The following is a 72,089-nucleotide window of genomic DNA, read 5'->3' as shown; positions in this document are numbered from 1 at the left end:
AACAGAAATGTGGTTATAAAGACTAATGGCCTTGGAACATTTAGATATACATAGATGAAGTAGGTAACAACAAAGTGATGTTGTTTTTGAGTTATGAATATCCATCTGTTGCACATTTTGCAAGCAGTTTTTATAGTGATTATGTTATGAGAGCTAACCAAGATGAAAAGTGAACAGAGGCATGTTAAAAAAAATTACGCAGAGAGGCAGAGTAAAAATAATTTACGTGGAGAGGCAGAGGGGTGTGACTTTTCGCGAGGGGTGTGACTTTTGTGCAACTTGATTTTGCACACCGCACAGCTCGATTTCGCCACTGTGGAGGCAGAGGGGTGTGACTTTTCGCGAGGGGTGTGACTTTCGCGCAGCTTGATTTCGCACACTGCGCAACTCGATTTCGCCATTGTGGAGCTCGATTTCGCAGACCTGCATTTCGCACAGCTATTACACAGACTTAAAAATACATAATTCACTCATGGCAAAAACAGAGAGTAAAACAAAGTAAGGTTGGAGCAACACTATAAAAACTTAGGATTGAATTCTAAATCATGAAAAATACATTCACATGAGACTGCGGCTCATTCACCAAGTAAAACAAAGCTTTTACAAAGTAAGGTTGGAGCAACACTATAAAAACTTAGGATTGAATTCTAAATAATGAAAAATACATTCACATGAGATTGTGGCTCATTCACCAAGTAAAATAAAGGTTTTACACTTCACGCGGAATAACACATAGTAAAACACAAAAACTGTTGTTTTCATGCGCCCACCAAAATTTGCTCCACCATTTTCTCATCAAAGACTCTTTCTCTCTTTCTCTCTTACTCTCTTACTTTCTAACCACTACAAAATGAATTTCACATTCATATTTAACTCAACATACAATTTTACATTTAATACATGACAAAACAAAATAATTAACATGATGTTGTTGTTGAGTGTGATCAGAATCACACAGGTGTTTGTGAAGTGTGGGCAATAGTCGTTGAATGAATTCTTGCCCATATCTATTTACCAAAATACATTAAATGGTTTAAATTCCTTATTGCATTTCGGAATGGTTCGCACTTGGCTTCAGTCCTTCCATCTTCAAGTAGAGACGCAACTTGCAAAAATACTTTTAACAAGTATGGTTGTTGTCAGGGTGTTTATTGCAGTGGTTGGGATTATTATTTCCAATGCTTCCCCTTAATCACAATTGCTACCATTGGCAATTCCCAAACAGTTTTTGAGATAAACAAAATTTTCACGTGCCAATGGCTTTGTGAAGATATTAGCAAATTGTTCGTGTGACCTGTAGTGCTACAACACAATTTCGTCATTGCTAATCAACTCTCTAATAAAATGATATTTAGCATCAATATGCTTGATCCTTTTGTGGAAGACATAATTCTTTGACAATGCAATTGTTGACGTGTTGTCACAGAAAATAGTTTTCGCTCCCTTTTGATCATGACGAAGATCCCTCAACATCCTTCTCATCCAAACTGCCTGACACGTTGCTACTGTTGTTGCAACATATTCAACTTCTGTTATGGATAGTGACACTATTGGCTGCTTCTTGGAGCCCATGAAATGGCTCTGGAATCCAAATGAAAAACATATCTTGACATGCTCTTTTTGTCATCGACACTTCCTGCCCAATCATTGTCAGTGTAACCAACCAACCTAAAATCGCTTGTTGTTGTGTACAAAATTCCATATTGTTTTGTCCCATTTACATACCTTAGAATCCTTTTCGTTGCTTGCCAGTGTGTCTCCTTGCGTGTCTCCATGAACCTTGACACCAAACTTACTGCATACATTATATCCGGCCTAGTGGCGAACAAATACATCAAGCTGCCTATCATGCTTTTGTATAATGTCAGATTGACATTGCTGCTGCAATCTTCTTTGCTCAACTTCAACCCTATGACAGTTGGAATTGGTGCAGACTTGATCTTCTGCATTTTAAACCTCTCCAAAATGTCTACCACATACTTTGCTTGAGAGATAAAAATTCCATTTTCTGTTTGCTTTACTTCTATGCCCAAAAAATATCTTAACAATCCCAAGTCAGTCATTTCAAATTCACTCTTCATGACTTGTTTGAAATCAGCGATGAGGAAATCATCACTGCTTGTAAAAATCAAATCATCTACATATAAGACAACAATAAGAATCTTACTATCGCTCACTTTGATGTAGAGAGTGGGTTCACTGTCACTTTTTTCAACACCATTGTCCAACAAGTAGGCATCTATCCTATTGTACCATGCGTGCGGTGCTTGCTTCAACCCATAAAGAGCTTTCCTCAACCGGTACACTTTGTCCTCTTGGCCTTCTACCTCATAACCAGGCGGTTGCGTAACATACACTTCCTCTTTCAGCACTCCATTCAAGAACATTGATTTTACATCCATTTGATACACTTTCCATTTTTGTTGCGCGGTAAGCGCCACAACTACATACACTGTCTCCATCCGCACGATTGGCACAAACGTTTCCCTGTAGTCTCTTCCATGTTGTTGCTTGTATCCTTTGACAACTAGCCTTGCTTTGTTCCTTTCAATCTTTCTCTTAATGTTGCCTTTGGTCTTATAGACCCACTTCACTCCAATGACATGTTTTCCTTTTGGAAGGCTCACTAACTCCCATGTGTCATTCCTTTCTATTGCTTCTATTTCTTCCTCCATTGCCGCAACCCATTTTTCTTCTTTGACTGCATCCTCAAAATGGATTAGGTCATCTATATGACAAAATAAGGAAAATAAAGAATTCAGACCAGCGCTACTTTCAATTTCATCTTGCTCGTAAAGTTCATTTAAATTTCCGAATTTTGGTCTTCTTGTGCTTGCTGAAGATGGGCTTGACATGTCACTAGGTGTTGCGCTTTGCGGCGTGCTTGGAGAAGCACTTTCTTGGCTGCACAAAACTATGCTATTATTTGTTGATGGTGTTGCTTGTTGCTTGCTTTGTTGTGCTTAAATAGGAGTAGAGGGAGTCGTTGTTTAAAACTATTTCTTGAATTTTTAATAAAAACATAAAACAATTAAACTATATATTTTATCATTTAACTATTTTATATTTATATATTAAATATTGTATTATAACTATATTTTAAATAACTAAAAAGACCATTGAATAAAGCATTAAAATTATACATCTAAATGCAAATAAATAAATATATATATATATATATATATATATATATATATATATATATTTTAATCATTAAATTTTTATAGTTATATTTTGTATTTTAAAATCTAAATATAATAAAATTTATAAATTTTTATAGTTATATTTTGTATTTTAAAATCTAAATATAATAGTCCCCTTGGGGTAGCTCAAGTGGCGATGGTCGTGGAATGAAGTCTCACTGAACTGGAGACCTTAGGTTCGAGTCTTGTACTACCCTCGTCTCACCGAACTGGAGATCTTGGGTTCGAATCTTGTACTACCCTCCCCCGTTGCGGGGTGAATAATGGACATGGACATGTAAAATTGTAAATGAGAGTGTTGCCAAGCTTAACAAAAAAAGAAATCTAAATATTATAAAATTTAATATGTAATTTAATATATTTTTAAATATTATAGCAAATTGATTTTTTTTCATACTCATGAAATTAAATATTGAAACTATCTATAAGAACTTTTCAAGTGGTTAGCGGCAATTTTTTATGTTATTGGTTTATCAATTACATATCAAATTGTTAAATGATATTTGTTTTGGTAAATTTTCTATCAATGAGATATCTCTCTGATAATGCATCATTGTATATAGGTTCATATAGATTATATTTAAATATGGTAACAAATTAAATACAATTTGATTAAAATAATAAAATATAGGAAACATTATGTTATAAATTTAAAAAATAATAATAAAAATATTATAATTGAGTGATAATATTTTAAATCTATTTTGATGTAGTTTTATTGGATATTAAGAAGATTAAAATTTTATGAAGGCTAAGTGATACAGAGTAAAAATTGAGTTACTCAGGAGATTTTGGCTCTGCAACTCTCTGACCTAGGGCTTTGGATCGCAGTTTGTGCACTGTTACCCACTCTGGTAGGGGGCAGTGCCCTTTTCACTGACCTAAGGCAACAGGGGCTTGCCCTGGCCCAATGGATAAAGCAAGCGGGGGCCAATGGGGCCCCTTCCTACAAACAAATAATGATGGACAAAGGTAAAAGCCCTTTGGAAGGAGTGCAGATCACGGGTTCAGGCACTATAAGGAAAAATGAGCTCAACAAGAAGACAAAAAATGGATGGAAACATTAAGGAAACCCAGTTTCCAAACCAGACAAAAGGCATCAAAACTCTGGAAGGAAAAGACAAACCAGATCCCACTCAAGGAGCGAGAATGAATACCAAAGAAGTGGAGGCTACTGAAACCTCCCCCTTGAAAGACCTAGATCCAGAAGGATCGGCCACGGAAAACAAACAACAAAGAGACCAGGGGCGTTGCAAGCCAAAAACTACAGAAATCCTGAGGGTTATCATCACCAACCCCGAACTGCAAGCCTATAAGGATCATATGGCTATTCATACAGTCATCTACAAGTTCATGGGCTTTTGGCCCATAGAAAAAGCCTTATGCCAATGGATCAAGCAAACTTGGAAGCCGAAAGGAGATGTTAAACTCCACCTGGGGGCCAAAGGATTTTTTACGGTGGTCTTTGCAAACCTTGAAGACAGAGATCGCATCTTTGATGGAGGCCCTTACTTATATGCCTCGGCAGGTCTCTACATGAGACCCTGGAAACCAAATTTCGCACCAGAACAGGAAACATTCAAGCATGTTCCTGTTTGGATTCACCTGTTTTCCCTCCCAATCGACTACTGGAGATGGCGGGTTTGGAACAAATTGGCAATAAACTGGGCACCTTCATTCAAGCGTTTGAAGCAACCCTCCAAAAAAGGTACACATCTTGCGCTAGAATTTGTGTTGAAATGGACGTTTCAGGTGCTCTCCATGAAGGTGTATGGTTGGAATATAGAGATGAAGTATTTTTCCAAGCCATAGACTACGAACAAATACCCTTCAGATGCAGAAAATGTCATGAACATAGCCATCTAATACGGGAATGTCCCATGCACAAGCCCATCAAGAAGACTAAGGATCTCCCAAGCAAAAATCAGGATGGTTTCGTCCAACCCACAGGCAGACACAGGACCAACAGAAGGAACCAACCGAAGACAAGAAACACCAACAAAAGGTCTATGAACGCCTTTGAGGTGCTTGGAGAGGAAACTGGGGCAAATGAGGATACCCAGACACCGACATCTGAGCAAGAAATCCTAGAAATGAACAATCAAAACACCTAGATGCCCACTCCAATCTCGATTTATGATTTTCTCCGAGATCCGGGATTGAGGAAAGATGCAAAAGGGGACGAGGAAATGACATTAAGTGAAGTGGGCATAGAGGATCAGGACCTAAATGACACTCTAGAACAAGAAGGAATGGACCTTAATACCATAGTTGAGCAATGGAAACAAAAAGGAGTGGAGCACATTCCAGAGAAAGAGATTGATAGAGTCAACTTCCTCTTTCTATCAAGGCAGGATGCAGCCCTGACAGGGCAGAAAAGGGGTCTGAGTGCAACAAAGGGACTGGGCATCAAGGCACTAAACCTACATCAAACTCATTCTACTGCAAAACACAGAAAGAAATGGGGCAAAAGAACAAACAATGAAGTGCTCCATGAGCTCGGCCAAATGCTCATCAACTCGGGCAAGATGAAAGCCCTTGAGGCTTTCCCTCTCTCCTCATAATTATTGTTTAACTATGAAGATACTCTCATGGAATGCAAGAGGGCTCAACAACCAAACCAAACAAAGATTATTGAAAAAGAAAGTCACACAGGAAAATCTGGACATTGTTTTCCTGCAAGAAACCAAATGTTCTAGGCCAAAGCTGGAAGGGATAGGCAGAAGCCTGGGAAAGACAATGGAGCACTTGGAGGTAGAAGGTAATGGTCTGGAAGGGGGCTTAGCCATCTTCTGGAACCCCCACTCCTGATCTAGGTGGATCTTCAGGAACACACATAGGACAAGGAGGACTCAGAGATTCTCAAAAATCAAAGTCATCAGAATGACTTCGACCTGGGACCAGATCGTAGAGCTCGTCTTCCTGATCGTTGTGGCGTGAATGGTTTGTCAATCTGAGCTCGTATGCAAAAGATAGAGCTCTTCAAAAATTGGTATGGGAGAAGAAAAATGAGACCCACAGGGCACCACATGGCATCTCAGTGAGCATGTAAGACCCACATGGCACATCTTGACACTTGGCTTTTCCCAATAACCTCCTAATCCTGCACAAGAGCCAAATTAACCATTGGTTATAACTATAATTTTATATAGTTATTAATTTAACTATATAATAAAGATTAAAATATAACCAAAACAACATGTACATAACATATATGTTGTAACCATTAAAACCATTTTCCATACCATATATTCCAACCGATGTATATTGGCATATATTAACAAAAAAAAAAACCAAAATACATTAGACCATATAACAATATGGTTATAACCAAGCCGTATGCATATGACAAAAAGGGTTATATTAAACACCACATGAGACAAAACAAAGCCAACGTATAACAAAATACGTGGCAAGGGTTATTAAGGTTAATACATATAAGATAACCGTTTGAGTTGGGATACGGCCCGTTTATGGAGTGTTGACCAGCGGTGGGGTTTGGGTAAGGTGGCCACGTATGTGGTCCCGCCACCCAAAGCCACCATGAACATAAACCTAACTACCGGTACTGTAACAGCTTTAATGCCTACCTATATTAAAACTGGCCACAATAAGATCGGTACCGCGGCCAATTTAATGCAGGTCAGTATATATAATATATATATTTTGGGGATACGGTATGGTTAGAAGGTACAGGTTCTACCTCCTGACCTACCCCAATCAATTACTAAGCATTACCACTACACCAAACAGATTTGTTAATTAATCCACCCGTGAATTTATACAAATTCATATTTTTAGCAGCGCTAGGAGGAGGAGGACGGCACGAATTTCGAGACAGGCGCTGGCACGGAAATCGGGGCAGTTTAATAATTTTTTAAGACGTAGTCTTTAACGCGACTTTTTGAAAGCCTTTCCGGCGATTTTTTCCGGTGAAAATCCGGCAGTGATTTATTGGAATCCAAGTTTGATAGCTAATTTCTGCACAATGAAACCGTCCCAGGGGTTTTTCAGGGTGCTGAATCCGAATATGCAGTTAAAAAACCATTTTAACTGCAACAAATCATGATTTCATCTCAATTTCTTCCGCCGGATTCCGTCACCGGAATCTCAAAAAGTCGCATTATAGACAACTCCATTTTTTAACGCAAAAATCATGAATTTTGCAGGGGGCAAAATTTTCAACTTTTCAGAAATTGACAAATTTTATATGGATTTTATACCTCTCGTTGTCATGAACACGATGGCGCTATCCATTTTTCAATCGGAGTTCTGCATATTCCAGTGATTTCCAGAATGCACGTGGAACCATGATGCCAGCGAAAACAGGGAGCGAAACCATGAGCCATGAAATTTTCCCATGGAGATAAAATTTCACTTTGTCAGAATATGGTCAAGTTTATACTTGTTTTTCATGGTTTTCCGCAGGGATCTTAATGGTGAAATCAGATTTGACATCTGAGCAGCGGATTTTCGGCTCATCCCTAAAACAGAATTTTTGAGGAATCTCGAAGGAATCTAAAAGATTCTTTGAGCTCCGAATTTTCAAATTCTCAGAATTGGATTTTGGACAGTTGTTTCAACACTACTCGACGCCACAAATTTGATGGTGTATTCAGATTTGTCTTTCTCTCATTTCTTCTTTCAGTCACTTTTTTAAGTGTGAGTGCAGATGTCCATCTTCATGTGCGAACAGTCTTCTTCTTGCAATCGATGATGTGAGATCAATGCTTCAACAAGCTTCAGAACTTTGACAGCCTTTGCTTTAGATGGCCCTTGGTGATGAGGTATATGATGTGTTCATGTACTTCTTATTTCTGCATTATGTTGTACATATCCATTATTGATGATTGATGCAGGATCTTGTTTATTTCATGTTGTCATGATTCCTTGCTTTATGTTATGCAGAATCTTTCTATGTGATGTACTTTCTGTCATAACTCTTTATGTTATGCTTTGAGATCCCTTGTTGTATGTTGTTGGGATACTCTTGTTGTCATCATGCATGTGTTTTGCTTTGACATCCCTTTTGTGCCATGTTGGCAAGATGCGCACCATGCTTGTTTTGTGTCATACTGATAGGAGTCTTTTGATTGAGAGTTCTAGTGTGGAACATCTCTTAGAGCCACTCTTGCGTGAGGGCATTCTTCCTTGTATGATCGAGACATCATCTCTGTGTACATCATCTTTCTTGACAACACATAATGCAGCGGCCTACACCATCTTGACACCAGGGCCCGGAGACGTAGTCCCTCCTAGACGAACTCCGTTATCAACGGCTTTTGTCTTCATGTGTTGATGATTGTTATATTCCTCTTCATTATAGTCTGCAGCTGCATTTGTTAATGTTCTTTTAAAAGCAATTTTATCACATCACGAAAGTAAAAGGTCTTGGAAGGGTCCTTCTTCACACCCGGACCTGGATCAACTCCCTACTCCTCCTGAACACTAAGGCCTCCAAATCTTTCATTTCCCTTGAAATGCAGATCCTGGGAGAAGCTAGCATATACTTATTCACTAATGTTTACACCCCCCAAAGGTTGGAGGATAAGCTACAACTATTGGACAACCTATCCAAGATGCAACAAAGACACTCTAATGCTAAGGCCATCTATGGTGGCGATTTCAACATGATTACCTCTCTGGGGGAAAAGAAGGGTGGACTTTGAACCCTAAACAAAGATGCAGAGGCCTTCATTTCTTTCATAAGAACGGCTAACCTGGTGGACATCCAACCCAAAAATGGCATTTTCACTTGGAATAATAAGAGAGGAGGGGACAGGCTCATCACATCTAGGCTTGATCGGTTTCTGATCTCGGACACCATTCTCCTTGAGGGAGTCACAGTGGAATCTGATATTATTCCATCTAGAGGATTGGATCATTGGCCCATCTCTTTACAGGCAACCATTCTTGGAACTCCAAAAAATAGACCTTTTCGCTTTGAAAAATTCTAGCTTAGTCATCCGACTTTCACCACCAACATCCAACTATGGTGGAACGAGCATTTGGACGCTAGAGGTACCAAAATGTTTCGGCTCCAAGCTAGATTGAGGCACATAAAGGCAAAGCTACGAACTTGGAACCAAGAGGTCTTTGGCAATATCTTTGAGGACAAGCAAGCCCTGGAGAATCAGATGACTCTAATACATAACAACTGGATCAAGGGGGACATATCTCAAAACTCCATTAACACGGAGCGTAACCTCCTGCAAAAATGGAATGAGAGATGCAATTAGGAAGAGACTTTATGGAGACAAAAGTCCCGTATTCAATGGCTGAACGATGGGGAGAAAAACACCAAATTTTTCCATCGGTCAGCCATGGATTACAGATGCACTAATAAAATAACCAAGCTTAAGGATGAATAGGGGACCTCCTTTCAATCTCATCAAGAGATTTCCTCCATCCTCAGGAACCACTTCAGTCTTATTGCTACAGAACCGAACATCAACAGACAAGAGGTTATCAATGCAATCATCACCTCTATTCCCAAGCTAATCACAAAGGAACAGAACAGGTCCTTAGACCGCTCGATCACCCTTCTGGAGGTAGAAGCGGTAGCCAAAGACATGGCCAATGGCAAAGCCCCGAGACTAGATGGGTTCACCATTGACTTCTTGATGCAGGAGCATCTAACCCCCTCCTTAGTCAAAGAAGAATCCAAAGAAGGGCGAAGAGTACGTGGATAGCAAAGCTGAACCAAGGGGGAAAAATATGGAAAATTTGCTTTAAAACATATTTAAAGCGGAAAAGATGTGATCGTTGCATTGAGATAAGCATGAATCGAGATCCTTACGAGGTCTTAGGGATTCATTGGAGTCGTTGATTACGTGTAGGAGGAGATTTCGGATCTGTTGTAATCCATGCTATTTCAAATCTTATATATGTAATGAGGCAGAGATCGAAAGGGGAGAGATATATATCTATAGTAATAGATAGGCATTTGGGAGTGAGTGAAATGTAGTCGAGCAAGCTTGTCTCTAAGGCTGGAATGCCTGGAATGTAAACTGTTCTGTATTTATATGAAAACCTGTTTTATTGTTGTATACGCCTGCGTATGTGTGTTTTGTAGTTGAGTATTGTGAACTTATTGATCGACCATCGATCATTTACAGGATCGATGGCGATCTAATATCGTTTAACTGTTATATATGGCGATCGATTGTAACTATGTGTGTGTAATGCGATTTGGGACATGTTAGCTTCTCCATTACATGATATCGTAAGCGGGAAATCCCTGAACGCCTGAGCCAAGGAGGAACCGCAGAGTCCGATATTTATGGAGTCCAACTCAGTTAAGACGAGTTCCCTTTATCAGAGATTTCATACCATTGGATTATGAGTATATTAATGAGAATGTGAAGAAGGCCGCTTATACTGTCAGAGTGGAGCTCTATCTACGTGCCTCGGAGCTTCACAAGGAAGGAAAAAAAGATTATTTTTACCAATGTTGGTAACCCACAAGCTTTGGGTCAAAGGCCTTTGACATTCCCACGTCAGGTTATGGCATTGTGTCAAGCACCGATGCTAATGGAGGATCCTAACGTGAACATTTTGTTCCCATCTGATGTAATAGCAAGAGCCAAGCATTATCTTGCTAAGCACAACAGGTGGTCTTGGTGCCTACAGTGATTCACGGGGTCTTCCAAGTATCCGAAAGGAAGTGGCTGAATTTATTGAAAGGCGTGATGGGTATCCTAGTGAACCAGATCTTATTTTCCTCACAGATGGTGCTAGCAAAGGAGTCATGCAGATTCTTAACACTATTATTCGTGATGAAAAGGATGGGATTTTAGTTCCAGTTCCACAATATCCACTTTACTCTGCAGCTATCTTCCTATTTGGCGGCACTCTTGTACCATACTACCTGGAAGAGAGCGCAAATTGGGGAATTAAGAAAATCGGTTTTGGAAGCCCGTTAGAAAGGAATAACTGTTCGAGCCATGGTGATTATAAATCCAGGAAATCCAACTGGTCAATGTCTAAGCAGAGATAATATTGAGGTGGTTATTTTAAAAAGCATTCAGATGTTGTTGTTTCCATCGAGACTTGTGGGCCATAACCCACAGGCCCAGGTTTGAGATTTTATATATGAAAAGGGATTTTGGGCTTACCCCAAGATCTCTTTTCATCACTTCTTCAAAGCTTGTTGGGACATAGTGAAGTAGGACATATGGGTGGTAGTTGAGGACTCTAGAAGGTCCTCCTCCATACTCAAATCCAAAAACTCCACTTTTATTGCCCTCATCCCCAAGGAAGAGGCTGCCTGCACACCTTCTACATTTCGACCTATAGCTCTTTGCAATGTGCTATACAAGATCATCTCCAGAGTCATGGCCAACAGGTTAAATCCTATTCTCCCTTTGATCATCTCAAAAGAGCAGTCGGGTTATGTGGAAGGCAAGAAAATCATGGACAATGTCGTATTGGCATAGGAAATGATCCACACCCTTCAGTCTGAGAAGAAGGTTGGAATGATCATTCAATTGGACCTCTCAAAAGCATATGATAAGGTCAGTTGGAATTATCTTGAAGCTATTTTGAAAGCTTTTGAGTTTGCCCAGCGTTGGATCAGATGGATTTTGGCCATGGTCAAATCTCCCAACTTCTCTATTTTGGTCAATGGCGCCCCTTCAGACCCCTTCTTCCCTTCCAAAGGCATTCATTAGGGTGATCCTATCTCCCCTTTCCTTTTTGTTATCTTAATGGAAGGACTGAGTCGCATCATTAAATCGGCTAAGGATAGGAATATCATCAAAGGTCTTCAGCCCCTGAATCACTCTCCTGCAACTACTCATCAGAAATTCGTGGATGATACCATGCTGCATGGTACCCCTTCAGTTAAGGAAGCCCAAGGTTTCAAAGCCATTTTGAACCTGTTCAACCAAGCATCTGGTATGGATCTTAACTTGGATAAATCCTCTGTTTTTTCTTCCATACGCACTTGGCGGTCCAAAAGCACCTCACTAATATCCTTGGTTTCAAAAGACGCAGCCTCCCATCTAAATATTTTGGCATTCCTCTCACTAGCAAGCCTTGGAAGAAACTCCACTGGGACCAACAGAGTTTTGAATTTTGCAGGAAGGCTTGTAATGACTAAGGCGGTTCTGCAAGCCATTCCTCTCTATATGCTTTCTATCCTCCCAACTCCAAAAATGGTTATACATAAAATTAGGAATATTCAAAGAGCCTTTCTTTGGTCGGGCAAAGTAGATAAACATAAATGGGCACTTGTAGCCTGGACTAAATTATGAAAACCCAAAAAACTTGGGGGCTTATGGCTATAAGACCCAGACACTATCAACAAAGCTTATGGAGCCAAGCTTTGGTGGCGTTGGATCAAGGAACCCCATACACCTTGGGCAAAACTGTGGAAGGCCAAATATGTTGAAACTTGGAAAACTAAGGATCTGATTAGAATGACAGATGCCCCTGAAGGTTCCCCTATTTGGAATTTGGCCAGAGCTAACAACCATCTCATTCAGGACCACTTCTTTTGGGAAATTCGCAATGGAAACAATGCTTTATTCTGGGAGGATGCATGGCAACAGCTACCTAAACTAGAAAACCCCAATTATCTTGCCCTACAGAGATGGTTTCAGGAAACAGGCAAGATAAAAGTCCATCAATATTGGTCTGGCAGCAACGAGAACCAGCACTGGAGAAAATGGAACTTAGAGCCTCTCCCCCCGGAGGACGACATGATAGACCTCCTCAGCACCTTAAACTCTGCTCTGAATAAGAGAATGATCCGATCCACTCAAGTGGGGTAAACTCGACAAGGGAACTTTCAACCTCAAGGAGGCCAGAATGTATCTCGAGCACCAAGACCTCGAAGATGAAGTAGCTTGGTATCCAAATGTCTGGGACAATGCACTCTGGCCAAAGATAAAGTCTTTTCTTTGGCTTCTCATGCATCACAAAATCCTTACCTGGGAGAATTTAGTGAAAAGAGGTTTTATTGGGCCTTTCGGATGCCCCCTCTGTGAAAAGGATGAGGAAACGATGAACCATCTCCTTAATAACTGTGACTGGACCAATAATCTGTGGGAATGGATGAAGGGAATATTCAAACAAATAGACAGACACAGAGATTATATTCAAGACTCCATTGCAAATTGGCATACAAAGTATTGCAGTTGTAATACGGTTAACGCCCTTTGGAGGCTCTGCCCTGGTTTTATAGTCTGGAACATTTGGAAAGAGAGGAACAGATGAATTTTTCAAAAAGAAGCCAAGCAGCTTGAAACCATCAAAACAGTCATTATGCACAGTTTAAAAGAGACTTCCCTTACCATCTACAAAGCGGAGCAGGACAAGACGCTCACTCCTAATGATTCTCGCATCCTGCTGTTGTTTGGCATGAATGGTCTGATGAGTCACAAGGCTCAAGCAAACCACCCTCGACCAGCTCCCTTTCCTTCAGCTTAGCTGCCCCCCACCTCAGGGTTTTGCAAATTAAATTTCGACGGGGCCTCCAGGGGTAACCCTGGTCCTGCAGGGCTTGGAGGCATCATCCGTAATGACAAAGGTGAAATCCTCCACATTTTCTGTAGAGTGCTTGGGGAGGCCACCAACAATGAAGCAGAATTCGCAGCCCTGGAATAGGGGTTGCAAATCCTCATCCGTCTGGGTAAAGGCTCTGTAATAGTGGAAGGAGATTCCCTCTTGGCCATCACTGCAGCTAGGAGAATGCAAAATGGGACACAACCGGAGAAAGTTACGAAGCACTGGATATTAGCCATGGTTACAACGCTCATTGCGAAACATCTCTCCTCCCTCAACAACATTGTTCCACAAGCAGTTAGGCGGAAAGAAAATTTCTTAGCGGACAACCTTGCCAACCATGCGGTCGATCATCTGATGGAGATCATTGACACTTGTTGGCAAGATGTCACAGAAGACGAGCTTAGGAATCAGTGCACTCTCATCTCGAGGCAAGATCTTACAGGAGAACCAAGAGCGGAAGACGGGTTGCAGGATACGACTCATTAGTAACTTATGTGAATTAACAATATACTTAATGCCAAACGGAGGTACAACGGGCGATAGGCCTATGGAGTACCTGGGGAAGGGTGGAAAATCATCCACAAGGATGAAGTATATGGAACGGGGAAGACAATCAACAAAAAGTATGATCAGCACAGTCAGCAAGAAGCAGGTGAGGACACTTGGCTTTCAACCAGCAGCCTCAAGCGTGGCAGAGTAATGGCTCTGGATCGACATCATGAGAAGGAGCTGGGAAATCTAGATGAGAGTTATTATGTCAGGAATAGCAGCTCTTAGAAGGTGAAGTGGAAGATCTCAATCCAGAACATTCAACCTTCAGCTATAACTAAGGTAATCAACCAAGAAATCAAGACATCGCATTCTCATTGCTCGATTCTTGACAATCTTAGTGTTGGTAGGAAGTTCACTGTCTCCTCTACCCATGCCAACACTTGCAATAACACTATGGCTCGAGAGGGCAGTCGTAATGCATCTGCTAACCGGGACCTGAAAAAAGCCCGTGAGGCTTACGAGACCTGGATCTCTAAGAAAGAAAAACGAAAAATTGAAGAGCTTGAAGCTGCAATCATCGAGGAAGAAGAACAGATGGACATTCAGGCTTTGGAGGCGGAAATGAATGGGATATCAGACCCAGGCACAACGACAACCAGAGCCATGCAATTCGTTAGAACTTAAAGTGAAATGTGGCATATGAAGACCATGCTGGCCAAAGTGCTCAGCATGCAGGCAAAAGAAATCAAGAAAGCGCACCAGGCCACTTTACTCATTCCAACTGAGAATTCAGCAAAGTTAGATGCTATGGAATTCAACATCAGTGCGTTGACTCAGGAAGTCAAAATCCTGTCGCACAAGCTGGGAACCCTCATCAATCTCCTCAAGCTCTCCATCTGACAGGGAACTAATATTGTTGTGGATGTCCCGGCGGAGGAAACTGACACCAGCATGGTGAAGCGCCCCATTCCTCAAAGGATTCTGAAGCCCGTTATCGAGACTGCAATGGCCGACCCAAGTGCAACCATCAAAGATTATGTGATTTTGGAGCTGTAATGGCTTCATTTTTTCTTGGTTTTCTCTCATTTTGTCTCTCTCTGTCGTAGTTATGAGGTCCTCCAGGCCCTCTTTCGTTTGTGTCTTTTGTCAAGCAACCCTGGATGGTTGGCTTTTCTCGTTTGTGTCCCTTGTTAGGCAGCCCTGCGTGGTTAGTCTCGGTTTCTAAAGATGCAGGTTCAGGTGCTGACAGTCATTTTGGGCAAACTAGATGGAAATGTTTTCTCTGTCTGTTCATACATACTTTTTGTATCCTATGTAATTTTATGATATAATATACATTTGTTGATTTACACAAAAAGAAGATTAAAATTTTACAATTAGATTTATATAGGGTTGTTGGGTATAATGGTTGTTATCTTTTGCAACTAGTTCCAAAGCCTGGCTAGTAACATGATGAGTTTTAATGTCTTAAATATTGTTATATTTGCTTTGAGCCTTGTGAACTCTTGAATTTACAGGTGGGTTGGCTTGATACCGACAACCCACTTTAGAAAGACCTTGATTTCTTTACTCCACACAAAATAGAAAATGAAACATAGTAAATTTTTTAATATACATATATATTATTTAATTATTTATTATGTATTAATTTCTTTATATTAAAAAAATTATGTATTAACAAATTTAACACTTTTCTATGCTTCATAAATCCAAATTTAAAATGAATTTACATATATTTATTTATTTTATATTTAATTATCACATACATAAGTATGTAATTATTTAATTATTATTTAATTTAATTTAAGCTTATTTAAGATGGAGATGAATTACAACAATAAAATGGAGTTGAGGATATCATTTGTGCTTTTCCTTGAAATTCCAATAGGCATTAAGTTTTCAAAATTTCCATGTTTTGTTTGAAATCAAATTGTTGTTTTTTTCAACGTATCTAGTCCTCCAAGCTTCATTTTCTAAAGTTTGAAACAAGAATGGGAGCTCCTAATCCACTTGTTGCCCATCCAATAACTCAACATGATAAAAATACTCAAGGATTCCTTAAATTGTAGCAGAGAAGGACACCAATTCAATTTGTTTAGGCTTTTGAGCACCCTATGAAATGCGTGTTTCTTAATTGTTTCTTTTCTCCCCCGTCCAAACAACTTCTCATCATAATCTCAATGACATTGTTTAGAGAAGATGGTAGAATATCACAGTGACATCTTCTCTGCCATCAAAAGAGCTTCTCATCATAATCTCAACCATGTTGTTTAGAGAAGATGGTAGAATATCACAGTGATGCATCCTCCAAGATCGCTTCTGGTTTAGTTAGGAGTTTGATGATATATATTGCAGATTTTATAATGCACTTTTACCCACTTGAAAAGCTCTACTTTACCAATACTTTAGCCTCCTAATTCCTGGTTTAGTTAGGAGTTTGATGATATATATTGCAGATTTTATAATGCATTTTTACCCACTTGAAAATCTCTACTTTACCAATACTTTAGCCTCCTAATTCCTTATGCCTTCCATGTCCACATTCTCATTTCCTCATGCTACCTTTGCATCACTCTACATTCCTCTACACTTATATGAACATGTCTTTGCACTCTATTGATACAAATGCTAATTTAAAAGGTTATAGATAAATGGTAAATGGATGTATTGTGAAAGTTCAAATCTCCTTGAATATTAGCCAGGAAAAAAAGTTCTATATAGTTCTATATCTAAATAAACATATTTTAATATCCTAAATATTTAATATATATAACATTTAGTAATATTTTATGTTGATTTACAAAATATTTAAGTTATAATTTAAATATTTTATAATTTGAGTTTGTATTATATAGATTTAAATTAATTTTATTCTAAGTTCATAAAAAATGTTAAAATTATAACTTTGAATAATTATAGTATTATAAAAAGTTTTAGTAGTATTATATTTTGATTTACAAAATATTAAATTATAATTTAAATATTTTATAATTTGAATTTTTAATATATATATATATATTAATTTTATTAAAAATTTATAAAGAATTTGTTAAAATTATAACTTTGAATAATCACTGTTATAAAAAGTTTCTATAGTATGTGTTTGAATTACATAAACCATTATTTCACTAAAACTTTTATGGCAAGATAAGGAAAAAAATGACAGCCTGAATATTTAATATTTAATAAATATGATATATTTAATACTTAATGTGTTTGGATGATGAGGTTAATTGGCAAGTGCCTTTTTTTTTTTAAATATCTTTGCTATTAAAAAGTTAAGGTTCACTCAAAATCAAACTTCTTGGTTGAACCACTTCGAGTCTACGAATCTCCAAAGTTTGTGAACCATCTAAATAAATATATTTAATAAGGAACAGTCTCATAATTAGTGCTAAATTATTAGTCATATAACTAAGTTGACACATAGTTATATTGATTTGATTCGAAGTTGACGCAGCCTATGCTGACTTTACCCACAACATGCATATAAAATGCATAATCTATTATGTCCCAGGAATTTTAATTTCCCTGCCTAGTCTTACTTTCACAAATTAAAGCTTTAGGCTTCTTAATTAAACTTCATGCGGAAACGTTTCATGTGATTAACCCAAATTCTAAACTTTCATAACTCTTTAATCCCACTTTATCTCTATTATAACTCTCCTATAATAGAAATATACCATAAACCACTTAACCTTAGCTTTCCGCCTTTCCATGACCTTTGCACATTTACCGATGTTCACCTTATCATGTTTAACCTCCACCATTGATTTCTCTCCACCAGATCAACAGCTATCACGCGATCTCCATTCATCCTCCGGAACTCAACCAAATTTAATTTGCATTGATAAACACATCAGGTCCGCTCAGATTATTAACCTGCGCGCACTTTTCCGCACGATTACCATCTAATCCATCAAAGCATGGACGCTCCTGATCACCAGAACTCAACGAAGATTTAACCCAACTATATAAACTCTCATCGGATCTGATTTCCAAATTAAACGTCGTGCTTGTTTTCATGCGATATGTGTCCGATCACCCTTTCAACGGATGGTCTGATCACCTCTGGACTTCCACTAGATTAAGTTATCGTTCATAACTTCATCGAGTCCGTTTTTCAATTACCACTTACGGTTTTGAAGCCGCACGAAAAACACTTCAGCCTACAAAAACCACTTCGTCCTTCTGCCAACACATGGCTTAAACTCCGCCGCTCATCTTCTTGACTCCATTCTATGCGACTTAATCCTGGCCACTTATCGCAAACAATCTCGTCCATTGATCTAATTGATCTAACAGCTCCTTTGCACATTTACTTCATTCCTTCGTGCCATTACTTCTTCTCTTTTACGTGGTTTCTCAATGTTCTTTTGTGGTTTTAGGTTCCTCCAGGGTTTCTGGTCTTTGATTGTTCTGCAACACAAATCCCTCTTGGACTTACTCCACATACTCTTAAACACTGCCCCTCTTGAACTTCACATTGATCCTTCAACCGTATTCAACGATCAAACCACGATCCTTCATACTCCACATCTTCTCTGTGTTCTGCTCGAACTTCACCTGCATACATATACTATGCATAATTACACTAATTCATACACAATTCATATCTCCATTAATCAATACACACCACACAATTCAAGAATCGAATTCTCTGTATTGATAAATAAATATTTACATAAGAGTCTCTCTCTCTCTGGCCTGATTTTCAATATCAGTGGCCTCTATTTTCCTACCTGCCCGTAGGCTTACAATCAAACCTATCTAACTCTCAACTAATTCCTTAGTTAGCTAACCCCTAACTAGATAACCTCTTTCTAGCTAACCTCTTTCTATGCCTTTTAGGCTTACATTTATACAAAAGAATTCTATAACCAATTCCTGGTTTAAATCCATAACTTTCTCAACAAAAATCCTAAAATCTCTTCTTTTTCCCTAAGGATCCTCCTTAATTCCTCAAATCATGAAACCAACTCCTAATCTAATATTTACAACTAATTCCCAAATCTTTCAACTATCCTAAATCTCTCATGTTCTCTAACATTCGAGACCATTTACAAATATGCCTCACAATACTTAATTAATTCCTATTCTCATTAAAATCACTCAAATCCTAAATAATTACATCAATTTAAAACTTAGGAAACAAACTTCCTTAAAACACAAGACCCCCTATGTCTACTAAAATACAATGATCTTTCTGAGTTGAATGCTCTTGCATCAGACTCCCAAGGTAGAAAACATTCATGATCTCTTGATCATGTGTCTTCATGTGTTGATAGGAAACCTCCAGGGTCCCAAACTTTAGTTTGTAGTTGTTTGAAAGCTATGCACCTTTGTTGCTGCCGTATATCAGTTGTCTTCTGTTTCATCTTCCTCTCCTTGTCAATCAGTTTCAAGTTCTTATTGATCACACTTCCTGTTGCTATTAATCTTCTCATTCTAGACTGCTTCATCATTAATTGCCATAATTCTTCAATCTCCATCTCCAACATATACTTGGGCTGGTCCATACTCTGCCACTTACTGCTACCTCTTTCTCTTTGTCTCAGGTTGTCGCTGTTGTTCACTAACTTCGGCACCTTCACATTCTGCATCTCACTGCACATTGTCCATTCATATTTAAACTGCTGATTACTTTCTTCAGCTTTTTCTACTTCAGCATCTGCTATTACTCTTGAGATTGCTCCAAGAACCGCTGTAGATATTTCTTCCACCCAAACTTCTTGAATATACTTTAAGATATATCCCTCTGCAACATCTAATTTCTGCATCAAATCCCGACTTTCCAGCTTTCTTTCCAGCAATTGAACATCTCTGTTCCATGGATTAAATACTTCCACAGAATCCTTTTCTTCCATCATTTTTACTTGGCTTCTCATCTGTGCCAAATTTCCTCCAGCATTTGAAACTAAACCTGCACTTACAAAACATTTGTTATAATAAAAAAAAATAAGGCTTTTGTGCCTCTTCTTCCTTTGGCAACACATCAATATGCTACTCTGACTCATCCTCTATCATCACATCAGTATATTGACTCAACTTCTCTAAGAATTCTCTAAAGTATTCTCAAGACTATCAGTTAGTCTCTCCTCCACACCACCTACTTCAATGATGTCTTTATGCTCTTGTCCACTGTAGTGAATTCCTTCCTCTGCAACCATATTTTCATACTCCGAATTTCCCAGCAAATACTCCAACAATTCAATTTCTCTATTACACTTCATAAGTAATTCATCACTACTTATGATTCTTGCATTTATACACAAATTATTAGTTTGAAAATTACAAGGTTCAACAGACTCAACTGTTGCCTCACATATCAGTTCTTCGGATTGAATTTCATCTCCCTTTTTCACAATAAAATTTTCCTACGTTGTAACAACTTCAAATATCAGTGTATTAATAAATTCTTTCTGCTGCAATAATTCACTGCTTTTCTCATTCAAGAGACATTCTCCATCATTCTTTACTTTAGATTTTTTATCTTCTGAAAAATACTCTTCCATACTTTCGAAAGCTTCAAAAGATTGCTCATCCTCTGCAAAACCTGTAATCATATCAAAATTATTAGATTCAAATATACAAGGTTTTACATCCTCCTGTTGATCTGAATTTTCCCAACAGTTCAGAAAATCATTGATAATTCCTTCCTCAGCAAAGTAAACTTCTTGTTGTCTTGAATCCTCCAGATCTTTCAAAAATCTCCCATCTTTGTCTTCACCTAGAAACTCACCCTGTTCTTGTTCACAAATGGAAACTTCAATTTCCAACTCCGCTTCTCTGAGTTTTTTCATCATCCATTTCGCCTTCCTCTGTTGTAGCCTTCTTTGTAACTTAGACCACTTCACTGGCTTTTTCTTCAAGATATAACCTAGTCTTTGGTTTTCCTCTAGTATCATCCTCAATACATTGAGTTGTTCTTTTAACTCAACAATCTCCTTGTCAATTTCCTCGACTCATTCTCTTTCCATTTGCCTTGGCATCCTCCTTCTTCACTTTTCTTCTGTTGTTGTTTTCCTCAGAACCTATACTATGACTATCAGTAGTCATCTTCTTCTCCATCTCTATGAGTTCCTCACTCACTCACTATGAGCTGCACAAGTCTTTGTAACAGCGAGTCCTCCCTGCTACATGATACCTCACTAAGCTTCTCTCCCCTGAGCTCAGTCTTTTGGCATCTCTCTGGTTCTCTCCTGTGGAACCATAAAAGCATTCCATGCTCTAGACTTCAACTAATCTACACTTTTGAGAACAAAATTGTCCTCTTGTATTTCAAACACAAATGAAATACTAGGTTCTGCCACACTCTCTCAGAAACCTTTACTAGCTTCCTTCATCGCTGCTCTTCAAGCTGTGATCTTCTTGCTGAGATGTTTCACTAATTGTTGTTACTGCATATCAATGATATTTAAACCAAAGATCATTCCAAGCTTTCAAAATCTTGTTGTTCGGTTTCCTTCTGAGAACACTTGTGTCTCCTCTGTCCAACCTTCAGTTGGATTCTTCATGTTCACTGCCACTTGTTTTTCCAGTCTTTCATTCACTTTGTTCTTTTAGAACATATAAAGCTTTCTTTGCCTACCTGCTTCTATCAATATTTACTTTGTCTTTAACCTGTAAAACTCAAACCAGAGTTAAGTAAAAAAATACATGTATGATTTCACAGACAATCTCTTTCCACTCTTCACATTTGAGTGAATCTCCATTTTCCTCAAGAAAAAAAACATCATTGTGTTTTCTTTATGCTTCTGCAATCTCTTCTTAAGAGTGTCACTTACTCTCATCTTATGTCATGCCTTCTACTTATCAAATTCAAAGAACTTGATCTCCTCTTGTCTCCATACACATCTTTAAAACATAACACAAAATTTCCTTATTCTGCTCTGATACCAAATGACACAGTGTAAGCTGACTTTACCCACAGTATGCATATAAAATGCATAATCTATTATGTTCCAGGAATTTTAATTTCCCTGCCTAGTCTTACCTTCACAAATTAAGGCTTTAGGCTTCTTAATTAAACTTCATGCAGAAATGTTTCATGTGATTAACCCAAAGTCTAAACTTTAATAACTCTTTAATCCTGCTTTATTTCTATTATAACTCTCCTATAATATAAATATACCATAAACCACTTAACCTTACCTTTCCGCCTTTCCACGACCTTTGCACATTTACTGATGCTCACCTTATTGCGTTCAACCTCCACCATTGATTTCTCTCCACCAGATCAACAACTATTGCGCGATCTCCATTCATCTTCCGAAACTCAACCAAATTTAATTTGCATTGATAAACACATCAAGTCCACTCAGATTATTAACCTACGCAAACTTAACCGCGTGATTATCATCTGATCCATCAACCCATGGACAATCCTGATCACTGGAACTCAACAAAGATTTAACCCCGCTATATAAACTCTCATCGGATCTAATTTCCAAATTAAACCATGTGCTTGTTTGCACATGATATGCGTCTAATCACCCTTTCAACGGACAGTCTGATCACCTCTAGACTTTAACTGGATTAAGTTATCGTTCATAACTTCATCAGGTCCATTTTTCAATTACCGCTTACGGTTTTGAATCCGCGCAAAAACCACTTCCACCTACGAAAACTGCTTTGTCCTTCTACCAACACGTGGCTTAAACTCCGTCGCTCATCCTCTTGACTCCATTCTACGCGACTTAATCATGGCCGCTTATCGCAAACAATCTCGTCCATTGATCTAACTGATCCAACAGCTCCTGTGCACGTTTACTTCATTCCTTCGTGCCTTTACTTCTTCTCTTTTATGTGGTTTCTCAAGGTTCTTCTATGGTTTCAGGTTCCTCTAGGGTTTCTGGTCTTTGATTGTTCTGCAACACAACTCCCTCTTGGACTTACTCCGCGTACTCTTAAACATTGTCACTCCTGAACTTCACATTGATCCTTCAACCGGATTCAACGATCAAACAATGATCCTTCATACTCCACCTCTTCTTTGTGTTCTGCTCAAACTTCACCTGCATACATATATTATGCAGAATTACACTAATTCATACACAATTCATAACTCCATTAATCAATATACACCACACAATTCATGAATCGAATTCTCTGTATTGATAAATAAATATTTACATAAGAGTCTCTCTCTCTCTCTGGCCCGATTTTCAATATCAGTGACCTCTGTTTTCCTACCTGCCCGTAGGCTTACAATCAAACCTATCTAACTCTCAACTAATTCCTTAGTTAGTTAACCCCTAACTTGCTAACCTCTTTCTAGCTAACCTCTTTCTATGCCTTTTAGGCTTACATTTATACAAAAGGATTCTATAACCAATTCCTGGTTTAGATCCATAACTTTCTCAAAAAAAATCCTAAAATCTCTTCTTTATCCCTAAGGCTCCTCCTTAGTTCCTCAAATCATGAAACCAACTCATAATCTAAGATTTACAACTGATTCCCAAATCTTTCAACTATCCTAAATCTCTCATGTTCTCCAACATTCGAGAACATTTACAAATATGCCTCACAATACTTAATTAATTCCTATTCTCATTAAAATCACTCAAAAGCCTAAATAATTACATTAATTTAACACTTAGGAAACCAAGTTCCTTAAAACTCAAAACTCCCTATGTCTACTAAAATACAATGATCTTTCTGAGCTGAATGCTCTTGCATTAGGAGTCCTTGAAACACATAAGAAATATATTTAATACGTAGGACTTAGTACTCAGTTCTCAGCCGTAAAGGTCAGTTGACTAAATTTTGATTGTTTTGGACTAGAAGTGGGGCTAGCATTTTTCTATGTGAAAATACCAAACCTGAAAATTTGTGAAATTTAAATTTGTATAATTTAAGATAAACTTGACATTTTTCAATTCAATTTTATAATCAAAAGTTATTTTTAGTTAATCTGATTTATCAATTAGGTCTAATTACAATAAGGTTTCTGATGCGCTTGCTTTAAGTTCGATAATTAACATCATTGATGGAAAAATAGGTAACTTAATGACAGTAGATCATTTTTTAATTAGGTAAAGTGACTTATTTTATAATCAGGAACTTAGGAAATTAAATTTGAATTAAGTGGTTAAAGATTAAAGATATTGCTATAATGAATGTATTTTTTAACATTATTTTTTTTTCTATTTTTGTATCCATAGGTTTATTATTTTCTTTTTAACTTTTATTAAATAGGAGTGTATACTTTTGTAATCTCTTGGTTGAGTAGCTTTTTCATATAATCAATGAAAATTGAGAGTTTTGATGAATGACATGTGTAGTGGTAGTCTGTTATGTTAAAGCTAATGGAGAAATGTAATTTTGGAGTGAGTTAGTTCATTAGTTACGTGTGAGTCTTAGATTAGGAATTTGTTCCTATTTTATAGGTGGTTGTTCTAACCTTCCTATTTGCTTGTAAATTATTTATTCATGGAGATTAATGATGAATTGTAAAGCGTTCTGCCAAAGGTAGTCTCCAGGAGAAGCCTTCACATGAGGGTTGCTTAGTTTGATGAATAAAGTCTGTGTCTTCCATTTTTAACATGGTATCAGAGCTCCAGGGTTGAGTGACGTAAAGTTAGAGTGCTTTGGTGATTGAGTGAGTGTCTTGAACAGGATTGTGGCCCTGAGCGGTGCAAAGAAGGTCTAGTGAGGAGGTGAAGCACAAAGAAAGTCTGCAGAAAATCTTTCTTTACTTGATCATCACTCTTTTTGGCTAAGAAAACGCGCTTTCAGTTTTTGAATAGTTTCTTTCTTGTAGAGAAATTAATGCGTTGCTCCATTAACTAAAAACACATTGTACATTTGGAGTTTTTGATGTGTGTTACTCTGCAGCTAGATCTAGTGTGTGGTTGTTCGAGTGTGTTTTGTGGGAACCTGATCTATTGAATGTTGCTTAAGAGGTGCGTTGAGATCTGTTGTTTTAGAAAAGAGATATGATGCTCAATGAAACCACTGCATGCTAGTGTGGATCGAGGTACTACTCTGCATTTCTTTTGAATCCTGGAGAAGTGGCGTGGAGATTGTTGAACAGAGAGATGACCTGTGTGTTGCGGCAAAGGTTGGTACATTGTTACGTTGAGGGGCCTGAGATCGCATTGCAGTAGTGGGTTTGCAGATCGTGGGTGATGGAGTGATGAGATTGAAGGTTGTTATAATGAAGTTAAGGTTGCTCACGGTGGTCGGTGAGATCCGTGGTAGCGGTGGTCAATGAGGTTGTAGAAGCAGTGTGGTTGAGAAGCAGCGTGATCGAGTGGTGTGGAGGTTGCTCAGAGGGCGTTGTTGGCACCTTGTTCGGTGGTTGTTGTCATGCACATTTGACTGTTTTTTTTAAAGCGATTCTTTCTCTACAAATCCGAATACCCAAATGTGATGAAAGACCGCAACAACAAGCAAGGTTCTCTGCTAACATTTGGGCAGAAGTGTGAAGACTGTCTTATTTTTTTTTGAAGGGTATGGTATGTGATCATTATTTTTTATTCAATCGAAGAATAATTTCTTGAGAGGTGATTATTGTTTTTGACTGTCTTATTTTTTTTTGAAGGGTATGGTATGTGATCGTTGTTTTTTATTCAATCGAAGAATAATTTTTTAAGAGGTGATTATTGTTTTTGGGGCACATTCAAAAATGGGGTTATAATATTTTTTTTTTGAAAAAATGTTGGGTGCATTTGAAAAATTTTAGTTATATATGTGAAGAAAAATTAGTCACATTTTAAAGAAAGGAGGGTTTCTATTAAAAAAAACAAGGGGATTGTGTTTTTTGCATCCAATTAAAGGAATTTTTTTATTAAGAGAGCACCCATCTTTTTTAATTTTCTCCTTGGATCTAGAGATAGATCTCTCTTTTAATTACTGGAGGTCAATTTTTTTTTCTTGAGGGAGACCTGTCAAGATGAATAATCAGATGGTAGAGGCATATCTGAACGAGAGCAATAAGCTCGATGGTTCCAATTACTCCAATTGGAAATTTAAGTTGCAGACCCTTTGGAGGGGCAAAACGCATGGACGATTGCAAACGCTGACTAGTTGAAGCTGACCCTAGCTACAAATGGAACAACAACAACAATCTAGGACTGGGAAAAGAGGGAGAACAAAATAAAAGTACTATTAAAATTGTCAGTAAAAGATTGTATTATCCCTCACATTTGTGAATGTAAATTAGCAAACGACATCTAGAAAACCCTAAAGGACCTCTATGAGATCAAAAACACTAATCGCCTATTGTTTTTGAAAAGCAAGAACCTCTCCATAAAAATGGACAAGAATGAATCAGTGGTTGCGTTCATCTCTCAAATCAAGGAGCTCAGAGACAATTTGGGCGACATAGGAGAGACAATGTCATTCATAGATTTTGTCACAATTACCATGAATGGTATGACTAATGACTATCAGATGTTTATCACAGGTTTGAATGTGAGAGAGAAAGCCCCCAATTTCAAAGAATTGACAGGAATTCTGATGCAAGAGGAAGAGAAGCGGATGACTCTGAAACCCAAAGTTCAGATCTTGCTTTAATGGCACAGAAGAAGCCCTTCATAAGGAAAGTAAATGTAGGACAGAAAGGCAGACGTACACCACAGAGAAAACCACCTCAAGGTATGTCCTCAAACAGAAGTGACTTAGGACACAAATGTTTTTATTGTGGTAGATTTGGTCACATAGCTAAAAACTGTCAGAAGAAGAAGTTTGGTGAAGGTCGCCATAGACATAAGAAGCATGCAGGACATTTTGTTGATGAAGATCAGAATCAGAATCTCAGATTGTTTGTATCTAATTTTGTGTTCTCTGTTGAGGATGATGACCCAGAAACTTTGTTTGCGGACTCAGGAGCTTCCACTCACATGACAGGTAACAGACATTGGTTTGAGAATTTTAAAGAAACTAGTAGTGGTGCAAATATCTACCTTGGTGAGCTTCCACTCACATGATAGGTAACAGACATTGGTTTGATAATTTTAAAGAAACAAGTAGTGGTGCAAATATCTACCTTGGTGATGATAGAGGGTACCAAATCAAAGGGTATGGTAATGTTCCTGTCGTTTTTCCTGATGGAAATATTAGACATATTCAAAATATAATGTATGTACTCGGAATAAAAAGTAACGTGATCTATGTTTTTATGATAACAGATCAGAACCTTAAGATAGATTTTTTAAAGTCTTATTGTGTTATTAAAGATCTGTTGGATCGTATGAAGCCAATTGCATCAGGTATTCGAGTGGGAGGATTGTATAAGATAAATGTAAGAAGCGCACCACACCAAGCCTTGACCTCATCAATTATGACTGTGGAAGACTTATGGCATCAAATATTTGGTCATATCAACTTCAATGACCTGCTACTACTTCAAAAACAAAGTATGGTTAATGGTCTTCCTATTTTAAAGAATGTTCATGTTTATTGTGAAGCATGTGCTCCTGGGAAGATGCATAGGAATGAGTTTCCTGCAAATGTATGTATAAAGAAGATAGATATACTAGAGCTTGTGCACACTGATTTATGTGGGATGATGCAAATGAGCTCATTAGGAGGTGCCTATTATTTCCTATTATTTGTTGATGATTGCATAATATTTACTTCGGTATATTTTCTCATAAAGAAGAGTCATACTTTTGAATATTTTAAAGAGTTCATAAGCATGATTGAAAAACAGGCAGGAAAATTCATCAAAATTCTTCGCTCGGATCAAGGGGGAGAATTCAAGAAGGGTGGTTTCATCAAATATTGCAAGGACCATGGGATGGTTTAGCAGTTCATAGCACCCCACACTCCTCAACAGAACGGGGTTGGAGAGAGGAAGTAGAGAACCCTTGCGGAGTGCGCTCAAAGAATGTTAAAAGGTAAGAATTTGTCTAATGGCTTTTGGGCAGGAGCAATAAATATTGTAGTATATTTGAAGAATAGGAGTCCAAAAAAGAGTCTTGATTTTAAAAATCCATTCGAAGATTTATTAGGTTTTAAGCATGTAGTTAATTATTTAAGAGTTTTTGGCTTCAAAGCTTTTTCTCATGTTTCAAAGGAGGGTAGGAAGAAAATAGATTCAAAGGCCATTGCAATTTTGTTGGGTACTACACAGGGTTTTAAACTTATAAATTGTTTAATCCCTCTACTCATAAAGTGTTTGCAAGTAGAGATGTGGTATTCCATGAGTAGGTTGATGATGGAAACCATGAAAAAATCAATGAAGATTGGAGCATACCTTTGATGGTGGAAGATGGAAGTGATGATAGGGACAATCATGAGCAGCAGAAACAACAAAAACAACAGAAATAACAACAGCAGAAAAAGGACGATGTGGATGGTACAGATGCAGGTAGTAGGACAAGTCAACCAAGGGATGATCGGAACAGATTTGAAGCCAGTCCACCACTCTGGAGATCACATAGGCAAATTCAGTTGCCAACAAGATATAGGGATCATGCTGTTATAACTAGTATGTTAAATGTTATTGAACCCTATAATTATAAAGAAGAAAGTCAATATAGTGAATGGAGGGCAGCCATGGAAGAGGAATATGAATCAATACTTAAAAAAAAAAAAAAAAAACTTGGGATCTAGTTGAACTACCTGAAGGCAAACAACCCATAGGTTACAAATGGTTATACAAGCCTAAATTTAAAGCAGATGGGAGCATAGACAAATATAAATCTAGGTTTGTTGCAAAGGGGTACTCGTAGAAAGAAGGCATAGACTATGAGGAAACCTTCGCCCCTGTAGCTAAATTAAACACAATCATAATGTTAATTGCCTTAGCTACCAAACATCATTGCATGATACACCAGCTAGATATGAAATCTGCATTCTTAATGGAGAATTAAAAGATTAAGTGTATTTAATGCAACCTGAAGGGTTTGTTAAATAGGGGGAGGAACATTTAGTATGTAGATTGAAGAAATCATTGTATGGAATAAAACATGCACCCAGGTCGTGGTATGATAAAATTGATTCATTTTTCCTACAACATAGTTATATAAGAAGCAAGGATGACCCTAATCTGTATATTGTGTTTGATGAAAAGGGGCAAATTTTTTTTATTTCTATATATGTAGATGATTTTATCATTATAGAAAATGTTGATGAACTCATTAAATAAATCGAAGAACAAAAGTCATAGGTTTTTGAGATGAAAGGTCTTAGAGAGTTACACTATTGTCTGGGTCTGGAAGTGTGGAGGGATTCTGGCTAGACTTCTTTGTCGTAGGTAAAGTATGTCAGGAGCCTATTGAATAAGTTCAGAATGGATCAGTGCAAAGTAGCATCAATGCCTTTGCAACAGAATACCAAACTTCAGAATAATGATGGTTCAAAGGAGGTCAATGCAACACTGTACAGACAGTTGGTTGGAAGTCTAATTTACTTGACTACAACTAGGTCAGATTTGGCTTTTGCAATCAATGTACTGAGCCAATTCAAGTCAAATCCTCTTGAGAATCATTGGGCTACAACAAAAGACGTCTTAACGTATCTTCAAGGAACCTTAGATTTTGGTATTAAATATATTGATTCGTTTGATGTTAGATTGACAGATTTCTCAGAATCAGATTGGGCCGAAAATCTAGACGATCGACGATCTGTAACAGGTTATGCATTCAGCATTGAGTGTGGGATCATTGCATGGAGAAGCAAGAAGAAGAACATTGTATCCTTGTCTTTAGTAGAAGTAGAGTATCAAGCAATGTGGGAAGCAACATGTGAGGTAGTTTGGTTGAGGAGACTTCTCCAGGATGTCGGAGAAGAACAAAAAGATGAAACTATTATCAGATGTGATAATCAAAGGTCAATCAAACTGGAAAACAATACAGTGTTTCATAAAAACACAAACCATATTGATACAAAGTTTCACTTTGTTAGGGAGAAGGTTCAGTCAAAGGAAATCCATATTGAATATTGTAATACTTGTGACAATGTTGCAGATATTTTTACTAAGCCTCTTGGAAGAATTAAATTTGAGTTATTTAGGGAGATGTTAGGAGTGCTAGTGAACCATTTCTCCATTAAGGAGGAGTGTTAAAATTAATGGAGAAATGTAATCTTGGAGTGAGTCATTTCATTAAATATAATTTTTAATTATTTAAAATGATTAGAATTAATTTTTCTACTATGTTTAATCATATATCATAATTTTATGGATTATTATCATGATTTTTTTTACTTTATGTATTATAATCATAACAATATTATTAAAATAAGTTTAATATGTATATTGTTGTTGAGTACTTGTCCCTTATGCAAAAAGTAAAAAGTAATTAACAACTGAAATTATTGATAGTAGAAGTTATCCATATTAGCTACTCTAATTGTTTAGGCATGAAAGTACAGTGGTTATTAATCTAAATATTTGCATAGTTCACTATATATATATATATATATATATAATAAAAAAAATTATTAGCTCTAAATCAATAAAGTAATGAATGGATTTTATTAAAATTATATAAATATAGAAAGTTTATAGTTATTAACATTTACTATGTGAGAGTTTTAACATATTTTGAAATTTCTTTGCAACTAGTAAATATATGGTGAAAATAAAAGTAATTAGAATTCCTATAATTTAAAATGAGAAGACAATAAATTGAAATAGAAAAAACAAGAGAAAAGACTTACGACTAAGGAGAAAGAAAAAATAAACCAATTGTTTTTTTCTACTTGAAAATTTCAATTAAAAAAAAATCAATCGTTTTTTTCAAAATTTCAATTGTTTTTTTCTACTTGAAATTTCTAATCTTGCAAATATTTTTTGTATAAAAAATGATATGGAGAATTTTTTTTTTTTAGATTTTTTATTTTTTAATATAATTTTTATATCCCATAATTCAATTTGAAACCACATAAAATAGCCATCAACCATTAAAAAAACAATTTACATTTTAGATATTTATTTTTTTCAAAATTTTATTAAACTTCATAAAATATGTTTTTTACCAAAATAAATTATAATATATCTGCCCAGAAAAATGCATAGAGCAACCAATATGAGTCATTCAATTAAAGGTTTTTAAATATTTATATATCCACAATAGTTTTCAAAATTGATTGTTCTTGTGGAAAAAGTTATATTGGAGAAACGGGTGGTTCCTTGCAGAGAAGACTGAAAGAACACGAAGATGACATTAAAAATTAAAGATAGATCACTTCATCCCTTGTTGAACACTCCTCAAAAACTAAGCACCATATTTTCTTGGAAGATGCGAGGATGATCGTAAGGGAGGATCACTATCAGAAAAGGAAGATCAGGGAGGTGCTTGAAATAATGAAGCATTTGCGGAATGTTAGCAAGATGGTAGCATTGAAATCAACAAAAGTTGGTTTCCTCTAATCAAACATATAGTTCTATAGACTCCTCTTAGGTTCAACATCTCAGATATAATTCTCTAACCATAACTTATACTCATTTAGTTATTCACTTATAATATTAATTAGTAATATTAAAAATAACATACAATAAATATACAATATAATAATAATTAATATTAATAACAACATCATCAAATTCATCATTAATATAGGTATATCATCAAATTATTGTTGAAAATAGCAACAATAAATGTTAAAAATAGAAATGCTAAAAATAGCATTGCTATAAATAACATTTCGGGATATATTCCAATTTTGATTTGTCCTTGAATCAAAATTGAGAATTAAAATTCGAATTTAGTCTCACTAGCTGTTTGAAAAATAATTAATTAATTCATCTTAAGTTAATTAGTTGGAAAAATCAAACATGAAGTCTTTGTGAAGACATGCAACAGTTATCCCTTTGATTGAGGAAGTTATCCCTTAATTAAGGAGATAAGGATGAGTTGTATTTGAGTTGTAATTAGTTAGCTCAATTAATTGAGTTAAGTCTAGTTAGATTAGTTCCAAACAGTTTGTGGAATTGATTGTGAGTTCAGTCAGTTAATGCATGCATGCATTCATCTAGTGTTCTCCGGATAACTGAATATTCTCTCATAAATAACTCATGCATGTCAATTCAGACAGAGACCCATTTGAGATTAAAGGAAGGGACAATGTACTATCAGTTGGAGGAATTTTCCTATAAAGGAAACTCATCCATGCAAAAGGAATCAACTCCTTCAGGATTGCGCAGTTACTTCTGAGTTTAGTGAGTAGTGTGAGAGGAGAATACACACAAGTGGCAACATTGGACCCCAAGAGAAGCTGTGCAAGGAAATAGGAGGCTTGGAGGACTGGAGGAATGCATATGTTGTGTCTATTCAGTCTATGAGGAGCATTGAGGGATTGTACTAAGAGCTGGATAGCTTGCGAGCTAAAGCTTTGTGTAATCCGGAGATATTTCCACTTGTATGATAATACATAGATCGGGGTTTTTAGCTGAGGCTTTCCCCAAAGTATTCTTCTATGTTCATGTGTGATTGATTTCTCATTCTCTATTATATGTGTTATATTTGATCTTGTTCAAAATCGATTAAGCTTCCGCAAGTTTGTTTGTAGAAGTAGATCAAGTATTTTGCTTTAGTATATTGCATTATCAAGTGATCTATAGTGGGAAATTCTACAATTATTATTGATGATATTATCTTGTTAGGTTTATTTAGTTTTTAGTTTTATATTATTAATATTATTACTAATAATATTAATAGAGTAATATTAGTATTTTAGATTTTTAGTCGACTATTTTTGTTTTTATTTTCATTTTATTTTTGTGTTTGATTTTAGTATTTATTTATTCATCTTCTTTCTGAAATAGTTTTTATTTCCTCAAACATATTTTTGATGATGGATCCACTTTGAGATTCCAAATGTGACAAAATTTGAAAACTATTGTGGATAATCCAAATTCTTTTTCTACAAAAAGATACCACAAAATTTGAAATCTAAAATTATATATCTGTCAACTTTTTTTAGCTCTATGCATCAAAGCCATGGGAATAATGATAAAAGGTCTGAAAGCTTTATAAATTGAAGACATGGAAATAATGCTAAAAATAAAAATAAAAATAAAATAAAAAACACATTTGTAGAAGGTTTTAAGTAATTATATCTTCACTATAGTGTAATTAAAGGTTTTTAAGTAATTATATAACTTTTCTTGGATTTATCAATTGAAGCCACAGGAATAATGCTAAAAACAAGAAAACTTTATGCATTGAAACCATGGGAATGTTAAAAAGTAAGAAAACCCTATTTGCAAAAGGTTTTAAGTAATTATATCTTTGTTGATTTTTCTTGGCTTTATGCATCATATTATTGCAATAGAGAAAACAAGAGTAAACATTATAAGTTTTTTCGCTATAATGATATTAGAGGATTTAAATAACTAGCAATTGCACCAGATGATGCAAAAGAAATGTTTTAAGACGATAGGATATATCATTAGTTAATGCTTTATCCTATAGCACTAATTAATTCTTCTTTGGCAACTATGGAAAGATGAAAAAATATCAACAAAAGGCAAGGACCATGCTACAATTAAATCTTACTTGCATTTTTGCAAAGATAAAATCCTTGTATTGTGGACATGTGTGACATGGACATATAGGTATGGAGACATGTGATATCTAGTACAAATATGAAAATTTTCTAGAATAGTCTGGATACAATATGGGTATGACACAACCAAGTTATATAGATAAATGTGTGTTTGCATGCAAAAAGGGGAGAAAATATTTGGAATGTCATTAATGAATTTGGAAATAGAGCCAAAAAGATAGTTCTCATTAATATTAGCAAACTCGGTTTGTAAGCATTACATGCAAAATGAGTGTATTGTCACTCTACTTATAACTCTCTAAACTATACACATTAAATTCAACACTAATAAGAAATTAGATTTCATGAAAAATATCTTCATTTTACATTCCCCTGAGTCTCCAAGTGCTTATACTCTGCAAAAATTAGGGGTGTGGTTAATGGCCTTTGTTTATTTCAAAATTTAACTTCAATTGTTGATTTAAAACACAGGAAATGTCTTCATATTGGGAATTGGTCTCGAGCACTTTGTTTCTTCTTCACCCCCTAGTTATTATTGTTCTGGAAAGGAGATTATACCATCGGGGCTAACCCATTCATAACAACACTTGCCATGTGAGAATTGGGTTGTTGTTAAACCTCCCCTATTTAATTAGAAAGATTAACCCATCAGTGTGTTGTGAGGTTTTCCTAAGCATCCACTTTGGAGGTTCTAGCATAGTAGTTTGTTATATCTTCTAAATTAAGTCCAATTTTAGGCCAAGAAGTTCAAAAGCTATGAGGATTTGCACATACTTGGTTGTCCTCTCATTTCTTGTTCAATATTCATTCATCATGTCTGGTCAACCTAAAAAAAATAGTGTTATCTGTAAAATTGAAGAACTCCAATGACCCTGATAATGATCATCCAAATGTTGTCACAAGCCTTCCACATGTGGAAAGAAGAGAAACACATATTCTTCCCTGCCCCATTATTCCCTAGAACATAAATACTATTGGCATATCCCTAGAGTCAAAAATAAGTGTTCAGTTACTCAAAATTCCAACTCTGGAGGTTTACAATACTATGGAAGAATACAAGAATTGACTAAAACATATGTTGAGCAACAATGTCCTATGATTCAGAAATTTGTCTCTCAAATTGGGGTCATTGGGAAAAGAAGAAAGAGACAATTCAAGTGACCTAGAACCAGACGATTCCCTCTTCCTTGTCCTTGTAGATCCCCAAACAACCAATGGAAAATAAACAATTTTCTAGTTTGCAATTACAAAGCATAATTTACAGATGGGTGGACCATCTAAGATCTATTTATAGGAAATATTAAGAGAGCACAATTTCTAGATTCATGGAGACAAGATTGATGAACTGATTCAAATACTTCATGGATATGGACAGATCCTTAGACAAGACCTCGATCTGAATGAGGCCACATATCCATCTACAAATAATACAACAAAATATCACATCTGACGTGGGTGAAAAGCCAACAGGTAAAAAACAATACCATGCATAAAATGTGATTTCATTCTTGATTTGTTAACAAACCCATGTTTTCTCTGCCAATTTCAACTTCAAGCCCCAAATTCTAACAATATGAGATAAAGCAATCATCTCATCCTGGGTTGGGGACAAATCTAGATAGTGTAATGCTTCACCATATTCAATAGCAAACAACCATCAAGATGGACATGGAAGAACTGAAGAAAACTTATGTTAAACCTAACAGGAAGTTACAGGAAATTTTGTTGAGGATTGAGCCCAAAGAATATTTGGGTGATTTAGTGTAAAACATGAAATACCCCCACTGCCCATGTAGGTGGAAATAATAGTATGGTTTCTTTTGGAGGAACATCTAAGTCGTTCTTAAAAAAATGAAACCATGCTTACTTGATCCAATTTTGTGTGATATTAGTATAAAAAAGGTAGTCACCAGTGATAATATGAGTTATGTATCCTAACAATTAGTATCTTTGTCTCTCAGTTAGTATATCTTCTAGAGCCTCTGAGTCAATCCCATGAGACAACATTATGCCTAGTTGATAGGTTGTTCTGAGTGCACCAATTACTTCTTATTTATGCATAAGTGAAACTAAAAAAATAAAAATATGAAGTTGTGTGTCCCTCATCCTAGTTATAAAAGAAATGAGACTGATAAATATTCCAAATCTATATCTTTTTGAGTTTAGTTAAACTAGGCTTATTTTCAACTTCCTTTCTATTGCCTCTTGCCATAGTGTAAAACCAACTAGAGAACTATTAGTTTTCTATTTCATTTTAATTAAAAGGAAAAAATGAAAAAGCTTATTCCATTTTATGTGATGTTATTACACTTTACTTAGTTAATCAAATTTGAAACTCGTTCTTGTGACAGAGAATGTTGATTGATTGCTCAGGCACATAATATTGCTCATGTTAGTTCTGTGTAATCTTCCTTTAATGAATAGGCTTGGTTACCTGTGATAAGGCCAACAACTATTTGGCATAGTTGTCCAAATTTAACATGAGCATGTATGATCATTTAGAACAGGAGTATGTGAAAGCCAATTATACACATAGTCACAGGTGGAATTCTTACATTTTTCAAACATAAAATCCTTGCAAAATCATTTACTGGGGATATTTTCTTTACTAGTTTTTCATATTTATTCAATTACCAGTACCACGTAAAAAACAACTTGAAAAGAATCCATCATGGATATTTCTATTGCTTTAGCATACCAACTACACACTTCCGCTAAGCCTAACCATGTGTTTGTATTGTACTATAAGATTGCTTCTTTTGGCATAACCCCTAATGAATTAATATATTTTCAAATAAAAACCAGTGGCAGTCTTAACAACTCAAGTTAGAACAAAACAACACCATATTTCAATACAAGGCACAAAATAGAAATACATGGCAATACAGAAAATGCATAAGTATTCCTTAATATGACGATACCATGAAACTTTGATTGCATGACAATCTAATTTCCTTCACAAAACCAAGATAAGAAGAGGAGACAAAGAGGAAAATTCCCAAGATTAAAGAGAAAAGGAAAATAATGAAGAGAAGAGAGGAGATCTAAGGTGAAAAACATCGAATAATGTTGCAAAATCCAGAAGATGACACTTGTGACTCAGAAACAACTAAACAAGAAAATTAAAATGCCATATCTATTGTGTACAAAATTATAGGGTCCTCATCCATACTCATAGGCCAATTATATACAAAACAGGGTTTTCAATATGCTTTATCCCTTTACTAATACATCCATGCAAGAAGAGGAATCTAAGTATCATTTCCATCTTAAAGAAAAAAGTGTTTAGATCTTGTCTTGGTCAGTCTAGTAACCAAGTTTCATTTGTCAAGTTCCTAAGTGGTCAAGTGGCATAATTGATAATATTGTTTGCCATGGTCATCACCACTAGCCTCATCGAAGAATACTTGTCATCAGTATGATCATTCCAAAATGTAATCATGTCAATGCAGTAGTTGCATAGAAATAAAACAAGAACTCCACTTTCGAAATCACAGAATTCACCCATCTAACACATATTATTCATTAAATTTTTATGTATTATTGTGGTGAGGTTATCATTCTCGTACGAGTGAGATTTCAGTTGTATAACTCTTTCAACATAAAGTTGAGTGGTAATCTACTTAAATTAAATGGTTTACTGAATATGGATGTAATTATTTAAATTATTATTAAAATTAAATACTTTATTTCTTCCACTAATAATTAATTGATCAACTATTATTGTTTAACATTAATTATCTACAACTAATTTTCATTTATTCCATCATTACTCAATAATTATTTCCTGCCATGTTCAACAATTATTTCTTATTCTTCTACAACATCCTAAGATGTGTGACAATTTTATCCCAACATTCTCTTACTTGTAATATATCTTGCAAGAATATAAGGGAGAGTAAATCAAACAACAAGCTAATCGCTATATGTGATAAGGCCCATAGACCCATAACACAAATTAAATTTATTTACATTTAGTGATTTCATCAATGCATCTTTATTCCTACAATTTTCCATACTTTTAGCACTTTTATTGGATGTGATATTTTTAGTATGTATTAGGTTCCATATTAAAAAAATCCAACAATTCTCAGTAACTAACAACTAACTTGTGTATTTACACACAAATGAATAGAAAATGTGAGAAAGTGAGTATATTGATTTAAATCCTACAAAGGAGTGAGATACTTGTTTGCAAAACGAATCAATCTCACCAGGTGAAAACCAACAAAATTCCACATGAGACTGACATTCATGCCAACAATGGAGAAATTGGCACAGATCACAAATTTTGCAAGCTCAAAGAAAGGTAAATGGGAAGGCTGGATATAACCCATACAACGAAGAATAATTGTCATCAGTATGGTCATTCCAAAATGTAAGCATGTCAATGTAGTAGTTTCATAGAAATAAACAAGAACTCCACTTCCAAGATCAAAGAATTCACCCATCTAACACATATTCTTCACATTCCCCCAAATTATGAGTAGTGATGTGACCTAGAATAGAAATAAATGCAAATCACTCAAACTCCCTCTCTCTCACACAAAAATTTATTTGCATTATAATTTAACATAAAATAAAAGGTTTCGAGCTTAATTCTTTGTACAGAAAACAAGTAAAAAAACAAACGGAGTCATCTAACCATAGAATAAATATCAATAATCTCTTAAATTAGAAATTCTTCAATCTGATAAAATTAAATAGTAGGAGATTGACAGGACAAGAGACTGACAAAAAGTGAAACCATATCAACCCATAAGACCTTTATTAACCATAATAATCCCAACAAATGTGTTGACATTGAACATATATGTTGCCACATCAAGGGTCACCTTCCTGTATGCCTTGCTTGCAGGTGCCATGCCTACCCAACCTCTAAAATTACATACAAATCTAATCACTTCCAACCCATCAATTTACGCTTCAAGAACCTTGACTCTCCATTCATCTAATATGGACCACAATATGCTACATTCAACAAAATCAATTGCACATTTTGCCTTCTTTTTAAAAAATAGTATAAGTAAGTCATTTTCAGCAACAAAAAGATAGCAGATTTGAATTTCAAGAAACAAATTTGCAGCAAAGAAGGAGAAAACTTTGCTTGTGCCTCCGGCAGGTTTATTTTTCAATGAATACAACCAACAATACATTAAAACTGCGAGAAAATTTCCTATAAAGGTCTAACTTTCTGAAATAAAATTGCTTCAAGAACCTCAACTTTCCATTCATCCAACAAACAATGAAAAGGAAAAGGAAAATTTTAATAAACCATTTTCCTACATCTTTAGATCATTCCTTCCAACGACCGTCACCTTTCTTTCCAACTACCTTTACCTGGGATGATCAAATGGTTGAACATCCTCCAATCATCTAACATATAATAAAAAAGGGTAGAGCGATGACAGGTGGGCAGGAGGGAATTTCTTCTCAAATGGGAATGCCTTATAACGTAAAATAAAAAATAAAAAAATTAAGAATAAATCATTGATAACATGTTTGCAATATTTTGTTTATTTATTTGGTTGTTGTGTATTATATTAACATCACAATAATTATTAGGGAAAGTAGTATTGATTTAAATCCTACAAAGGAGTGGGATACTTGTTTGCAAAACAAAGAAAACAAGTGTATCAATCTCACCAGGTAAAAACCAATAGAATTCCGCATGAGACTGACACTCATGCCAACGATGGATAAATTGGCACAAATCACAAATTTTACAAGCTCAAAGAAATGTAAATGGGAAGGCTAGATATAACCCATAAAATGAAGAATAATTTTCATTAGTATGGTCATTCCAAAATGTAAGTCTATCAATGTAGTAGCTGCATAGAAAGAAAACAAGAACCCCACTTCATAGATTAGAGAATTCACCCATCTAACACATATTCTTCCCATTCCCCCAAATTATGGGTAATGTTGTGACCTAGAATAGAAATAAATGAAAATCACTCAAACTCTCTCTCTCTCTCACAGAAATGTATATGTATTAGAATTTCACATCAAATAAAAGGTTTCAAGCTTAATTCTTTGTACAGAAAACAAGTAAAAAATCAAACAGAGTCATCTAACCATTGAATAAATATCAATAATCTATGAAATTAGAAATGCTTCAATCTGATAAAATTAAATAGTAGGAGATTTACAAGATGAGAGACTGACAAAAAGTGAAACCATATCGAGCGATGAGACCTTTGTTAACCATAATAATCCCAACAAATGTGCCGACATTGAACATATATGTTGCCACATCAAGGGTCGCCTTCATGTTTGCCTTGTTTGCAGGTGCCATGCCTACCCAACCTTTAAAATTACATGCAGATCCAATCACTTACAGCCAATCAATTTACATTTTAAGAACTGATGAGCTCCAGTATTGTAGCAAGAATGCTGTAACTCCTGGGCTACCAACTTTACTTTTATCAACCCGGTAGTTCGTAACAAACTTGGAAGCATCGATGTTATATGCACAAGTACTAGTTCTCACTGCAGGTTGTCACTTGGTCAACCGGCGCGAGATCACTAGGAGCTCAAGCTAACTTCTATAGATATCAGAAGAAGCTCTATGTGTGATGAAAGGAAAGAAATATTACTCTATAGATGCTATTCTAACTGCAAAAAAGAGAAAGACTGGAATGTGAAGCAAAAGCTAGTCAACCCTAATTAACAAGCTAATTCTACTTTTGCCAAAAACACTATGAAAACCATGAAAGAAATGCCATTACCTACTTAAGGAAGTAAACAACATCTAACCATGCTATTTTTGGAAGGAAATAAGAAAAAAACATATTTTCGTATTTTTATGTGTTTTTATGTGAATTTAACATGCATCTAATTTATTGTGTGTGTGTGGCAGCGAACAAGTGGTGTTAGGGGGCGGTTTTGGAGCTTGGGAGGATGTAGGATGGTGTGGATGGGTCCTAGGAGGTCTTAGGTGGCCTTCTAGAGGATTTTCCCACACTCGGCCTTCAAAATAAATCCTACAAGAAAAACTATAGGAGGACACAGGAAAACTACAGGAGGAAAACAGGGAAACTACATGAGGCCTACAGGAGGAGGCCGAGAGAAATTTTTGCTATTTTGAAGGTGTAAGAGTGGGTGGAAAAGGTGGATGAAGGTTGGAATGAGGTGTTAGGATGCCTAAGGTCTACCATGAGTCACCGGGAGAGAGAAAAATGATTGGGTTTGCTCAAGGAGAGAGGAAGAAGTTCTATGAAAAACTAAAGGAAACTAGGGCAGAATTGAGGTGAGGTTTGGGAGACCTATAGGGCATGGATCAGATGGTGGGTGTGATTGCTGGTAAGATGGCCTACTGCTGGAAGAGATCTACTGCATATAAACTGACAGTCAACCAAGAAAATCAAGCAACCAATGAAATGAGTGCATCCTAGGAAAAACAGAGTTTTGCATTAAAATGGCCTAAACTATGATGTGTAGAAGGAAATGCTGGTAAAAGTTGTAAGGAAGGAAAGCATGAAAAAGGACTATCGCAAATCAGGGAGTGAACATGATAAAGAAGATCTAAAGCAAAGCAGAATTGGACTATCAATCTACTAGAGAGATGCAAACACTAGAAGTCCTAGGAATGAGGAAAATCTGTGTTTTTGGGGCAATAAGAGAGTCTTTGCCTCAAATCATGGACCCAGAGGGAGGAAGAGATGCCAAGGCATTATTGCTAGCCTTTTGAATCTTCTCTGATCACTGCTTAACCTGCTACATAAATCATAAATGGAAGCAAGCTACTAAATCATCAAAAGCAACCTATTCTTAACCATAAGAGAAATACATCTAACAGCAAACTAACCTACAAACTGAAGTAAAGCATACAAATATAAGTAAAGAGAAGCTTGGCTACTTGGATTGGGCCCTAACCCAAGAGCTTCAGCCCTCTGAGGTAACTTAGTGCTAGCTCAAAAAGGATTCCATCTTCATTATCAAAAAATAGCAAGATTACATAAAACTGTCACAAAATAGTAAGCTCGAAATTTGAGCAGAATTTACACAAGCAAAAAGTCGACCCTAGTGAGGCCCTACGCCTCTCTACTTATACATCTGAAACTACCAACAATTTCCTTAAAATTAGGGAGGCTTGGCTCCCAAAACTCGAGATAACTATTAATCATCTTCCACTTGCTTGATTGCCTTCTAGTGCATGATTCGACTGCTTGTACTCCAAGCTGAATGAAGGGGAATTCGAAGTGAGGAGAAATAAATGAGGGAGATTCCCTCCTATAAGTCCTCTCCTCTATCTACTTCGAGTTATTGTTGCAATTTGACCACTAGATCCTTGACTTTGACCTCGAAATCCATCAATAATCTGCATTAAATACATGTTAGACCACATGGCATAATAACTAACTCAACTCACTCTATAAGCATAAACATAATAAAAAAATCATACAATAAGCTAAGAGAATGGTTGATTTGACTAGGTTAGGAGGTAAAATGAGCCCATATAATTACCCATTTATGAGGCTCATTATCACCCCCTACTGAAGGTGTTTCTCATCCTCTGAGAAACTTAGTCAATATCTTTGTCTTTTATGGCCCTGGTGGCCTCCCTAGCATTCTAGGCTTCTGATGTGGTCTGCTCATGTTCTCCATAAAATCCTCCCTTTTTGTCTATGTCCTTCCACTGCTTCTCCTCCTCTTCTTCTCTTTTGCCTTCCAACATGCCTAATATGAGTGGAGGACTCAGTTTGAGGCCAATCCAGTTGACCTTCAGCCTTTGCATGGAGTGCTTGTAGATTGGCACTCTCTTCAATGCCTACTTCAGCCTCATTGGGGAATGGTATTCCCTGATCTGCAAGCTGTGGGGTAGGTTGTTCTATCTTCTCATGCATGCATGCACACATTCCTCCCCAAGTAGCCTAAACATATCTTTAAAGTCTGCAATGGCTTGTTCCTGATTGGCTAGATATTTAGGGGCAATCTGAGGGTCATTGGCAAGCAGGTTGTGTGTACTGATGAGTGCCATAGGATCTGATGGCTCAACTCTTATCATCAATGGTTCATTTTACTCTTTTATCAACAATCTTTTCATTTATGTTGCCATCAATTCTTCATGGTTCATCCATGACGCCATGGCCATTAATTGCAGGTCCCCTAGCTTGGCATTGGGGTCCCACACATTCAGGTCTGTGAGGGCCATGTTGTGTAGATAGAACTCTGCCATATTTGCTTTGTCCTCAGAGGTGCTTTGGTCACACAAATCCATGAACTACCTGTAGTCTTGGAAAGGCATTGTGCCTCTTTGTGCCAAAGTTTTTATTTGGAATTGAAGCCATTGATCCTTCACATAGAGGCCATAAGATTTGGTTGGTGTTCTGCATTGTAATGCTTCTATGGACAAGTTGGCCACGTATGCCAAATGAGTCTCTTTCTCCTGTAGTTGCCCCTTAGTATTTCATTCTCATTTTCAAGGTGGCTTCTTGTAATGGCTTCTCTGTCTCTAAGAGCACTCAATTCCCCGCCCATTTCCCTGAGTTTTCTTTCCATGTGGTCAATATCCTCAACTCCTTTAGACTTGGCTATCTGCATCCACCTATGCGTTCTCACTCTCTCTTTTTCTAATTCGAAAAATAGTGGAATTGCAAATTTCTGTGGGATTATCTCGCCTCCCTCAAGTAGTCTATAATAGGAAAGGGTTAGGTTCTTGTAGCTCTTGTGCTTCCTCTTTCACTTCTGGCTATCCTCCTATCTTTTCCTCAAGTTTTTGCATCTCCTATAGTTTGGACAGTGTTTCCTGTAGGACTATTTCAGCCTCCTGTATGTCTGGTTTGGGGTCCTATAGAATTGCCTTTCCCTTCCATGTAGAAGATCTTGGAGTCCCCCTTTCATAGGTTATGGGTGTCTTGGAAGGAGATTCTTTCACCTTGGCAGATGGTGAATCTTCAATGTTAATGGGAGTCTTTGATGAGGGTTAAGGTTTGCTTATTTTAATTTTGGTACTCTTCCTTCCCCTGAAATACATGGAGGTTTTTATTTTCCTCTTCTGCTTCTGCTTGATTGGTGTGCTGAGGGCAGTGAGGGCAGCTGCTACTTCTCTTTCCCAAGTTTCAGTGGACTCTTCTCTTTGCTCTTCCCTCTCTGCCTCCTTTTCTATCTCTTCAACTCTCCCCTCCTCTATTTCTTCTCTTTCCTCCTTCCTCTCTTGCTCTGCTATGTCACCACTTGCTTCATCTTCTCCTCCTTGCTGTTCTCTCTCCTCACTGACAGTAGGACTGACATCATAGGTTAATGCCTTGATGTCATCCTCAGCTGTCATATTTCTGAAAACTTCCCATGCTATAGGGATTGTAAGGGTATGGAGGGATTCTTCTACTAGGATCTTGATTAGAACATGGTGAGCTAGCTGCTGTGAATTTCCTGCTTGTACCTTGGTGCTGGAGTCAATGAGGGACTGAAGGAGAAAGTAAGGAATATTGAGATTTTGATGTGCTGGGGTATTCATGCAATATCTCAAATCTTGGAGGATTCTGAAATGATATACATAAACAATGTTGTGCTTCCCCTCACAAGAAATGTATTTGATCACTTTGTAGGTAACCTCATCCTAGGGATATGGTATACTAGCCCTCCTAATTCCATTTTTGTCTTCAACAGGGGTTTCATTTCTTGGAAAAATTTCCTCTTGGCAGCCCAAGAGGAAGGGTAGTAACCCTACTGATGAATTCAGGGGTTATTTCAATGGAGAGGCTTCTAATGGTTACAGTAGCATGATTTCTTGTGTGAGGGACCAGAGAGAGAGAGCAAATTCATGGGAAATTTCATCATCAAACCCTCTAAACTTATCAAAGAAATTCTTCCAGTTTTCCCTTGTAAATATTTCCACCACTTGAGGATGTGCATGGAGTCTAGTGGAGTTAGTGGGTTCTTTTCTCATAAAACCCCCTGTCATACTGCATGTACTTCTTTGAAAACCCAAATATGGAGGTGGAGACAAAGAATTTTGAGCGGAATAGAAAAACAAAGGGGACTGTGGTTTTTTTTTTTAAACAAAAAATTTTCTATGTATTCCTACCCTCTTAAAGATTCATTTCATCTTCAATTTGAGACCAATTCTTTCATATTTTGATATTCAACAGAGGGCATTCATGAACCCTACCCCTTCAGATGGAAATTCATGCCAAAAATCATGTTTTATCCTTTCAAAATGACTCACTGCCCCTCCTGTAGAAGCCCGTTGTCCCTCCTGTAGATTTCTTGTAGGTGCTCCTGTAGAAAATGCCGAGAGCAAAAATAGGGAGGGAATCAATGGAGGATGGTGGATATGAGGCTATGGGGGCATAAGAAGACTGTGGTGTGGCTGAGTTACGAGGAGAAATTGAAGAAAAGGTGGTGAGAATGAGTGGGGAGGAGTGCTCATTACCTTTTATGGCTTTTTTCGGTTATGAGTGTTGAGCTAGCAAGGTGTACATTGCCCAGATTAGGACTGTTGGTCCCCACCTACTTTGTCATCATGACCTACCTTCATAATCATCCCCACATCACTGCATTAGAGTTAACTCTTCTTCCCACTACCTATCCTTCGCACCTTTTTCTTGAGTTGACTGTGCGCATGTGTGGGTGGCATCTCGGTTAAGTGGAGTCAACTAAATGAAGGTGGCCAAGTTAATTGACCAGATTTTCCTCTTTCGATTTCAACCATCTCATTGCCTTCATATGATTTATAATTACACAAATGCAGATAGAGGAGTGACTTAGCTACTTACCTGTGATTCGAGTGTATTCGCTGCCATCAACTGTGAGGTGTTGTGGCTTTCTCTGCTGCATGCCTTCATTTTCCTTCATGCATGTTGTCCCTGCTTGCTAATGTGTTGTTGTGTGTTTTTGCAGGTTCTTCTTTTGCTGGAGCTAAGCTGCATGTGCCTTTTCAACCTTCAGATGTGTTGTCCCTTGCTGCTGGTGCTGGACTTCTATGGAATCAGCTGCTACAGGAATTCCTACAAGAGCTGCTATAGTTGCTTATCCCCTTGAAACTTCAGTTATTCCCAATGCTTGGAGCTCAAGAATGATGCCAAAGGTGGAGATGAATGATGGAGGGATAGTAGGTAAGCTTCAGGTAAAGTTAATGGTGTCTTCTCCTCCTTTTATTTTTGTTTTTTTTCAAAACTGAAAAACTGTTTTTCTGTGTTTTTTTGTTGGAAAGGGAAAAAAACAATAATGATGCTTGGAGTGTGATGCGGGCTTGGAAATGATGGCAAGGAGGTTTGAAGATGGTAAGAGGGATTATAGGTTCCTCATGAAGCTTTTCTTGTCCCTCAAACTACCTCTTGTAGAGACTTTTGGCTCTCTGTAATTCCTATAGGAGTCTCCTGTAGAAAAAACAGAGCCTCCTATAGAAAACATAGTTTTGGAAGAAGAGGTACAGTGGGGTGAAAGAGATGCCAAAAATGATGAAGGAAGGTGTGGAGAAGATGAGATGGATGTTGGTATGAATGTCAAGGTCCCCTTGGCACCTTCTTCTACTCCTTGTGGTCCTCCTGCAAACCTGCAATGCAATAAAAATTCATTTTTTTCTCTTTTTTTTTTTTGAAAACAACTAGGGTGCCTCAGAGAGGTTTTCACCTTAATTGCCTACCCTGAGTGCCTCCAAGGGAGGTTTTCACCCAGGGATCGTATTCTTTTCCCTTTTTTTCGTTTTTTTTGTGACATCACTGGGACGCCTCAAAAGAGGTTTTCACCCCAATGATGGGACTCAAGCGCCTCATGGATGTTTTCACTTGAGTCCTTATTTTTTCTATTTTTTCTTCAGTGGTGGGTGAAGTGGAAGCTAAGACATGCTCCACTACCATCATTGTTTTATTCAAATCTTCAATAAACTCTCGCTTGGAGAGGGGTTTCTTGTAGACTTTCAACTGATGTCCATTGACAAGCATGGGGATGGCTTCATCATCAATACTTCTGATCAGAACTGAACCATTGTCATTGCATTTCTCCACAGTGTAGGGTCCTAGCCATCTTGTCCTTAGCTTGCCTTTGAAATCCTTGTATATTGAATCATAGAGTAGTGCCCAATCTCCCTCTTGGAATTTCTTCTCCCTGATATTTTTGTCATGCCATATCTTTATTTGAAGCTGAACTACCTCTGTATGGAGAAGGGCTTGCAATCTGTATTCATCCGATCCATTGATCTGAAGTAATCTCTCATTCTGTGCATGGTTGAGGTCTAGGTCTAGCTGAGCTACCATCCTTAGGGTATTGAATTCAAACTCTATTGACAGCAAAGCCTTCTCCCCATAGACCAGTTCATAGGGTGTGAACCCGGTGGTGGTCTTCCATGTTGTTTTGTAGGCCCAAGTGGCCTCAACTAATCTGTCCACCTAGTCTTTTCTGCTGCTGCTCATTACCTTGGTTAGGATCCCTTCCAATGCTCTGTTAGTGACCTCCACTTTCCCATTGGCTTGTGGATGGTAAGGGGTGGAAGTCATGTGCTTGATCTTATGATGTGTGAGCAGGTCTTCAATCAGGTTGGAAGTGAACTGACTGCATTAGTCTATGACCAACTCTCTCGGATACCTGAACTTGTAGAATATGTTTTCCCTCAAAAACTCAACCACTTTTTCCTCTGTCACTGCTTTGATTGCTTTTGTCTCCACCCACTTTATTAGGTAGTCGATGCACACAATGATGTACTGCTTCTTCTTTGAAGTGGGGTTGATAGGCCCCACGAAGTCCATGCCCCACTTATCAAATGGCTCAAAGGTCACTTGAGTTTGCATGGGCATTTCATCCTTTGGAGTGGGTTTCCCCATCCTCTGACACCGATCACATTGGCTCGTGTATCTCCTCACATCCTGATGAAGAGTGGGCCAGTAGTAGCCTACTTGCAATATCTTGAAGGCGGTTCTTTTTGCTGCAAAATGAACTCCACAAGGCCCATCATGATAGGTCAGGAGGATGTCAAAGACTTCCTCCTCCCTGAAACATCTTCTCAAGATCTAATCTGGGCCAAGTTTGAAGAGATTTCCTCCAATCCAAGTGAAAGGGCTTCTTTTCCTTACTATCTTTCTCTTCTCTTTTGAGGATAGGCGTGGTGGGAACTATGCTGAAACCAAGTAGTTTTCTATATCAACAAACCATGGAGAGAGTATTGATATAACAAATAGGTGTTCATCTGGCATTTGGTCATCCACCATTCCTTCTTCACTTGCTGGCAAATTTACTCTAAACAAAAAGTTAGCAACAACATTCTCTTTACCAGGCTTATTAATAATGGTCAGGTCAAATTGCTGCAATAAAAGAAACCATCTAATAATGTGAGCATTTACATATGGTTTGTTCATTAAATATCTAATTGCAGCATGATCATTGTGCACAAAGGTTTGATAGCCTGTGATATAATGTCTGAATTTGTTTAAGGAATGCACGACAGCTAGGAGTTCCTTCTCGGTCACTGTATAGTTTAACTCTGCCTTTGACAAGTTTTTGCTTATAAATTATATGGCATAAGGTAACTTTTCATCAATTTGTCCTAAGGCTGCTCCTATTGCTTTGTTCGAGGCATCTGTGTGAATGTGAAAGGGTGGGGCCTAGTTTGGGCCTCTGAGAATTGGGGCAGCCACTAGCTTGCTCTTCAAGGTATCTAGGGCTTCTTGACAATTTTCCGACCATATGAACTCAACATCTTTGCCTAGGAGGCCAAACAAAGGAGAGGCTAACTTGCTGAAGTCTTTAATGAATCTCCTGTAATATCCAGCTAAGCCTAGGAAACTTCTGACATCTCTCACCTTTTGAGGAGGTGGGACCCTTTGGATGATGGCAATTTTGTTGGGGTCCACCTGCAGTCCTTGTTGAGATATTGCATGACCTATCACGGTCCCTTTAGTCATCAAAAGTTCACATTTTTCCGGATTGAGGGATAGGTTCATCTCAATACACTTATCTAGAACTTTTCCTAGGTTAGATAAAGCTTCCTGAAAGTCAGAACCATAAGGAGTAAAATCATCCATGTATATTTCTACTGCATCATGAACCAGTTCAGAAAATATACTCAATACCGCTCTTTGGAAAGTGGCTGGAGCGTTTCACAAACCAAAAGGAAGGATCGGTATGCAAAGGTACCCCAAGGACAAGTGAAAGTGGTCTTATCTTGGTCTTCAGGGCTGATTTGAATTTGATTGTACCTGCTAAACCCATCTAGGAAGGAGAAAAGCTTTTTCCATGCCAGACTGTCTAAAACTTGATCTATGAAAGGTAAAGGAAAATGGTTCTTTTTAGTGGCTTTGTTCAATTCCCGATAGTTGACACAGATTCTCCACTTACCATTTTTTTTTGGCACTAGCACCAAAAGAGAGACCCATTCACTATGAGAGTGTAGAATTTTTAGAATTTTTCTACAAATCAACTACTCTGATACCATGTAGAATTTTGTAGAATTTTTCTACAAATCAACTAGCTCTGATACCATGTAGAACTTTTTCTACAGATCAACTAGCTCTAATACCATGTAGAAATTTCCCACCTGTAGATCAACCTGGTAATGCAATGTACTAAAGCAAAACACTTGATCTACTTCTACAAACAATTTAGTGGAAGCTTAATCAACCATAAGCAACATCAATAAGAACACATATAACTGATAAGAAGGAATCAATCACACATAACATAGAATATATCACTGGGGAAAGCACCAGCATAAAACCCCACTCTCTTTATTATCATACATAGGATTTATACAAAGCCTTAGCTCTCACACAGCTAGCTAGCTCTCAGTACAATCCTCACAGAAGAAGGTGGAAATACATCAGGATTACACAAAGCCTTAGCTCTCACAACTAGCCAGCTCTCAGTACAATCCTCTTGGATTCTCACAGGTAATCAAGACTTCTGCTAAGCCTTCACCTCTGCCCTCCAAGCCTCCTATTTCCTTGCACAATTTCTCTTGGGTGATCTTCCTGTTACCAAGTGTAACACTGATCTCACACCCTGTAAAACTGCACAATCATCAAGGAACCTTAAATCCTCATCATGGATGAGCTTACTTTATAGGAAAAATATTCATCCAACTGATAGTACACTATCCCTTCTCTGATCTCAAGTGGCTCTTTGTCTGAACTGACATGCATGAGTTATTTAATCTATGATATTCAGTTATCTGAAAATACCAATTATTACATGCATGCAAGCATTAACAAACTGAATCTCATTAATTTAACAACTTTTTAAATTAATCTAACTGGACTTGACTCAGTTAACTGAGCCAACTAATTACAACTCATCCTTATCTCTTTAACTGATGGATAAATTCACCAATTAATAGATAAACTGTTGCATGTCCTCACATAGACTTCAAGTTTGTTTTTCCTTAACTAATTAACTCATGGAGATTAATTAATTAATATTTTAAACTGCCGTTAAGACCGAATTCGTTTTTACTTCCTATTGATAGACCAGGGACTGCTATAAATAGGAAGAGACCCATAAATGCTATTTTTAGAACTTTCTATTTTTAGCAATTTCACCTCTCACCCAAGGTGGCCAATGACCTCACTAGCCAAACTGCTATTTTTAGACATGCTATTTTTAGGAGTCCTATTTTTAGCACATTCTAAATTTAACATTTCTTGTTAGACATTTTTCAACATGGAGATGGGATAGATGAATCCTGCATCAAGCAATTTCTGCAGTTCTTCCTTAACAATATCTTTAAGTGTTGGGTTCATCCTCCTTTGAGGCTGCCTGACTGGCTTGCAATCTTCCTTGATGTATATATGATGAGTACATACTAAAGGGTGCACTCCCTTCATCTCCTTATAACTCCAGGCGAAGGCATCTAGATGTTTTCTCAGTATGCTGCATAGCTCCTTCTCCTGGGAAGTAGATAGGGATGGATTGATTTTCAATGTTCTTTCTGGGCCGAACTCTATATTTTTAACACGGAGAGAAGTAGGGTCGGCCACACAGAGATCAGTTGAGGGGTTGTTTTGGGTTTCTCTTACTATGTCTTCTAATGGTGATACACTGGGAGGTGGATTCTGAATCAAATTTTCAATCATATCATCATCATCTTGCGGTTTCCCCCCATGGCAATTTCTAATGTACAAAGTGGTGCAGAATAAAATTCATCCTCATCATCCTCCTCCAACCAGAGAGGTAGATCATGTTCTAGCAAAGGTTGGGCAGGAGGATATAGGATTAACTGCTTGGACATGTGCCAGTTATTTATGATCACGTTCCCAGCTCGGCAGCTGATGTAAGCATCAACTGTAGCCAACCAGGGCCTTCCCAGAATGAGAGGATACCCAGTGAGCTTTGCCTTTGGTTGGAGAACTAAGAAATCAGCAAGGTACTCCCAAGAATCAATGGAGACCATCACATAGACCACAATCCCCTCAGGGGTCACTGTGGAGTGGTCTGCTAACTGCAACACTGTCGTGGTATTCCTCAAGGAGCCTTGGAGATTAAGTTTGAGCATTGTGTCCTTTGTCATCACATTAATGGAAGCTCCCAGACCAATCAAGGTATGTGGGACCATTGTGCCATTGATGTGGACATCAACTACTGGGCTTCCAAAGTCGAGATATTTTGGACAGATTATCTGCCCCAACATCAGGTCGGAAAATTGTCCAATGACACTGATGGTTAGGGCATCTCTATTGCGCCTTCCTGGATGCTTAAAGCACTTCTCTTTGATCAACCTATTGTAGCTAGGCACATCTTTTATAGCTTGGAGAAATGGTATCTTCACACATAAATGTTTCAATTCTCCCAGGAGTTCAGTCTCTTCTGGGGTAGGCTGGATTGTCATGGATAATCTCTCAGGAAAGGGTGGATTTGCTTTAGGTTCACTTTCCTCTTTATCTTCTTCAATCTCCCTGGGGGGAGGCTGGCTATCTGGGAGAACTTTCCCAGATCGCAAATTAATTTCTTGAATCTCCACATCATAAGTTGGGCATGATGGTTCCCCACTATACACTTGTTGAGCTTGTCTGTTGTTCAAGTTCGGATTTGGCTGGGCAGGCATTTGGGGTTACCTTGGTGGAGCAGAAGGTAACGGTTGTGGTTGGGCAGGTGGTGGAGGCAGAAGAGCGGGAGGAGAGTTGTATTGGGGCCTCCAACCCTGATGAGATGCATTCCACTGAGGTTGCGGTTAAGCATAGGATTGAAATGAATGGGTCGCTGGTTGGGCATGATATTGAGATGTGAAGGACCAAGGAGGAGGTGTGGACCAGGAAGGATGAGCAGGGGGCCCCCAAGAAGGTATGGAGGTGACTTGGTTGGGGTTTTAGTATGCTTGAGATGTCCCTTGCATCCCCTGCTGGTATGGTTTAGGTCCATGCGACATCCTTTGGTTTATGTAATAAATCTGTTCAGTGACTCTTTCGGCCCCTTGGTATATAGCTTTAAGTCCAAGCAAGGAAGGGCACTTATTTGTAGAATCATCTTCTTCACAGACTGAACAAACCTCTATAGAGTTCAATGGGCATTCATTCCTAGGATGCCCCTTGGTGCATCTAGAGCACAAAATGGACAAATCCCTCTCTGCATCCTCTTGTTTTCTTTTGATATGTAAGGTATCCATTTGCATGGCAAGAGTCTGCAACATCTCACTCTTGAAGTCTTCTAGCATGTTTCCAATTTCACCTTTAATGGATGAATTGGAGGAAGAGGCACTGGCTATGGGTTGACTCCCCCTACCTTTCTTTCTGGCTGCTCTAGAATGGTTTCTAAAATAGTCTTTATGTCTTCATAGGATAGTTGGTAGATATCTCCCCAACCAGTAGATGGAGGGTGTCTAAAAGGTCTTCCCGAATTCCCCTGAGCAGGACCAACTTCAGAGACTCAGGGTCAAGTGTACACCCGGCCCTTTTATAACTGAGCTGGAACCTCTCTTCATAGTTTTCCAGGGACTCATCACTTCCTATATTCATTCGGAAGATTTCTTCTTTAGTATTTTTTGACCTACAATAGTCTCTATACTTGTTGTTAAAGGCTTGCTGCATCTGAGCCCAAGTTGTGATGCTATTGCTAGGTAATCCCATGAACCAGCGTAGTGCTGCGTCCTTGAGAGTAGAAGGGAACAATTTCAACTTTTTCTTGTCTTCTGCATAGTCATAAGTTCAACAGATGACAACAAACTCGAACAAGAAGGTGTCAGGATCTTCTGTAGTTAGACCATGGAAATGAGGTAGGGCTGAAGGACTTATATTCTTCATTTTGGTGTACCCATTGGTCTCCCGAATGGGGAAGGTACCCTCTGTTCTCTCTCCATTTCCCCTAGCATTTCTGGTTTTAGCCATTGGCTTCGGAGGAATGTTTTCTTTTTCTTCTTCCCCTATAGGTTCTTCAAATATGTCTAGTTGTTCACCTAAGGTTTCTCCTTGATTGCAGCCACCAAAGAAGAGAGAAGGTTGGCTGTGTGAAGCAGTGGAGGTATTGGGCAAAAATTTTCCTAAGTTATCTCTACTCCTACGAGGCATGAAAGGAAATATTTTTGGTTGATTTTTTTTTTTTTTCGTTTTTCCCACATTGAAAGTACCTGCAGAAACAGAAATTGTGATTGAACAAAACAAATTGCAACTAGCTGAAATGAACTTTCTGAATGGAAATTTGCAGAATTGGAAGGAAAGCAAGGAAATGCAGAACTGAAAGAAAAGAAATGACTAGTCTACTTTTGCAGAAATAAACTATTAGTAGAATGTTGCAATAGGAAATAAAAGAAAGAAGTTGCTTCCCCGGAAACAACGCCAAAAAGTTATGAGCTCCAGTATTGCAGCAAGAATGCTGCAACTCCTGGGCTACCAACTTTACTTTTATCAACTTGGTAGTTCGTAACAAACTTGGAAGCGTCAGTGCTATATGCACAAGTACTAGTTCTCACTGCAGGTTGTCACTTGGTCAGCCAACGTGAGATCACTAGGAGTTCAAGTCAACTTCTATAGATTTCAGAAGAAGCTCTATGTGTGATGAAAGGAAAGAAAGATTACTCTACAGATGCTATTTTAACTGCAAAAAGGAGAAAGACTCAAATGTGAAGCAAAACCTAGTCAACCCTAATTAACAAGCTAATTCTACTTTTGCCAAAAACACTATGAAAACCATGAAAGAAATACCATTACCTACTTAAAGAAGTAAAAAACATCTAACCATGCTATTTTTGGGAGTAAATAAGCAAAAAACATATTTTTGGATTTTTATGTGTTTTTATGTGAATTTAACATGCATCTAATTTATTGTGTGTGAGTGTGGCAGCAAACAGGTGGCATTAGGGAGCAGTTTTGGAGTTTGGGAGGATGTAGGATGGTGTGGATGGGTCCTAGGAGGTCTTAGGTGGCCTTCTAGAGGCTTTTCCCACACTCGGCCTTCAAAAGAAAGCCTACAAGAAAAACTATAGGAGGACACAGGAAAACTACAGGAGGAAAGCAGGGAAACTACAAGAGGCCTACAGGAGGAGGCCGAGAGAAATTTTCGTTGTTTTGAGGGTGTAAGAGTTGGTGGAAAAGGTAGACGAAGGTTGGAATGAGGTGTTAGGGCACCTAAGGTCTACCATGAGTCACTAGGAGAGAGAAAGATGACTAGGTTTGCTCAAGGAGAGAGGAAGAAGTTCTATGAAAAACTAAAGGAAACTATGGCAGAATTGAGGTGAGGTTTGGGAGACCTATAGGGCATGGATCAGATGGAGGGTGTGATTGCTGGTAAGCTTGCCTACTACTGGAAGAGATCTGCTGCACAGAAACTGACAGTCAACCAAGAAATCAAGCAACCAATGAAATGAGTGCATCCTAGGAAAAATAAAGTTTTGCATTAAAATGGCCTAAACTATAATGTGTAGAAGGAAATGCTGGTAAACACTATAAGGAAAGAAAACACTAAAAAGGACTATTGCAAATTAGGGAGTGAACATGATAAATAAGATCTAAAGCAAAGCAGAACTGGACTATCAATCTACTAGAGCTGTAAACACTAGAAGTCCTAGGAATGAGGAAAATTTGTGTTTTTGGGGTAGCAATAGAGTCTTTGCCTCAAATCATGGTCCCAGAGGGAGGAAGAGAGGCCAAGGCACTTTTTCTAGCCTTTTGAATCTTCCCTGATCACTGCTTAACCTGCTACAGAAAACATAACTGGAAGTAAGCTGCTAAATCATCAAAAGCAACCTATTCTTAACCATAAGAGAAATACATCTAACAACAAACTAATCTACAAACTAAAGTAAAGCATACAAATACAAGTAAAGAGAAGCTTGCCTGCTTGGATTGGGCTGTAACCCAAGAACTTTAGCCCTCTAAGGTAACTCAGTGCTAGCTCAAAAAGGATTCCATCTTCATTATCAAAATATAGCAAGATTACTTAAAACTGTCACAAAATAGTAAGCTCGAAATTTGAGCAGAGTTTACACAAGAAAAAATTCGACCCTAGTGAGGCCCTAAGCCTCTCTACTTATACATCTAAATCTACCAACAACTTCCTTAAAATCAGGGAGGCTTGGCTCCCAAAACTCGAGATAACTATCAATCATCTTCCACTTGCTCAGCTGCCTTCTAGTGCATGATTCGGCTGCTTGTACTCCGAGCTGAATGAAGGGGAATTTGAAGTGAGGAGCAATAAATGAGGGGGATTCCCTCCTATAAGTCCTCTCCTCTATCTACTTCGAGTTATTGTTGTAGTTTGACCACTAGATCCTTGACTTTGACCTCGAAATCCATCAATAATCTGCATTAAATACATGTTATACCACATGGCATAATTTATTACTAACTCAACTCACTCTATAAGCATAAATATAATCAAAAAATCATACAATAAGCTTAAAGAATGGTTGATTTGACTAGGCTAGGAGGTAAAAATGAGGCCATATAATTACCCATTTATGAAGCTTATCAAGAACCTCGACTCTCCATCGACCACAATATGCTACATTCAACAAAATTGATTGCACATTTTTCCTTCTTTTTAAAAAATAGCATAAGTATGTCATTTTCAGCAACAAAAAATTATCGTATTTGAATTTCAAGAAACAAATTTGCAGAAAAGAAAAACTTTGCTTGTGCCACCAGCAGGTTTATTTTTCAATGAAGACAACAAACAATACATTAAAACTATGAGCAAATTTCCTTTAAAGGTCTGACTTTCGGACAAAAAACTACTTCAAGAACCTCAACTTTCCTTTCATCCAACAAAGAATGAAAAGGAAAAGGAAAATTTTATTAAACCATTTGCCTACATCTTGAGATCGTTCCTTCCAACTACCTTCACCTTTCTTTCCAACTACCTTCACTTGGGATAATCAAATGGTTGAAAATCCTCCAATCATCTAACATATAATCCAAAAGGGCAGAGTGATGATAGGTGGGCAGGAGGGAATTTCTTCTCAAATGGGAATGCATTACAGCGTAAAAATAAAAAATAAAAAATAAAAAATTAAGAATAAATCTTTGATAACATGTTTGCAAGATTTTGTTTATTTATTTAGTTGTTGTGTATTATATTAACATCAGAATAATTATTAGAGAAAGTAGTATTGATTTAAATCCTACAAAGGAGTGGGATACCTATTTGAAAAATAGAGAAAACAAGTGTATTAATCTCACCTCGTAAAACCCAATAGAATTCCACAGGAGACTGACATTCATGCGAACAATGGAGAAATTGGCACAAATCACAAATTTTACAAGCTCAAAGAAATGTAAATGGGAAGGCTAGATATAACCCATAAAATGAAGAATAATTTTCATTAGTATGGTCATTCCAAAATGTAAGTCTATCAATGTAGTAGTTGCATAGAAAGAAGAGAATTCACCCATCTAACACATATTCTTCACATTCCCCCAAATTATGAGCAATGTTGTGACCTAGAATAGAAATAAATGCAAATCACTCATACTCCCTCTCTCTCGCACAAAAATGTATATGTATCAAAATTTAACATAGAATAAAAGGTTTCGAGCTTAATTCTTTGTACAAAAAACAAGTAAAAAATCAAACAGTCATCTAACCATAGAATAAATATCAATAAACTCTGAAAATTTGAAATGCTTCAATTTGATAAAATTAAATAGTGACTAACCAAAAGTGAAACCATATCAATCCATGAGACCTTTGTTAACCATAATAATCCCAATAAATGTGCTGACATTGAACATCTATGTTTCCACATCAAGATGTCTACCTTGCTTGCAGGTGTCATGCCTACCCAACCTCTGAAATTACATGCAAATCCAATCACTTCCGGCCCATCAATTTACGCTTCAACAAACTCAACTCTTCACTCATCCAATATGGACCATAATATGCTACATTCAACAAAATTGACTACACATTTTTCCTTGTTTTTAAAAAATAGTATAAGTATGTCAATTTCAGCAACAAAAAGATAGCATATTTGAATTTCAAGAAACAAATTTAAAGCAGAGAAAAGAAAAACTTTTCTTGTGCCTCTGGCAAGTCTATTGTTCAATGAATACAACCAACAATGCATTAAACTACGAGCAAAATTCCTATAAAGGTCTGACTTTCTGAAAGAAAACAGCTTCAAGAACCTCAACTTTCCATTCATCCAACAAATAATGAAAACGAAAACAAAAAATTTAATAAACCATATGCCTACACTTGGGATGATCAAATGGTTAAACATCCTCCAATCATCTAACATATGATCAAGAATTTCAAGAAACAAATTTACAACAGAGGAGAAAAACTTTGCTTGTGCCTCTTGCAGGTTTATTGTTCAATGAATACAACCAACAATGCATTAAACTACGAGCAAAATTCGTATAAAGGTCTAACTTTCAAAAATAAAACAACTTCAAGAACCTAAACTTTCCATTCATCCAACAAATAACGAAAAGGAAAAGGAAAATTTTAATAAACCATATTCCTACACTTGGGATGATCAAATGGTTAGGGTAGAGCGATGACAGGTGGGAAGGAGGGAAGTTACTCTCAAATGGAAACGCCAGGGAAGCTATTCTCAAATAAGAAAAAAAATTAAAAATAAATAATTATTAATAGTAAGGATTGAATATTAGAATATTAGCATTACAATATTAATGTCAAAAAGGAGATCGTTTTAGCAATATAGTTTGTGTGTCATATTACTTTATTTTTTCTTTCATAGTCTCTTTGTGATGTAATAAATATTTTTTTGTATGTCAATGTCATGATGCCTATGAATTGTGTTAATATTAATATAATTTTATAAAGAAAGAAAAGCAGTATTAGAGAAAGTTAAGATTTCTTTAAATGTTGTAGATGCATTGATGAAATCACTATATGTAAACAAGTGCTGCATGCAGCCGGTAGTCCCTGCCGTCAAGCACAAATGAAGCCCTTTTTTGATTTGTGCTTCAGTCTTATCATTGTGATTTGGATGAAGAAAGGCCACTTTGCCTGAACCCCATGTCAAATCGGGTTTTATTTCTAATAGAGTGATTTGGTCCCCTGACATTTCATTAGAGACATGTTTAAATGATACCTAAGGGAAGGATGCTCCAAGACAATCATTGCCCACCTCAGAAGCATGCCTATATAGTATATGCATACCCAACCATATCTAATATCCACGCATGGTTGAAGGAATTGTGTGACTGAAAGTTCAATTCACTACACAGATTTCTCAGGGGGTCAATGAAATGATCCAGTTATTCCAAACTCTTCTCTTCAGTAAATTGAAAGAAGAAAATAACTTGCTACAAGTGAAATTTAGAAGCAGGTCTGGTGCTGGATATTATCCTATGGAGTGAGGAATACATGCCATTACAGTGCAGAAAGTGGATTGAATTATGGGAAAAATGGATTTTCATAGGATTCTATTCCAAACTTACTGAAAAGGTTTGCTTCTGTATTCACACTTGCAGACTCATCATACTTTTGCATAATCAGATAAGAGTCAAAATCGTAGCCAAGAAAAGAACTATTGAGTACATACAAAAAATGATATAGAGAAGGCAATGTTGTAAAAAACTCCTTTTAAAAACATGTCGAAACAATAGTGAACATTGCATTAAAAAAAATCAAAGGAGCTGTCATATACATATAAACTTTACAATCAATATAGAAGTAAAATGGTCGAAAAACCTCTTGGATAATAAGTATACATGTCAACTGTCTAGATATTCAATTATACACTGAGAATAACAGAGATTTTGCATAACTGAGTGTAAAGAAATCGCTTCGAGACGCAATCCAATACTATCAATCGACTTGAAGCGTCATAGGTCCTGACATAAAACAACAATGAGATATCATGGAAATTTGCAAGTCTGAACAACCCTCGAATAAGTTATTAAACTCTAAATTGCTGGGACTACTGAAAACAGGTCAAAAGTAGCACCTGGAGGAAACAAGCACTTTGTATAAGCATGAGAAGCCCTTGAGAATATTAGAAAACTCGCCTAAGAACCAGTCAGGAAATTTACCTGCAGAAAAATATTCACCACACTGGTGGAATCAATTAGTTTGTTCTAGGCATGCAACTAAAAAAACATTTGCTAGAGTTAATTTTGTAAATGAAAAGCCCCGCTTACTTATGTCAGACCTCCCGTCACTGTGTTGGTCTGCATGTAGCAAAGGGTGTCAATGTACTGCAGTCACCCTCAACACAACCACCGAAGACTTTAACTGAAAAGAAGGTAGTGTGTCCGCTCATGGAGAGGCAAAGACCATACCTGGAATTAACAACAGAACTTGATGCCTACCGGGTTATCGGATTCCGAACGTAGGTCCCCGGGGTGGTTCAATTAGTCTCATCCCAGACCGTCGACAAGGTATGGAGCTTTTCTTCTTAGCGATTGCCCTTTGCGACGAACAAAAAGCAGTAGCTTCTAATCCTCCTCACCTACGCGGAACATCCTAGGCTGCCATGGATGGAACCTCGGCTACCACATAATGGGCAGGAACAATCGGATCAGTCCCAGTATCAACGGTTTTGCAGGGAAGAATACATAATACCAGACATTCAGCTCCAAATATTTCCCGTTCCCTGTTTTTCCCTTCAAATTGTTTAGGTCTGTGACCTATAGACAAGCACAAGGCATTTTATTAGTGTTGTAGCATTTCACAATTGAGAGTGATTTTGTTCATATCTAGATATGATCCAAAGGTACATGCACTGTGGCTCTAACTTAATTACGGTACTCTCTTAAACAAACAGGCACTTCTAAACAGCAGTGGTTTCACTGCAAAATCCACATAATTTATGCCATTTTTGTGCATCATGGCAGATGTTGGACAGTTCGCCTTCCACACAGACACCCCAATAAGTAGCGTAAAACATAAGCCTAGCAAAGAGTATTATAAGATTTTTGCCGAGGCAAACAAAAACGTATCAAATTAGAAAGATGCAACAAACATGACCAAACAAAGTATGGATAACGAAAAAATGTTAAGGCCTAGTTCTTTGGAAACAAACCTGAAGAATCAAAAATAAAAAGTACTAATCAACATAGCTTGCTTACCTTCGTAGGATGGATATCATCAAAAACGTGAGCTTGCCCAGCATAATATTGTCAACTGGTGACTAGCTGATGTTACACATTTTGGGCTGAAAAAATGAAACAAGCAGTCAAGATGCAGCCACAGTTAAATATATTGTCAAGCTTAACTTCTGTAGAGAAAATCTCCAATGTTTACCATCCCCCTATATGCACATTAAGTTGTCTAAATTACCAGTATGCACTTACATAGCTGGAATGCTGGATTCTTGAACACCATTCCCAGGCAAGAATTTTGAACTACCGGCAGAAAGACTTTGCCCACTTGTGTTTCTGGCAGATGGTGCACTTGGACCATTGTTCATGAGGTTTGCCAAACTGGAACCTTTAAGACCTGTTCAAGAACCTTCATCTGCTGGGGTCTGCGAAACGAAAGCAGGCACTACCGTATTTTCCCTGGACAAATTTGCAGAGGTCTTGTTCTGATAGCTTCCAAGATGAGTGAGACGTGAAGGACTATATACAACTGATCCTGAATTCATAAAGGCAGAGCGTTCCCATTTCTTTGAAGCCATAAAATCAGCATTTGCACCCATTGATGGCCTCTTTGATGTTTGGCATGTGGCTGTTGGCCTTGGTGGCTGCATGCCCAGATGAACATCATCATCATGGTGCCTTCCTCTTCTGTCATCTTTGGACTCAAACCTTGACATCTAGCAGGGATTTTCAAATAACGAACAATAAAGGAAACAGAAAGCAATCTAGAAGGAATTGCACAAGTCACAGAAAATAGAAAAAGGTGGATGGTGGTGGTATTTTCTTTTTCCTTCTTTTTTTTCATCATATTATTTAAGTGAGTTAACTATTCTAACAAAACAGTGCAAGACTTACACTTGGGCCTTGTTCCTTTAAAACGGGGCGGATGACATAAAGAATGGAACCCTGTTAGTTAACCAATGCCGCATTTATAAAATAACCATGTTGCAGTATATTTATTCATAACAATACCAGTGTTGTGATTTAGTGGTTGAGATTTAGTGGGCTATTGGTCCATGTAAACAGCCCAGGTCCAAACATCAGCAGGTGTAGAGCCTTTGTGTTTAAATGTTAGGGGAGTTGTTAAATAAGTATAAGTATTAATATTGTGACTGCAATTTTTTTTGAAAAGCACCTTAGTCAAGAATGTGATGTACAATGTTGTATACTTGAATAACCAAAAATAAAAAAATGAATCGCACAAAATATGTTGTTAAATAAATAACAAAAATTAAAGAATCAGCCGCACAAAATATGTTGTTAAATAAATAATAAAAAATCAAGCACACAAAATATGTTGTTAAAGCAACCAGGCAGAGAAAATTATAATGTAGGATGTAATTTAATTGTACACTTCAATAACCAAAAATAAAAATCAATCCACAGCATATTTTACTGTATGAATAAAATTAAAATCCAATAAAAGTAATGCCACAAAAATGCTCACATCCATAGACTGAAGCTTAATGTTCTACATACAGATCAAACTGATTCAAAGTGTTTGCATTTTCCATGGTTCTAAAAAGCGTTCTACATACAGATCAAACTGATTCAAAGTGTTTGCATTTTCCATGGTTTTAAAAAGCATAAATTTTCATTGAAACGGGGTAGCTGCAATTTTAACTTAACTAATATTTGTAAATTGCAATGTGGATAGCTTAAAAAGAAAAATGGGTGCGCATTGTTCGGACAGATCGAGGTTGCCTCCGACCGAGCTCTTAAGTGGCTTATCGCCGTACGAAATGTTGAGCAGAGATTTCTGAACGTGCACGTACATAAAGAAATAAAGGAACAAAGATCTTCGTTGGTGGAAGTAACTTTCTAATTCAAATGATGAGGTTAAATATCAAACTTGAACTGCTGGTAAGTCTCACCTAATTGTGTAGAAATCGTTTTCAAAACCATTGACAATGGTGTGAGGACATCTGCCGTTGCTGATACAGCAATACACCTTGTAATTTACGTGATATATACATGGTTTAACAAAATAAAATTGCACCATGTAATGTGATTTATGCACGACATCTGCCTCTGCTGATACAGCAATACACCATGTAATTTACGTGATATATATATATATATATATATAAATATACATATGGTTTAACAAATAAAATTGCACCATTTAATGTAATTCATGCTTTAACAAATAAAATTGTTGACTGACTGTTTAAAAGAAAGAAAGTTCAAAAAATCCATCCATTAGAAACAAACAATGCAAACATATCCGTGGCCACTCATCTTTATGGTCAAAAACTTAAACTTAATGTTCAGCTCACCATTATACAAACTCAAAACGACCATCCATCGTTCGTTCTATCGATCACAATAACCAAACAGAGACACAGAGTCTCATATGACGACGATGGGTGAGAAAACGTACCACTTATAATCGAAATACATATAACCGGAGAGCTAAAGATTGAACGGCATTGCATGATAGTGCCTGCTCATGCAATCGAAATACATAATGGGAGACGGCATCGACGCATATATAGTGCCTAGTAATACTGCCCTGCTGCAACCGAAATACATAATGTGAGACGGCATCGACGCATATATAGTGCCTAGTAATACTGACAAACAGAAACAGAACAGGAGGTACTGCAATTAGCAGGTAGACAGGGGGGAGGATTTAATTAGCTAGTGAAAGCTGGCACCTGTATGATGGGAACAGAACGAAGAGGATGAGCCATTTCGCAGGACAGCTTGAGAACCTCGGACAAATCAACTGGATGTTCAGCATGAGGTAGCCATTGAAAATGATGGAGCAGCTTAGCCACCCAGAGGTTAACAGTGGCAAGGCCCAGAGCCTTCCCCGGGCACACACGACGGCCAGCACCAAAAGGCGCAAGCCTCAGATCATTACCCCTTACATCCACTTCTTCCCCGCCTTCCGACATCACAAACCTCTCTGGACGGAACTCATGAGGTGATTCCCAAATGCTGGGGTCGTGAGTAATCGACCACATATTCACCATGGCAGTCGTGCCCGCCGGCAAACACATTCCATCGCCCATGTTCACATCTTCAGTGGAGAGACGTGCCCATGATAGGAGCGGTCCAGGCGGATGCATTCGCAGCGCCTCCTTTACCACAGCCTGCACGTAGGGCTGGCCTAAGTAACAGTTAATAGGATATGAAATTCCATGATAAATATATACCACTGTAATAATAACAATTGTGAACAGATTATAAAAGCTAATAACCACAAGCCAATGAAAGCCATGAAGCATAACAACAAAAGGGTCTTTTGTACTATAATGCGGGAGATGCCATCGAATCAACCTGAAAATACCAAACGTAAAAGGTAATCTTAGTACTGGAGTGGTCTTTAGTACTAAACTAAAGTGAGGAGGATACCATAGAATCAACCTGGAAAACACCAAAGGCAAGGTAATCTTAGTAGTGTAGTGGCCTTTGGTACTAAAGTGAGAAAATACCATAGAATCAACCTGGAAACACCAAAGGTGATGTTAGTATTGGAGTGAAAGAAGATCAATTGCATCAACTTGGGGTCACAAAAGGTGATGTTAGTACTGCGCTACAGAGTTGCTACGGCATCAACAAAGGGGACTTACACCACAAAGACAGTTTCTAAAGGGGACTTACACCACAAAGACAGTTTCTAGATTGGCAAAGTTTCTATTACAGGTAAAATAAACAAAAGCTCTAACTCTGTTCCTAGCCATTAGTAGCGCTGAGAGATAAGGGTTTCCGCTACCTTAATTCCACGCGAACTCTATGAAGTGTCCTGCAAGGACTCTCTAAGGCTCGAAGTGGAAGTTTCCCTCTTCTTCCCTCCTGCTACCGCTCTGTGCTGTCCAAAGCACCCATGCCGCCATGTATGCCTTCCCACTTTCCACACGACATCCTCTCTGCGAAATACACCATCATTTTACATTCTTTAATCAGATAAAAACAAGAAACCAAAAGAAAACCTCTCGCTAAGATGAGAAGTAAAGATTAACCTGATCCTGGATCTGAAGAACAAGGAGCAGCTGCTGCTACTGCTAAACCGAGATGCCCTGAGAGAAGCCTGCTGCCCGCTGAGGAGGATCCATGGTCGATTCCGTCTACGACGCCTGTGCTCCTGGAGGCCTCCTCATGTCTAGCTGTAGCAGTAGCACCCCATGATTCGCTGCTGAGGAAGCTCATGCCAAGAAAGTCATGGAACACGGGCTTCCCTTCACCCACCATGATGACATTACGCGGAACATCCTAGGCTGCCATGGATGGAACCTCGGCTACCACATGATGGACAGGAACAATCGGATCAGTCCTAGTATCAACGGCTTGCAAGGGAAAGAATACATCATACCAGACATTCAGCTCCAAATATTTACCGTTCCCTGTTTTTCCCTTCAAACTGTTTACCGGAAAATTGATAGCCCGAGCGAGGGACATCTGGCACTTGCTGCATGCAAGGCGCTCATGCAGGGCACGTAGAACAACATGCACACCCACCCTGAACATAAAACTTACGGTAAAATATTTTGTCACCGCTGAACTAACATTGGGGCACGTGAAGCCAGCGATAAGACCTCCAATTCACAATTTTGGTTATAAATTTCTAACACAGATATTTGCAGAGATAAACTTTGGTTAAATTTTGATAGTGCACAAATTTTTTTGGTCAAAAGACAGATTAATGTATAGTCAACAATGGATCGATCACTATTAGTCCCAGGCATGGACTAATAAATGTAAGTTGTGTTATGGGTCTATGGACCTTATGACATGTAGAAATTAGCTTGTTGTTAATTTATTCTCTTTTATACTCTAACAATATATATTACAAGTGAGAGAATGTTGAGATAAACATATCACACATTTAAGATGTTATAGTAAAATAAGAAATAATAATTGAATATAGAAGAAAATAATTATTGAATAATAATGAAATAAATGCAAATTAATTATAAATAACTAATGTTAAATAATAATAATTAATTATTAATTAAAAAATAAAATATTTAATATTAATAATAATTTAAATAATTACATCTATATTAAGTAAACCATTCAACTAAAATAAATTCATTATATCAAAAAATTAAATCTTTTTAAACTGATCTAAAATTAAATTTATCAAACACCACAAAAAAAAATCAAATCTAAAAAAATACAAACATCCTTTTAAATTCCAAATTTAAAGAAAAATGTGTAGAAATACACAACACACCCATGCTAATGTTCCCAAGTTGATTGAATATGGCTACTTTACTCTAAAAGAAGAGTTCCTTCAGCGAGTTCTCTTTCCTTCCACGTGTCATATGAGCTCTTCTGGTTCCTTCCAACTCTCCTCACCACGCTGACTATGCGTCATTGGTAACTCGACTCTTCTTCTAGAACGAGGCTCCACATGTTCCTTCTCTAAGTAGTTGCGTTATCCGAAGTCCAGGCAACTCAATCCGAGGTATAGGCAACTCAAGACAAACGTACTACTAGCAACCAACAAAGAAAATTGATATTTTGCTTGGATCTCCAAGATTTAGATGGAATTGTGAATCTATCATGCTTCGGTAAGTATCTCCTAACGAATTTAAGTATCCCCTAACTAATTTATCAAGAGGTCCACCCATAACGAATTTATTGAGAGGTCCACCCACGATGGAATGATAAGGATCCATTATAAGCCATTTGTGAGTCCATTGACTTAGCCTATTCTCAAATTGGTTGAGCCGAGATTCTAAGCCATTTGTGAGTCCATTGAGTTAGTCTATTCTCAAATTTGTTAAGCTGAAAGGCTTTCATTCTACAACTTAGTGCATTGTCAAATTTGTTAAGCCGAAAAGCTTTCATTCTATAACTCATTTCATTCTTTACAACTCATTTCATTCTACAGTTCAGTATGTGACTGTCCTTCCATCATCAAAGTTGGAATTTTGTTCATATCCACTAAAAAAAATATAAAAATAAATAAATAATTATACAAAATATTTAAATAATATTTGCTCATATCAAAGTTGAAATTTTACTCATATCCATATTATATATATATAATGTTTACTCATATCTACCAAAATACAAGTAAAAATAAAAATCTAAAAAAAATAACTATACCAAACATTTAAATAATACTTATTTATTCAAAAAATGCACTTGAAAAAATAGATTTCTCTCTGCTCATATTAGATTCGTATTTAAGATTGATTATTCTGATCAATAATCCAATTTCAATTCCAATCTCTTATACAATAATTGCTTGGTTTAAATCTGAAACCTAAAATACTAGCACCAGTGTTGATGTTTAAAATACTAGAAATATCCTCTGAAACGTAATGCAGTTATAGGAGGAGATTTTGTTCAACAAATTGGATTTGAATCTAATAATAAAAATATTGAATGAAGATGAACAAAACATTTTGTAATACCTATTTGACACCTGTTTGACACTGATACATTTTTAAATGATTCTTTAAAAAGAGTTATTGTAACCCGTTAAAGCACAACCATGCACAGCCATGTTAAGGGTTCGAATCTGATGTAGGTGTTGAAATTTTGTTGTAAACCATTTAAAAGTTCAATTATGTTGTTGGTGAAGTGTTGGAATCCCGTCGCAATAATTATTTGTTCACTCGAAGAAACAATCGTGAAATAATTGGAACTCCTGAAAATATAAAAAGAAATAAATAAAATATAAAAAAACATCAGTAGAGCCAGGGCGTTTTTGTTTACTCGGTAGCTTAGTACATTTAAAGTTTGGGTTTCTACTTGAGAGTATTACTAAAGAAATGGCAGTGGAATCAAAGTCACACCAACAGCAGGAATTTTACTTTGTTGCATGCCCATTTTTGGAATACAATACATTAAAACTACACTAACAAAAAGATAGAAGATTTGAATTTCAAGAAACAAATTTGCATGAGAGAAGAGAAAAACTTTGCTTGTGCCTCCCATAGGTTTATTGTTTAATGAAGACATCTAATAATACATTAATATTAAAAGCTCGACTTTCTAAAAGAAAATTGCTTCAAAAATCTTAAGTTTCCATTCCTCCAATAAATAACAAAAATGAAAAGGAAAGTTTTAATAAACCATATGCTTACATTTTGAGGCCATTATTTCCAACTACTTTTAGCTTTCTTTCTAACTACTTTCATTTGAGATAATTAAATAGCTAAACATCCTCCAATTGTCTAACATATAATCTAAAGAGGGAAAGTAATAACACCTCGACAAGAGAGAAGTTCTTTTTGAAATAGAACGTCTTAATTATATCTTTATTTTTACTTATTACTTTCTTTAAAATTTAAGTACATTAACATATAAGTTTAAATACTTTTGTGATATTAAATATTTACGATAATTATATCTTTATTTCTATTTAGGGATTTCCTTAAAATTTAATTTGATATTAAGATATAAATTTAAACATGATATTAAAAACTTTAAATAATTATATTTGTATAGTTTTTCTTAAAATTTAATACATTTAATATTTAATTAAGGAAAATTAAGGAAAAAAACAGACCGTTTTAATTTATTGAATCTTTTAATTAAATTAAAATTGACCACAACTAAAGCAAGACCTAGACTAGCTTAATTTTGAATTAAACATTTTATTTTACTTTATTTTTTCTACATGTATATACTTTCTCTTATGGTATTGACCAATAGAATGACCCCACCTATCAAATTGCCTTCCACATTCTTCATCATCACTCTAATGCAATGTTATTTCACGTCGTTATTTTTAAATTTTTAAACTAGCATTTGCACCAGATGTTGCAAAGAAAACCTCGTAAGGCAATAGAAAAGGAACTAGTAGCTTGAAGTGTCTTGTAAAATCGATGCAATTTCTACACATCATTATAATGTTTCAAAATTATATATTTACAATGTCCAAGATCATTCAATCAACATGTATTACCACGACAAAGAACAATACAAAGACCTAGCAAATGGGCTTGTGATCACCCTATGAGGACAGAAATGAGAATGTTGAAGGTACTTTCCTTGGAAACAACTTTTGAATGGTGCTAGATAATATCTACAATAAACATATGATAGATATTGTATAAAAATCAATATTGGAAACAAGTTACAACTCTAATCAAAATCAATGTATCTATCTATCTATGTTTCTTTTATATAAAGACTAAAGTCTTGATAAGTCAAGTTGATTGTTAGGCATGGATATCTTAATCTTGCAAAAAAGTTTGTATAAAATACCATAAATGTTGTAAGCCAGTGTTGAGGGAGGGGGGCAGGTGGCAAGAGGCACGAAAAATCTGATGGCTTCTTCAATGTCCCAAGCATTCTTGCAGCGAGCTGCATTGTGATGATCTCCATTATCCAATGATGTCCATGTGATTTGAGTACAAGAAAGTTAGAAGTGACCATCTTGACTACTGTGATAGCAGTAAGAATCCTCCAAACAAGTATCCCACTAAAACCAATTACACATTTGTTCCATCATAAAGAAATATATACATAATAACATATATTAAACAAGAGGGCATGGGTCCAAGCGTCACACCATACATAAATAGGAAGAAGAGTACCAAAGTACATTCAAGTAGCCTGAAAATTTTCACCACGGATCTTGGTCCATTGCCTTCTCTAGAAGGTATGATCTTGAAAGGTCTTATTCGTCTCTAATACATAACCAAAATCCACGCACTAGAGTTAGAAATAAGAACATGGTCACAATTCCCCCTCAACAGCAGCGTTGATATTTTTCCCAATTCCTTCCTCTCCTATGCCCAAATGAGGATGGGGATGTTGCTGCCCTAGCAGTGTTAAACTTGGGTATGACGTGCAGATCTGTTATGAAACCAACTCACAAAAATATAGAAAAGATAGATCCACGCCTTAGAAATAAGCCTCTTCGAGGGGGAAACCTCTGTTACATTACACAAATGAACAATTCTTAGATGAATCAAATGACAAAACCTCCTTTCTATATATAGGAGTCTACGGGGTCACAATATAACCAAGCCGACCTAACAATAATAATAGAAAGGCACAATAATAACAATATGGGGACAATAGGGGCACAATAATAACAATAAGAGATACAACGACAATAGTAATGGGGGGATCACTAATATTATAGGGACCTAACATTCCCCTATCCTTTAAAAAAGTGTTGTCCTCAACACTTGAGTAGTTCTGCATGCTTCTATATAAAATTATCATCCTCCCATGTGAAATCTTCAACAGGTAAGTTCTTCTACTTCATGAGATACTTTGAAATTGATCTATTTCGTAGCTGTCAAGTTCTTGTTTCTTTGACTGCTTCAAGTTCCAATATGATTTTTCCTTCCTCATCAAGTTCTGGCAATATTGTATGAACTGGAAGCTTGTCACCTATAACCTTCTTTAAGCATGAAACATGGAAAACTGGGTGCACTCAAGAAGCTGCAAGAAGCTCCAATTTGTATGCCATAGTACTTATCTTTTGCAACACCTTGTACGGACCATAATACTTTGGTGATAATTTGTTATCCTTCATAGCTTTCTTGAGGGACATTTGTTTATATGGTTGTAGCCATAGGAATACCCAGTCACCTACATCAAAACTTCTTTCGTTGCGATGTTGATATGCCTGTTGTTTCATTCTATTTTGTGCCAAGGTGAGGTTATCCTTTAAGAGTTGGAGAACTTGTTGTCGATGCTCGATGTGATCTTCCACTGCTTGAACCTTAGAATTTTCTCTTAAATATGATGTGATGGATGGTGGATGATATCCATAAAGTGCCATAAATGGGGTCATTTTTGTTGCAGTATGGAAGGAAGTGTTATACCACCATTCAGCCAGAGGCAACCATTTGACCCATTGTGTCTGTTTATCAGATACAAAGCAACGAAGATATCCTTCCAAACATTTGTTTACTATCTCAGTTTGCCCTTCAGATTGAGGATGATAAGATGAGCTATGAGCTAACTTAGTACCAAGACAAGAAAATAATTGTGTCCAAAAATTTCGAGTGAAAATGGGATCTCTGTCACTTACAATAATCTTTAGGTTTCCATGTAGCTTTCGAATTGTCTCCATAAATGCAATAGAAATGGTACTCACTTTAAATGGATGAGACAATGCACAAAAGTGTACATACTTGGTAAATCTTTCCACTACCACCATGATAACACTCTTTCCTTCGGACTTGGGTAAACTTGTGATAAAATCCATTGAAATCTCCTCCCAACGTTGGCTTGGAATGGATAAGGTTGTAATAGTCCCGGAGTCTTAATTGTTTCCACTTATTTTGTTGGAAAACCACACATTTCGCCACAAACTTTTGAATATTTGATTTAAGGCCATCCCAAAAAAATCCTTCTTAACCCCGTGGTAGGTTTTTAGAAATAATGAGTTCCCTCCTAAGGGAGAGGTGTGTAATTCCCTAAAAATCTTTTGTTTGAGTTGGGAATTCTTACATAGGTATACCCGATCCTTGTACCATAACGAATCATTTTTCCAGATAAATGTATCAAATGTACTGGGATCTTGTTGTATCTTTTGAATGAGTTCCCACACTTCCTCGTCATTCTTCCATTCATCCCTTGCTTCGTTTATCCAATCTAGTTGGATAATAGAAATGGCGCAAAGAAATGCTTCCACATCCTCCTCCTTTCTTGAGAGAGCATCTGCCACAACATTTTTCTTCCTTCTTTTGTAGATGATTTCAAAGTCATAACCCAACATCTTTGCGACCCATTTTTGCTACTCTTCCAAAGATAATATTTGTTCTAAAAAGTATTTAAGACTATCATGATCTATTTTTACCTTGAAGTGTCTTCCCATTATGTAGGGCCATCATTTCTTAAGTCCATGCAGTATTGCCAACATTTCCTTCTCATAAATAGCTTTATGTAAATACTTTCCTTTGATTCGACGACTTTCGAAAGCAATGGGTCTTTCTTCTTGCATTAAAACAACACCGATTCCATTTCCTGAGGCATCGCATTCCAAAATAAAGGTTTTTGTGAAATCCGGTGTAGCTAAGACTGGTGCTTGGCACATTGCCTCTTTAAGATGTTCAAAGGCATTCTTTTCTTCTGGAGTCCATGAAAATGCATCTTTCTTCAATAATTTTGTTAGAGGTGTTGTTATTCTCCCATAATTCTTAACAAACTTGCGATAATACCCTGTCAAGCCAAGAAATCCTTGTGGACGCTTTATGGATGTGGGGATTTTCCATTCCTTAATGGTTTTAATTTTGCTAGGGTCTACCTTAACACCTTCATGAGATACAATATGACCCAGAAATTCCACCTCTTGTACTCCAAAGAAACATTTGGAGATTTTTACATATAATTATTTCTCCTTCAATAGTTTGAGCACCATGTCAACACGTTGGACATGATCCTTCCAAGACTTGTTGTAGATTAGTATATCATCAAAAAATACTAACACCAATTTTCTAAGGAAGGCTTTGAAAATGGAATTCATCAAACCTTGAAATGTAGAAGGTGCATTAGTAAGGCCAAAAGGCATGACAAAAAATTCATAATGACCCTCATGAGTTCTAAATGTTGTTTTTGGAATGTCGTCAATCTTCATTCTGATTTGATGATATCCTGAACGAAGATCGAACTTGGTGAAGTAAATTGATCCATGCAATTCATCAAATAATTCATTAATGACAGGAATGGGAAATTTATCTTTAATAGTGAGCTTGTTGAGCTCCCTATAATCTAGACACATGCGCCATGATCCATCCTTATTATGAACTAATACTACTGGAGCAGAGAAAGAACTTTGACTAGGTTGAATTATACCAGCCTCTAGCATTTCTGCAACCATATGTTTGATTTCACTCTTTTGGGCATAGGGATATATGTACGGCCTGATGTTTGGAGGAACACTTCCTGGAATCAAATGAATAGCATGATCATGATCACGAATAGGTGGGAGACCTTTGGGAGTCTCAAATACCCTGGAATGATTGTCCAAGACTTTTTGGAGATGTGGAGAAATAGATGATTTCGATGTGGGAACCTCTAGCGAAAATAATTGTGCAATTACACCTCATTGTTCCTTCTTTAGAATCTT

General features: G+C 37.0%; 1 protein-coding gene and 1 pseudogene across 2 annotated transcripts; both read right to left on the bottom strand.

Moving 5' to 3' along the window:
- Positions 1–18,711: 18,711 nt before the first annotated feature.
- LOC149209521 (uncharacterized) lies at positions 18,712–64,479 on the bottom strand (annotated as a pseudogene). Its single transcript, XR_016253092.1, has 9 exons — positions 64,057–64,479; positions 63,810–63,963; positions 60,299–60,762; positions 60,074–60,159; positions 59,768–59,855; positions 59,568–59,632; positions 21,799–21,830; positions 19,741–20,030; positions 18,712–18,773 (listed from the first exon to the last, which is right to left on the bottom strand). The product of XR_016253092.1 is annotated as an uncharacterized LOC149209521 (transcript).
- LOC149209522 (cytochrome P450 78A4-like) lies at positions 62,328–63,541 on the bottom strand. The gene is made up of 3 exons (XM_089396389.1): positions 63,449–63,541; positions 62,746–63,186; positions 62,328–62,603 (listed from the first exon to the last, which is right to left on the bottom strand). The coding sequence occupies exons 1-3, from the start codon at positions 63,449–63,451 to the stop codon at positions 62,472–62,474; spliced, it is 576 nt and encodes a 191-aa protein (XP_089252515.1). The 5' UTR covers positions 63,452–63,541; the 3' UTR covers positions 62,328–62,471.
- Positions 64,480–72,089: the final 7,610 nt, after the last annotated feature.

The sequence above is a fragment of the Pinus tabuliformis genome, chromosome 1_2, assembly GCF_031772625.1.
Source record: "Pinus tabuliformis cultivar Carrire ecotype Pingquan chromosome 1_2, CPIR1, whole genome shotgun sequence".
Lineage (NCBI taxonomy): Eukaryota > Viridiplantae > Streptophyta > Pinopsida > Pinales > Pinaceae > Pinus > Pinus tabuliformis.
This window is presented reverse-complemented; position numbering and strand designations above follow the sequence as displayed.

Excerpts from the sequence above, each read along its gene's own strand:
- LOC149209522 (XM_089396389.1), bottom strand. Across the intron at positions 62,604-62,745 it reads GTTCTGTTCCCATCATACAG|CAGGGCAGTATTACTAGGCA; the intron begins GTGCCAGCTTTC and ends TTTCGGTTGCAG.